General features: G+C 32.4%; 2 protein-coding genes across 2 annotated transcripts in view; both read left to right on the plus strand.

Annotated features, from left to right (window-relative positions):
* LOC129220211 (myosin regulatory light chain 2-like) overlaps positions 1–13355 on the plus strand; it is a 21661-nt gene extending 8306 nt beyond the window's left edge. The window contains exons 2-8 of the mRNA XM_054854577.1: positions 3901–4086; positions 5754–5829; positions 6740–6841; positions 8116–8191; positions 9283–9331; positions 10071–10196; positions 13126–13355. Of these exons, the coding sequence (XP_054710552.1) occupies positions 3901–4086; positions 5754–5829; positions 6740–6841; positions 8116–8191; positions 9283–9331; positions 10071–10178 (597 nt within the window). The 3' untranslated portion in view covers positions 10179–10196; positions 13126–13355. The remainder of the gene's footprint in view (positions 1–3900; positions 4087–5753; positions 5830–6739; positions 6842–8115; positions 8192–9282; positions 9332–10070; positions 10197–13125) is intronic.
* Positions 13356–39195: 25840 nt separating this feature from the next.
* Positions 39196–60390, plus strand: LOC129220212 (myosin regulatory light chain 12B-like). The gene is made up of 7 exons (XM_054854578.1): positions 39196–39333; positions 40459–40560; positions 42936–43011; positions 44791–44892; positions 54054–54132; positions 59199–59247; positions 60081–60390. The coding sequence occupies exons 1-7, from the start codon at positions 39331–39333 to the stop codon at positions 60180–60182; spliced, it is 513 nt and encodes a 170-aa protein (XP_054710553.1). The 5' UTR covers positions 39196–39330; the 3' UTR covers positions 60183–60390.
* The last annotated feature ends 558 nt before the right edge of the window (positions 60391–60948 follow it).

Consider the following 60948-nt stretch of genomic DNA (forward strand, 5'->3'; position numbering starts at 1 on the left):
ATGCTACTTGCTGTTATGAAAACTTGATGCGACTTTGTGCTAAATTGCTTCTGAATTGTACGTTTTTTTTTTTTTTTTTTTTTAAGCTTTGGCTCTGGTAAGAAAATTGAAGCATAATGTAAGCGAAAATGTAAGTAACAGGTTTAAGATTTCAGACTATAATAGAATTGTTTTTTGTTCAGAAAAAAATAATAAATCGTATATTGAAATATATCTTCTTCTAATGAGTTTTTGACTCTTTGTACAAATAAAAAAATACTACCTCAATTTGAAGGGTAAAATATATATTTTTTTCTACTTTTTGGGCTTAAAAAAATGGCTTATCACATTTTTACTACATTCGAAAAGCTACGCTTAAAATAGAGCATAGTTCAAATTATTTTGTATTTTAACCGTGCTGTTAAATGATGAACATGTGCTGCCATCTAAGTCATAACGGTTTAAGCAGCCTGCGGTAACGAATTGTAAAAATTTTCAAAAATAAAAACATTTCTCTTCAATATCTTATCTTATATATTGTTCTCTTCTCATTTTAAAACTTATCAGGCTGGCTAATGATGAAAAATAGACTTACGGTCGAAAAATCAAGTTTTCGAAAACGCCCCTTGCTGTTTGAAAACCTTGATGCAGCCTGTAGTTCTTATGCATTTTTTTTTTTTTTTTTTTTTTTTTTTGCAAAGTTCTAATGCAGTTTTCCAATTTTTTACTTCGCTTTCGGCAAAAAAAAAAAAAAAAACCTGTGTGTGTGTGTGTTCATATTTTAATAAAGCTTAAAAGCACTGGAATTAGTTGTTTGGTTAAATTGATAAGTTTTTTTCAGTAGAGCGTTCGGCTATAAACTATATGAACTTCGGGCAAGCTTGGGTTCTTCGACATAATATCAAATTTATATTAGATTACGCATTACATGTACTCATAACATACACACGTAAAAAAATAAATGAAGTGGGAATGCTACTTGGTGTTTCGACTCCGTTATGCAAGCTACAGTTATCATTAAGATATGTTGACTGTTAATCGAAGGGTGTTCTTCATTTTTTTAAAGCTCTGACTACATTCAGATCACTCAGCATAATATAAGCATAAAAAAGTATTAGATTTACCTAAAGGAAGTCCTTTTTGTACAGAAAAACATTTTCATTGTATGGTGAAATGTAGATGTTTCTAATAGCAGTGTTCAACCTTTTGTACAAATGAAAAAATACTACGCCAAATGAAAGCTACGAGTTTCACCCAGTAAACCTTTAATTTTTTATTCGCGCAAATACGATATAAAGCATTAAAATTATTATCAACTTCATTAGCAAGAAATCATTTTCTGCTCCTCTGCTTTCTGCTGAAAAAAAAATACATTTTGCCTACGTTCGAAAAATTACACTTAAAAAACGGACTCAGTTCAACTGGTTTTGGTTTTGAATTTTAAGAGTTCGATTTAAAAAGAAACATGTGCTGGCATTTAATCCGTAACGGTTAAAGCAACCTTCCGTGTGAAATAGTTCAATATTCAAAGATAATGTTCTTCATAATGTTCTTCCTTTGAAATTTTTAAAGAAAGAAATGCCTTATAAAGCGATTCGAAGCACAGTGCGGAGTTCCGCACGGGTCGACTAGTTTGTTCATATTCGAAAAAAAAATGGCAACAGATCTTTCGTTTCAATGATTTTCCTCACGCTATAAATTTTAATCAAAGCATTGCTGCGGAAAGTTGAGATGAAGCACTAAATAATAATTTGAATGGAAGAAAGCCTTCGAAAAATAAGGACTGAAGGTCGAAATCTAAGTATCATAATTAATAGTTTTTAACTGATATCTGCATTAATTATTAACGGAGAATTATGTTAATTAGCAAAACAGAAAGACGGGAAAGTTACAAATCCATCGATACCTGATTTGATGGTCAGTTTACTGGCGTTCGTGAGAAGTAACCCAGACATAGATACATAGGTACATGCATAGATACGCTCAGTTTTTAATCATCTAAGGTTTATTCAGAAAATAGCTCCAATATGTTAATTTTCTGTTACTTAGTTATTGAGCATAACGTCTATAAATGATTTTAACATATTAAACATCATGTCGTGACAGTACCCAATTTTTCGTGTTTTAAAATCCATGCTTGATTTCGCTTGCAGACTCTTCTTTTTTGCATAAATATACTTATCAAATATATTGCATGAATAACAATCAAAATTTTATATTAATAAAGATAAAAATGTACAAAATTGAAGCCCTCGTGTGATTTTTTCCTGCATGATTTTCAATTCTTAAAATGGAATTGACAGATTTTTTTATTTCTTTAAGAACTTTTTAAAACGAAGTTAACAAAAAAATTAAAAAAAAAGTTTTTTCCCCCATTTTCTTTGAAAAAAAAAAAAATTCAAAGGAAAGACGATTGAAGGGAAAAAGTTCGAAATTAGCAATTCCCATCAAAATAAATTTTTTATTCCGTTTAAGTTTTTGCTGAAGAAAAAGTTGATTGTTTAAACGGAACTACAGTAAACTGAATTGCTTAAATCTAAATTAGGAGAATAATTTATAGTATCGATTTCCATTTACAACAGCAGTTACTTCAAAAAAAAAAAGTACAAAACTGCAGTCGAGTTTCCGCTCCATCAAATGAAATACCTGTAAAAATAACTTCTAGAGAAGAGCAAGCTAAGGCATTTTGATGAATTATGTATGCATGCTTTGGCAGCGGCACGTCATGAGTTTTGACGTCGTTTTTCTTACGCGAGAATTCAACCAAAGACTTATTCTTGAAATAGAACAGGATGAAAAGAAAATGCTTGTTCAGTAGCTTGAAATATTTTTGTTAGAGCTAAAAAGAAAGTGTTTCACTCATTAAAAAGAATGACTCAAATGGAATTCACAGCTAAACGCCAAAGTGGTGTCTCCTTGAAATTAGAAAAGAAAAAGATACCGGTAGATCCATGGTACAATGCCAACGTTTTGTTAACATATTGATATGATTCACACTTTTTGATTGAGGTTTTAATTAAAAAATACTGCTTAACAAGAGAGTAAAATACACATTGTACATTGATTGAAATAATCCCTTTTGTCTTTGGCCTCATCTTTGTTATCTAATTTTTAGGTTTTTTATTATTCTCTGGACTTTTAGTTAAGGCTTCTAAATACTTTAAACTGCGTTTATCATTCCGATTTCACTAAAGGTAATAATTTATGTATCAATGATAACAATAGCTATTTATTTTCCTTTAAAGAAATGTGCAATAACAAATTACAACGTGGAATTCAATGTACACTGTAGAGTAAATAAGTAACGGAGGAAGGTAATTGACTACTTTGGTCTCAGCTTTTTTTCTAAGTCTTCGGTTTTTCTTATCTAACTTCGAGACGAATTAAAGTTTCCAAATAATTTAAACTACGTTCATCAAAATGCTCAATGAATTAAGTTCTGATTTCACTGCAGGCAGTAATTTATCTATCAATCACAACATCATGTGTTTTTCCATAGTAAATGTACAATGATACTTTGCAACGTACAGTAAGCAAAGGAGGAAGGTAACTAGTCTAATTGGAAGCAAACATAACTAGTTTTTAATAAATTTGATGTGCTAACGGACGATAGCCATTAAAAGAGAAAGACGACTTGAGTAATTGATGGTACACATGTCTAATTTTCAATGAATTTCCTTGTGCTAAGCACGAACATCACAACGTTGATCTAAAGCTCGGTGATGTTCGATGTGATTTACCGATTTTTTTCATAAACTATGCATAATGACAATGCATTACATTGCTAAGAAAGTATTTATGAAGAAGTTATTAGGTTTTAATTGATTATAATTTCCTAAATACTACTATAATATTAGTCGCTCCCCTAAATTACCTTTTTTTCTTTTCAATTGAGAGTTAGATTTATTTTTCTTTCCTCAGGGAGACGAGGACAAAAAAGAGAAGAAGAAGAAGTCCAAGAAGAAGGATGCAGGTGAAGAAGAAGCCGCCCCTGCTCCCGCTCCCGCTCCCGCTTCCAAGCCCGCTTCCCAAAAAAGGAAAGCTCAAAGATCAGGCAGCAATGTCTTCGCCATGTTTACCCAGCACCAGGTCCAAGAGTTTAAAGAGGTAAATATAGAAGAGATAAAGTATGAAACAGATGCTCCCCGAAACCTGAGTTATTAACCCCTTTTGAGCAGACTCCTGCTCGTGCAGTTTCTATGTACAGTAGTACTCCAATTATTCGAATCAATTGGGACCGGACCTCATTCGGATGATCAAAAACTCGATCAATTGGATTGTTTCTTTAAAAAAGGGGGGATCTATTTTAATCAATTAATGCATGTACGTTGAAAATAAGAGAAAAGTTATTGTTATTGAAAATTAAAAAAAATATTTATAATCAAATGTAAAGGTAACTAAGGTACAGTCAATGAAAGATGACTGAACACATTGATCAAAGTAAGCTGTTTAAATAAACTCCCGGGGGGGGGGGAGGGATAGAGCGTTGACCTAATCATTACATTGCGAAACGTAGTGCGTTTTCACCATATTTTTTTTCCGCTGAAATTCTGAAAGCGATTCGGATAATCAGCAATTCAGATGGTTGGAGTTCGGATGCTTGGAGTTATTCTGTACAACACTCAATAATTATGCTGCTATAACTTCAACACTGGATTTCTTATGACAATTCGCTCATTCTACGTCCAACACTCAATATCATTAACAATTTATCGTGAAAAGATTTATGAATCTGTTAGAAGTTTTAGTTAAGAAGTTTCTTTGCAAGTACATATTGCACCCCTGTATCCCTGTATCTACCACAGTTGAGGTATAACCAGATTAAATTAATGTTAAACATTCAATACTAATAACAATGTAGATCAGAAGGTGTCACATGTTAGTTTTTATGTGATTTCTTTTCAAAGATGATCTATTATTAACATATAATTTTTAAATAAATAGTTGTTATTTTTTAAAAAATAGCAAAAATACTATGAGATTTCTTCATAGTTTGTCCTGAGCACTTGTTTAAAAGCAGGTTGGAATTGTGAATATGTTTTATTGTACAAGATGTACAAAGAACAACTGTTGAAAACAGTTTACAATAACTAATTTAATTTAAAAAGAAACCACTGCAATCTGAGACAGCAGTCATCAAGTGAAACATTAAAAAAAATTTCAATGCGGTAAAAATTCCAAAAACAGTTTTACTGCTGTATAAATAGCAAACGTTTAAAAACTTAAAAGATCTAACTAATCATCTATTATTAAAAGACGTGGGAAAAGTGCAAGAAAAAGTACACGCCAGTTTTTTAAATTTCACCATTAAAAATATACATTTAAGGCATACAAAATTACTTTACTGAATTTTTTTTTGAAAACTTCTGCTAGCGTAATACTATATTCACCTTAATATCTTGTTTTTAAAGTCACCCTGCATACGTTTTAATGTATTATTTATTTTGTCCAGCATGTTTCAATTTTTTCAAACTACTAATTTCTCATGAAAGGATCATTTAATAGGCATGCGATTTTAAAAATAATTTATTTCTTTAAATAGGAACAAATAATGAATAAGTCAGTTTGCCAAGATTAAAAAAGCATAATTATTGAAGGGTTACAAAACAACTATTCTGAAAAATGATAATTTGCTGAAAAGTAACTTTTTGAGATGCACCTTTCTTGTTTATAATGGCATTATACATGTATATGCCTATCTTACAAATATTCATGGGTATAAAACATTTAAAAGTTGTGTTTGCTTTTCTCTAAGTTGTAATTTTTGTTTTTAGGCTTTCCAACTCATCGACCAAGACAAAGATAACTTCATTTCTAAGAATGATATCAGAGCAACATTCGATTCCCTCGGTAAGTACTTATGCATAAGCACACATGCACTAAAAATTACTTATTAAGAGAAATAATTTAATGAATAAATAATAATGTTAATAAAAATAACTGCAATAATAATAATATAATGATAAAAATAGTAATAATGGGTAAAAAATCTGAGGTTTTTTTTTTTTTCTTTTTCTTTCTTTTTCTCTTTTTTATAAATTGATTCTGAGTAAAAAGGGAAATAATGAAAAAGTACTTGTGTCCAATAAAGGAGGTTCGTGAAATGCAAAAAGTGCTGAATATTTTTAGGTTATTATGAAATAAAATTTTATGGAGTCATTGTTTTCAATTTTCTTTTTTTTTTTTTAATAAACAGATAAGTTAGATTCCGAAATTTAGCTTTGAAACAAGCTGACAGATCTTCTTCAAATGGCATTCTAATGCATGCAAAGAATACAACTAGAACACATCAATGTTTTTCTTCCTGCTCAAATATTCATTTGTCATTAAGGCAGTCACTAAATCTTGAGTTAATATACAAATAAAAAATACTTTCGTGTGGTTTTACCCCATTTTCTCTGTCAATATACAGTAAACTCCGGCTTATCGGCGGTCGGATTATCCGCGGTCTTTTAACAATTTTTTTTTCTTCAACGGCGGTGACTTATGATTATATTATTTTTTGTTTTTAGCTTTTTCATATATTTTTTACAATCAATGATATTGATTTCAATTAAAACTTTTCTGTATGTGTGAATTTTATTCCTATTTTTAGCTATTGTATACACCAGTACCGTTTTCTACCTATAATTCGGATTATCCGCGGTTTCGCTTATCCGCGGTTACCCCGCCACCCTAATCCACGGATTATCTGGAGTCTACTGTATATTAAAAAACAAAATTGATTAACTTATGCTCAGAAATCATGTTTTTCTTCCAGGCCGTCTGTGTACAGAACAGGAGTTAGACTCCATGATGGCAGAAGCACCCGGCCCCATTAACTTCACTATGTTCCTTACCATCTTCGGAGACAGAATAGCCGGTGAGTAGAAAAAGATAATTCTTTGTATCCATAACATTTCAGTGTAAGCAGTAGAATCGACACTAAAAAATTCCGAAGCGTTCCTGGAAAATAATGGGCAACTAATGTGCATAATTTCGGCCGTTGACTTACCTTTCAAAAAACAGGAACGATTCCGGCTGTAGATCACAAATCGTATTGAAATTAACTGGGAATATTTCTGAAAAATTAATAAACCGTCCCAACCAAAAACAGTCTTGTTTCTGTGAAAACACAGGAATCCTCAGTGAAAACATAAATATATACAACAACGACAACTTTTAAAGCTTTTCGCCCTTTTCTCCCCCCCCCCTTTAGAGAATGCGTTGTCCACCAATGAAAAGTAGCGGCAAAAATACCTTTAACAATTTCATCAACCCATATTTCGCTTTCCGGTATTCTTTGTAGCAAACGTATAAATGCACTAGTAATAGCAGAAATTCATTGCATTTATTAGCGTCAATTGTGATCATTATGACACGATTATAATACGATTATAAGCAGCAAAACTTTTTGTCTGTAGCACAGATCAAATACTGCATGAAATACAGTTACCGCCGGTTACATGAAGTATGTTTGTTCTAAGCAGTTTTGGTTCCACAAAGCGGCTTGTTCAATAAAGCTGGATTTTGTTCTGTTTTTTACGATCTGATTTATTAAAGCGGTTGATTCAATTAACCGGCGTCCACCATAATAGTTAATCCAAAATGTTTATTTTTTTAAGTTGTTTTCAATTTAAGTTTGGCGCTTCTGGACATGAGGGACAACTGAAAAAAATCTTAACATTTCAGCTTATTTTAAGCATCAGAAATAAAGAATACTACATTTTATACACAGAGTAAATGTGACTAAACATTATCAAGATAAATTGGATGACAGCAGTTTTGAACTAAGCATAAAAATAGATGATAACTGAATAGATTATTTCAGAAAGGGCGTAAGTCCTACGGGAATCCATTGGACTTACGCCCTTTCTGAAATAATCGATTCAACTCGCTCCAAAACTAAAGTATACATTACTTTTTTTAAAAAACAGGAAATTGAATAAATAATATTTCACAAGTGATAAATAAGCAAAATAAAGGAGCATTGTTTTGCTCTCATTAAACAAACTGGTATTTTCATAATAAAATGGCATGGTAAAATTTAAGAGCTTGTTCCTCATCAGTTCTAACTGAAACAAAATCAGCAGATAGGTTGTTTTAGCTTATTTTTTTTTGCCCGGGAAACTGAACTTTAATTTTTATACTTTTCAGGAACTGACGAAGAAGATGTCATTGTCAATGCTTTCAACATGTATGATGAAGGAGAAGGAAAATGCAAAGAAGAAACGTAAGTCTCAAAAATATTCAATAATTATGCTAACAAATCTAGTAATAGTCATATTAATAATCATTAGGTATAACAGGAATTTTAATTAACAAAAAAAAAGAGAGACTAATATTTTTACTAAAACAGAGCAAAGGACGTTGTTTTGATATTTGTTGAAATTATAAAAGTTCAAAAAAAAAAAGTTTCTTTTTCTGCTGAAAAAACGCCAAACTAACCACCATTCTTCATTTTCAAACACACACACACACATATCCCATGGAATCTTAACTGAAACTATTCAGGTGAATCTTTTTCACATCAATGTTTCTGAATAAGTTTAACTTCGTTTAGAATACTTGGTGGACTTCAAAAAATAGCAATAATTTTTGTTCTTTTTCATTTAGTTTTTTGTTATGTTTCTGACTTAATCTTTCAATGCTAGAAATTAAAAAAACTTTGGTAGTCTAGTCAGAATGTCTTAGAATAATACATGAAAGTAAATTAACTTTTTTAATTTCCATGGAATTGTTCTTTCCATTTTAGTGTGATAGTTTTGTGTTTAAAAATGGAAACTCACCGATAACTGAAGAGTGATTTAAAATGCCTTTCCACTTTTGAATTAAATGGTAGAAAAGCTCTTTACTAGGACACCTCACGATGGTGTAGTAACGAAAAAAATCTAAATAAGTAGCAATCAAAGCACAGAAAGCACAGAAGAAAAGAGTACAGAAAAAAAGTCTTTGGACGCATAAATAATTTGTTCTCATCTGCCTGTTATCCAAATACGAGCCCTGCCGAAATTTCAGGAAAAGTCGCCAAAATTAGCGAGTTTCGGTGACAAATGTAATCGTTCACACTTTGCATATATGGATGTCCTGCCATATGCAGAGGTTGAAGTAGCATGGTATCTTCCATTTCTTGCCGAATTTTTGAGATTGGCAAATTTTACGACTTTATACCTCGCTAACGGGGAGACGAGAGCATGTTTCACTATAGTCTTTTGATTGCTACCAATCGGTTTATTTTTTTCTTTACTACACAATTCAGGTGGTTCCCTGGTAAGACGCTGTTTTTAAGGAATTTAATTTCATGGAGTGTTACTTTTGTTACAGATTGAGACGAGCTCTTACCACCTGGGGTGAGAAATTCTCCGAAGCAGAGGTTAGTATTGCATATTTTACGTTTCAAATATTTAAGCAAAATTAATCAAGCAACCGTGGACAGTGTAAAATCGATTTTGCCAATTTTCCATCTCTATGCTCATTTCAGAACATGAGGCTATTTTAACTATCATGCATTTTGATGAATTACCTTATTTTATGGGCAACGGTAAACGAAAAAAAGTTACCAGCTTTCGGTGATACCTTTTTAGAAAAATATGTCAACTGAAAAAAAGGGTTTACTGAATAATCATTTTTGTTATTCTGAATCATTTACGCCCAATGACATTCCAAGAACTTTTTGAACCCCTCAAAGTTCCGACTATGCAGAGGGATTATAAAAATTATATTTACAAGTCTGGATGTTAAAAAACATGAGATTTATGTCATTTTTCAGCAAATAAAATGCAATTATTTTTCCTTAAAAGAATAATGTAATTGCAGTATCTTTCGTACGTTTAATTTTGTTAATGTTATTTTTCTCTACGAGATCGATGGATGAAATAAACGGATGCAAAATAATAAAACTTATCAAGTGAAATTAGACATTAAATTGAAAAAGAACTGCTTTTAGTTTTTTTTTCAAACTCCCTGTAAATATTCAATTTATATTCAATTCCCCGATAACTGGTTACTTTTCATTAAAGTCGCTTCCTTATTTCAAAACTCGTTTTGTGTCAAGTGTTTGAATAGATTTAGTTCAATCATCGGAATTGCTAATTTTCTTGCAAATCACGCAGGTTGAAGAGGCTTTGTCTGAAGCTCCCATTGACAACGATGGACTCATTGACATCAAAAAGTTCGCCAACATCCTGACCAAGGGAGCTGAAGAAGAGGAAGGAGGTTAAACAGCAGCTAATTTTCAGGTGAGAAAAACCATTCCTTTTTACTTGTATTCACTGGCACACTCGGAAATTCTTCTTGAGAGGGACGAAAAAATTTCATTCAAATATACGAGGGTTGTTTTTTTTTTCCAAGTTCCGTTTGGCTATTAAAAAAAAAAACAAAAAAAAAAAAAAAAAAACGGCTGAATATACAAAAAAGATTTTATTATCAAAAGTAAGGTACAATACATATTATTTCTGCACATAATAAGCTTCACAACTTAGGCATTTGTCGTACCTGTGCACAAGCTTTTCTATACCCTCCTCATAGAACGTTGTTGCCAATGATTGAAAGTGATTTTTGAAGGTGTTTTTGGGACCCAGCGAGCACAAAGTGCTCAATAGCGCAACCGTTCTATAACTATAGAATGTGGGGACGATCTTGAAACTTCTGGAAACTGCACCGACAATTCACTTATCGTAAATCTTCGATTTTACTTAACCGCTTTGTCGAATCGTTGAACAAGGTCGTCTGTAGCCACAGACTTGCGGCAATGATCCCCTTCATCATGAACATTAGTTCTGCCCTCTTTAAATTTTCGACACCACTTACGAACAACACCAACACTCATTAAGTTGTCTCCATATACACGACTTATTCTTCGATGAATTTCAGCAGCCCTGTTACCTTCTGCTTGCAAGAAACGAATAACATTTCTCAATTCACATTTGGCGGGAGACTCGATAGAGACGGCCATGTTTAGCGTGTCCGTAGCTCAACAGGAGATGTCAGATTGAACTCGAGAGTAACTGAGTGTTTGGACAGGGGTATGTGAAGTATCCTAGTACAAAATCAGCCACTTGCCGCCCACTTGGTTTTCTACTGTGAAAATGGAACTTGAAAAAAAAAAAAAAAACTACGTATTTTAATAAATATCAAGGAAGAATAAAACAGTACTCTTTCTTGTTCTCCGTGCCTACTCTCTCCATGTATCGAAGTGCAAAATCAGTGGACTTTTGTAAAGTATAAAAGACACACAGCAACGAATTATGCTCAAATTTGAAGCTTGAATAAGTAAAACTGCAAAAAACACCATTTAAAAAAAAGAAAAAGAGGAGCCTCAGTGGTGGATAAGTCTCTTGGGAAAGGATCTTTGAAATAGTTGTATTTCAAGAGAAATAATTTTCAACCATTTTGTAATATTTTCAAAACTTAGGGCCAAAAAACTCAATTTTAGGCCTTCTCTTTTGTCAAGTCAAGGTATTAATGATTGTTAGTAACGATAAAACCATGCAAAGAAGTAATCATGGGGTTTGATGAGAACTACCCAGAACCTTTTGGTTTGAAGCCATACTGCTATTCCTAGTATTTGTGCCTGTAAGAACTACTACGAATCGAATACCCACTCACCCCCAAGAGAAAGTCCTAGTTACGCCATTCTTAGCAAGGGTGGAACTTGAAAAAAAAAAAAAAAAAAAGAAAAATCGTTCAAACCATTTATCTGAATAATCATAAAATCCAAACATAATCGTGAAGGGTTGTAAAACGAAAATTTATAACTTAAATAGAAACCCCTGGATATATATTCTGAACAGTTTTGAGATTTGACACTGTGGTTCCTAGTGAGTGGCACAGTGCGTGTATAAAGTCATACACTGATAGAGAAAATTTATTTTAAAAAAATCTTCGGATTTAAAGAAAATTCTTCGTTTATTTTGATCTTTATTTGAAAAAGTTTTTGCACAAACATAATTACATTTCTAGATGGGAACCTTTCGTAATTCTGAGAAGACTGAGACGATTTTCCACTTCGTGCCAGTCACAGGCACAGCAAAAATTCATCTGCTGAAGGGTCATGGTTTTGTTATAGTAGTCTTTATACGATTTCGTACTTGGTTATTATAATTAGTAATAGGTGTTAAAACCAAAGGCTCTTGAGTGAGATTCCTAAAAACGCCTTCACAACATTCTTGGGAGTCTTTCTTTGCATTGAGCCCATTTTCAGTTTTCGATGTTAGAGCTACTTACATGTCTTTAGTTAATATTCCACTAATAGGGAAAAAATAATTGTGTGTCATATATACACACGATAGAACTGAAACTTTTACCTGTTTTTTTTTTTTTTTTTTTTTTTACATTTTGAACTGTCGTTTCAACCACACGTTTTCTCTTATGCCACGCTCTTGTTCTTTCTGCTCCTGACTTAGGTATATTGACAACAAAATTGTTCTTTTTTAATGAAGAAAACAGATTATAAGCAACGAGAAAACTAAACAGTTCTTGAAATCCGCTTTTTAAATGTTGCCAAAAACTGCCTACTAAATTGTAAAGTTAATTTTGTTAATTAAAGTTAACAAATCAAATTAATCTTCGAAAACCTGCATTATTTGAAAAGTTTAAAATGAACAAAATCCACAAATATATGCTTGCTTATATTAGGTTCAGCCATGAAATTAATTTCTTAAATTTACTAGCAAAACAACTTTATAATTACTATTATTTTTCATTGTTTTTTGGTAATTAAAAAACAACTACGTCACTTCGGTCGCACAAAAGATTGAGGATCAGAACTTCAAAGCCCTCACATAAAAAGTTTCATTTCAAAAAAAAAAAAGAAAGAATTTGATAAGGTAATGATAAAATGAAAAATTATGTGTAAATTTAAATTTTTTTAAATAAATTTTCTTAATCGATGCATAGGGGTGCCCACCTAAGAGGGTCATGGCGCAGACTGCGCCATTGACATTTTTAGTGCGGGTTGTTTTGAGGGTTATTTTTCTCATTGAGGGGTGGCTCTTGATTTCGGGGGAGGTCTGCGTGATATTGAGGGGGGTGCGTCCTTGCCCTTGGGGGGCACCCCTGTAATAAAATTCCTTTATATACATTACAGAATGCTCATAAACTTTCTCTTTTCAACACAAATCATTATTATTTTGATGTCTAAAAGACTTTTTTTCTTCCTTCGTATAGATGGGAAGATTTCAAGGCGATACTTACACAGCGCCAGCGTCCTTCTAGCAATGCGGAAGAGAACTCTTTTCATCTTTTCTTCAGTAGCTGCACGAGAAGATCTGTGCTTTCACTTACAAACATTTCTAAAGGCTTTTAGAAGAAGCTATCACCTTGAAATCTTGTACTCAACAGTTTTTGTTGACACATTTATCTACTGAAATAAAAACGAAAAGTTTTACTTTTTACAACTATCTACTTTTTATGTTCCTTCACTGCCAGAGTGATTCGTGACGTCATGCTCGATTTAAATATGCGGACTTTTTTTTTCTAAAATACAAAAAGGACTTTAAATTTTAATTTAAGAAAAAGGAGGACTATAATGTTTCAATTATCTACCAAAGTGTCATTTATCGGTAGATCGATTGTGAAGTGTCAAAATTTATAATGTAAGACCAAAATAAATAAAAATTTCAATTATTTTATGGTTAGATTTTACTGGGATGATTTTGAATTAGTTTTCATTGAGTTTTTATTGTTCATATATTTTTTGATTTGCTCACTTTTCTTACATTTTTTTTAACTTACGGATCATCCTTATATATTATTTCTGTAACCTGTTTTTGGTTTCTACGCCAGATTTTCCTCAATTCTTGATCGATTTCTTTGATTTATACCTTATTTTAAAGCTAATCGTGCAGGCTACTGACGAAAAATAGACCCATGGTCTAAACATTGTTTTTTCGGGCAAAAAAAAACTCTTTGAAAGACCCAGAATGAGGTTTTCGGTTAAATTTATAACTTCAACTTGCACAGTGACCGACAGAGCTGAATAGCTTGATCGGCAGAGCGTTCGACTGGTAACCAGGAGAATGCGAGCTCGGGCCCACGTCCGGACAATCTGCATCATAAAATTAGAAAAATAACGGACATTACATGAACACTTAATAACAATGAATAACAAATTTGAGGGAGCAGAATAAATGAGATGGAAATGCTGCTTGCTGTTATGAAATCTTGATTCAACATGAAGCTAGATTGATTCTTAATTGTAAGGATTTTTTTTTAAAACTTTGGCTCCGGTAAGAAAATTAAAGCATAATGTTACCGAAAATATAAGTATCAGGTTTAAGATTTCAGACTACAATGGAATTGTTTTTTGTTCATAAAAATTTATATAAATCATATATTGCAATATTGATTCTTCCAATGAGTTTTTGATTCTTTCCACAAATAAAAAAATTACTATCTCAATTTGAAGGGTAATATATATATTTTTCTTCTTTTTGCAAAAAAAAAACAAATACCCTATCTCATTTTTACTACATTCGAAAAATTACGCTTAAAAAAGCACTTAGTTCAAATTATTTTGTATTTTAACCGTGCTGTTAAATGATGAACACGTGCTGCCATCTAAGCCATAAGGTTCAAGCAGCCTGCGCTAACAAATTAAAAAAAAATTTCAAAAATAAAAAACACTTCTCTTCAATATCTTATCTTATATATTATTTCTGCGGATTATTTTTGTGTCAGTATGCGAGATCTTGCTTAGCACTTGAAGAAATCCCCCCACCCTATTTTAAAACATATCAGGCTGACTAATGACAAAAATAGACTTACGGTCTAAAAATTAAGTTTTCGGAAACGCCCCTTGCTGTTACAAAACCTTGATGCAACCTGTAGTTCTTATGTAATTTTTTTAAAGCAAATACAATTTTCCAAATTTTTGTGTCGCTTTCGGCAAGAAAAAAAGTTAAATTAACCTATGTGTGTGGTTTTTTTTTTTTTTTAAACAAAGCTTTAAAGCACTGGACTTAGTTGTTCGGTTAAATTAAAAAGTTTTTTACGGTAGAGCGTTCGGCTATAAACTATCTGAACTTCGGGCAAACTCGGGCTGTCCGACATAATAGCAAATGTACATTAATATTAAGCATTACATGTACTCATAACGTACAATAAATAACACACGTCAAAAAATAAATGCGATTTAAATGTTACTTGGTGTTTCGACTCCTTTATGCAGGCTACAGTTATCATTCAGATAAGTTGACATTTAATCGAAAAGTGTTCCTCCTTTTTTTTTTTAAAGCTTTGACTCCGTCCAGACCACTAAGCATAATGCAAGCATAAAAAAAGTATTAGATATACCTCAAGGGATTCCTTTTTGTGCAGAAAAACATTTTTATTGTATGCAGAAATGTAAATTTTTCTAATAGCAGTGTTCGAACTTTTGTACAAATGAAAAAATACTACGCCAAATTAAAACTACGAGAGTTTCACCCAGTAAATCTTTAATTACTTATTTGAATACGGTATAAAACATTAAAATTATCAAGTTCATTAGTAAGAAATCATTTTCTACTCCTCTGCTTTTTGCTGGAAAAAAAAAACATTTTGTCTACGTCCGAAAAATTACACTTAAAAAACGGACTCAGTTCAACTGGTTTTGGTTTTGAATTTTAAGTGTTCGATTAAAAACATGTGCAAGCATTTAAGCCGTAAAGCTTAAAGCAGCCTGCTATGAAAAATTGTTCTATATTCAAAAATAAAAACACTAATTTTGAATCGAATTTATTACTTCTCTAGAATGTTTGTTTGAATCACTACGTGAGAGAGATTCTTTAAAACATTCTTTAATGAAATTAAATGTTTTACGAATAATTTTAAATCGTATCATGCTGGCTAATGAAAAAAGATAGACGCATGATCTTATTACTTTTTTTCCGGCTAAAAGCTTTTTTGCTGTTTTTTATTACGCATTCTTTCAATGAATAGCATTCAAAAAGGAAGGCGCAATTGCTTGATTTGTTGAAGTGTCGTTCTGTTAATCAGAATGGCGACATTTCAAATCCGTGCCAATAAATATCTCTTTAATGTTTTTTTTTCCGTCTGATGCTCACATGGGCAGGACTGTATTTGCCACAACCTGTTTTTTCACATGCAAAATTACTAATTTTTCACGAGTCACTCAGCCACACTTTTAATGATATTTATATTTGCATTGAAAATACGTACAACCAAAAGGTGAGCGACGATCAAATTATCACAAGGTTGTATTTAACGAGGTTTTGTTACTGATGTCTTCAAATTACATGGCTTCTCTTGTGCGCTTACTTTTTCCGCTTACTTTTTTCGGTGTTTCTTCATAATATTCTTTCTTTGAAATTTTTAAAGAGCGAAATGCCTTATGAAACGATTCGAAGTACAGTGCGGAGTTCCGCACGGGTCGACTAGTATAAAACTAAAGCAAAATATTATTAGTAATAATGCTTTCTTAGCTAAACCTTTCGTCAAAACTTCAAAACAACCTGACTGAAACAGAAAAGCAAGAAAGATTAGAACTCATGAACACTGAGGTTTGAATGCATGTTTTAAATTATGAAACAATATATGAGCTGTTAAATAAAGGAAAACGTTTTTAAAAGTTCATTGAAATATTGACATTTTAACGTAAATATCAATGCATTTGATTTGGGAATAAAATTTTACAATCATTTTTCATAGTTTGAAAACTACAATGCTACTTGTATATAGAAATCGTGATACTCGAGAAATTTTCATTTCTTTATTTAAATACAGTAAAACTTCTCTAATGCGGACACTAAAGGGACAAACTTTTTTATCCACAATAGAGGGGTGTCCGCAGGACATGGGGTTAATAATGTTACTTGCCTTGGAATTGGGGCAATAAAAATTGTCCGCATAAGAGGGGTGTCCGTTAAGAGGGGTTTTACTGTGATTATTTTATTTATTTTCATGTATTAACGTATCATAAATTAGAGCAATATGTACCGTGATAAATTGAAACTGTATTTCGTGTTATAAGAAACTTTGAAATAATGTACATAAAGTAATGTCTGCCTCGTTATATCGATATTTACTTTCATAAAAAAACACCTTTATCAATTTCGTTTACAGAGAACAAAACGCATACTATAAAACAAGATAACAGAGAATTTCTGCAGCAATGAGCAGTTTGTCTGAGCAACTACAACGGAAGAATCAAGCAGATAGAATGGGGTCGTTTCCAAAATTTTGAAAGTATTTTTTTCTGAAAGAGCATGCTTGAAAACATAGGATCTGACCATTTTTTAAAATTATTTCTTTAGGTTTAATATTTAAAAAAAAATACTTAAATCGGCGTGCTTTTAATATTAACGCTTCTGTCCGATGACATCACAAATGATGCAATGCCATTCTGTGTTGCCATTCACAGAGCAAAATATTTAATTCGCATTTACTCACGTATTGACAACGATATGGTTGATAGCAATCGTAGAGCGCAATTTTAATTCGCTTCTTGATTATCATAACGTGGAATCGCGGTAGAAAGATGCGGCAAAGTGCATCATTTGTGACGTCATCAAGACCATGCCTTGTTTCAAAAATCGGGCATACTGAAAAATTAATTAAAAAATAACTGTTGGGAAAAGGAAAGTATTTTCTGTGTCCATGTTATTTTATTTATTTATTATCATTAAGTTTTTTTTCTTTTTTTTTTAAATCAATTTCAGTAACAAAAAGTACTATTTTTGACTGAAGGAAACAACCCCATTATCGTATTGTTAGGGTTGTTTTTATTTACCGTTTGCCAAATTCAGCTTAATGTTATTTTCTATGCTTTTTAACGGTGAATTGAAGCAAAAATGATATGCAATTTTTTAAAGCCGCGTTATATCCGTAAATCGTAAAGTACTTTGCACTAGTGTAAGTAGAACTAAGTAAGACGCCATAAGATAAACATAACAGATTCAAACTTAAAATAATTTTGAGAGAAGGGAAAAACAATTTTTATATTTTAATTCTTCCCTTTATTTTGGAAAAAATGAAAGAAAATTTCAGACTTTATTGAACTGCTAGAAATTTTGAGGTTTTTTTTTTTTTAATTTTTTTTTCTAATCTCAAAAAATAAAACAGATTATCAAAGACAGAGTGTATTATTTAGAAATGAAACAAGAAGTTCCGTCTGGAACTAAGCGAGCCTACTTTCCCGTACACATACTACTTTCTAGTACCTGATCAATATTCTCAAAAATAGCTAAAATCGCAAATTGTTCCAAACATATTTTTTTAATATCTTAAGCTGATTTCTAGGAATAAAATATTCCTCACTCATCTAAAAAAAAAAAAACAAGAACAAATAAAATAGCTGCACCTTTTAAACAAAGCAGCTAATACACTTTTTTCCATTAAAAAAATTCTTTAACAGCTTTCAAAACGAAAAAATAATAACTAAAATTAATAAGCTTATAAAAATAAATACATCATATCAAAAAAAAAAATCGTTTCTTTTTCCCCTGTTGCCAAAAATAATTTTTTAAATGAATTAATGCACTTACCAAAATAAATAAAAACAATAAAATGTCAACTTAAAGAATACTTTTCGTTGTTAAAAAAAAAAAAAAAAAATCGTCTGCGCATATCGTTATGTAGAAATATGAATGACTTCGAGTTTATTCGCCGAAATCTGAATATCTAAATTAAAACTTTAGCGTGAAAATAAAAACAAGTCATATCAACAATAAGTATTTCACAGTTTAAACCTTAGTGTCGGAGTCGGAGTCAATCTAATTTTGGGATAAAGAAGTCGGAGTCGAATATCCAAGAATCGGAGTCAGTCATTTGTCCTCCGTGTATAAATTTTTGCCAAAGCTACGAAGTCAGAGTTGAAGTCGGGGAGTCGGAGTCCGATTAATTGTCGGGCCAGGAGTCGGAGTCGGAGTCAGGTGCCTCTAAATTCTCGGATTCGGAGTCTGGAGTTTGGCGTCAAGAGCTATTTCCAACAAAATTTGTTTGAAATAAATCCGCCTTCAAGTACGGAATCTACATTGACTTTCAGTTTCCCCGTAGGCGCTAATGTTAAGTTTTTTTGAACTTTTCAAAATTGAACAAAAATAGTTCAAATCAAAAAGTGAAATATGGGAATGAGGTATTCTCGCCGAGATCTTTCGAACAAAAAAAAGTTTGTTCGAATCAGACTACTCATTCAAAAATTATTAGGGGGGGGGGGGACAGACAGACAGACAGACAGACAGACTGACCGACCGACAGACAGATCGACAGATATTTTTCCCCATCTCAATACCCTACTTTCCAATTTTTAATTTTTCGATATTTATTTAATTATTTTATTTATTTTTGATTTTTTTTTTGTTTTTCGCGACATTTTTAAGATGCATTAAGCCATCTTTCATGCTTTTTTCTTCTTTTTCTGACTTTTACTGGGAATGTAGGCTAAAAATGTAAATCTAACCTTAATGAAGAAATTCTAAAATTTAAATGCAATTTTAAAAGTGCAACAAAATAACAAGAAAATTCATGGCATTAGAAGAAAATGTCATTCACCCTTAATTACATCAATTTCATGCGTTTATTTCCCGTTGTTTTCTTCAGAAAATAAGCTGAAAAAGCAAACTAATTGAACGGATCAAATAACAGCTCCAAAACAGAAAAGGGAAGAAGAGAAAAATGAAAACATCCATCCATTTCATTATTAGATTTTTTTTAATGAAATTGTTAACTATTATGGTCTTTATTGTTCTCTCATATTACACTCATCCAAAAAAAAAAAAAAATTGATCCCATAAAAGTGTCAAGGAGTATTTTAAAACCTCGAAAAAAATCCATATCTACACGGAGAAAGTCTGAATAGTTAAATAAAAAATTAGTTTACTTAAAGTTACCTTCTGTTTTTCGCCATTCATAAGTTTTCTCTGCAAAGGAGATTTTTCCTTGTGCCATTTTCAAAGAAGAGTAACTCCTGTTTGGCATGCCTTGATGAAGGGAAGTCTTTGTAGAAGATCTCGCGCTTGATATTCAGTGACTCACAAACCACTGGAATAGAATTGCGAAATGTTCTAAGTAATTGAAACTAAAACCTCATCAGCCTTCAGGCTTAAAAACAAGAAACATAATCCTATCTCAATGTTTTCGGTAAACCTTGTGCAGTTTTTATCGCATTATCAGAAGACGTTCGGAATGGCAATGATTAGAAACCGGCAAGTTTTTTCGGTTTCGAAATGGCTGGGTTTTTCGCCATTTTGTGACCAAGATCTTTGCGCTCTCAGGTTTTTGCATCTTATTTCCCAGCGCGTTTACTTGTTAAAGACTTCATATAAAGTAGTTAGTATTACGGTGATGGCGTTGTCCTTAGTAGTAGTACTAAAATTCAATCAAAAAATTAAAAACAATCAATCAAATATCAAAGTTATGTACAATCAAATAATCAAATAATATCAAAATTACCGAAAGTACTTATCTGTTTCCATCATTGCGAGTCCGAATTGTACTCAGCGAAATAAACAAATTTAAAAATTACAAAAACAAAGGTAATTTTTATTTTGAACGCAAACAATTTCGTTTAAACTAGCAGCAAAAGAGCAAATAATGTGAGTAAATGGACATTAATAAACACAATTAGACTGCATAAAAGTATTATTGAAAACTAATAAATAAAACCTGAAGGTAACGTTAATTGCTCAGCAGTAATAATGCACTCTAAATTGAAAACTATTAAGAACATTAAATTAAATGAACATGAGAAGCGCAAATCTAAATCCGTCAAAAAAGAAGGCTCACTTAAAACAATAAAACAATAATTAGGTAAAATTGGTAATGCTTTACCCGCAGTTTCGTCGACAGTTAAAATTTCTTCCTCCCTTAGATATATCAAATGGTAAGATTTGAAACTAAAAAAGCGGAGGGGGGGGGGAGAATTTCGTGTTCGCGAAACTGAGGGAACACCTTGATAATTATTTGTTTTGTAACAATAAAGACTCGAGGTAATTTTACAAAACAGTACACTTAAAATAATATAAAATATAATTAAATATAAACGAGACTAAGTTAAGATGAGTCAGAAAAATTACATGTAAAAAAGCAAAATATGTTTTACTTCATAGCGAAATAATTACACGAAACAGCAGAAACTAAACAAGTATTAAAATAAAAAAAAGGTTTGATAAAAGCTTCAACTTGAAGAAACATCAAACAATAAACATTAAAAATTGGTCTTTTTAGAAAAACATATCAATAAAAATTTGCCCAGTTATTCTTACAAAAGAGGAAAAACATGTCTTTACCGTGTATCACTTATAAAATGAAAATAAAAATAGTCAAAAGCATGTTTTCCACTTTACTGTTTTTCAGATCAATCTACAACTACATTACAAAATGGAAAAATTCTAAATGATTACATTAAAAAAACCAAAAAAATAACAGTAATTTTTTTATCTATGAAAACTACTGTCATTACTTTCTCATACCCTAAATAATTTATAAACCAGATCACTAGAAAAATTATCATTATCCTGGCAAATATCATTACACTCGAAATTTCTTATATAAATGTCAACAAGAACTTTACTGAAGCTATCTTCTGAAAGAACATTCAGTTATTTAGTTAGACATATTGATGTTAACTACTAGTTAGGGAATTTTCATCTTTATCAAAAAATGAAGTTTATAAAGAGTCAGTGTCCTCATGTATATAATAGCGAATGATCGAGTAAAGCTCCTGACGTCATCAAAAAAAAAAAACTCGCTCCACGGCATGATAATTTCATATCATGCCGTTTGGTTTTGGTGATATTTGACATGCAGAGAAATGCTTTATTTTGACGAAGCTGAGCTGCATCCGGTATCTTAACTGTTTTGCTGGTAAGACTGTCATTTTAGGAGAAGGAAGAAACGGAATAAGGGTCAACAATGAATGCTATCTACTGGAGTTAAGAGTTTATCCATTGGAGTTAGGATTGAAATTTCAAATATCAAAATATCATGAAACAGGCAATTGCTTCGTTCAAATGTTGAAGTAATTTTCCCGCGTCATACTTTGACGGGCGATTTTCTAGCATGTTTATTAAATGTCATTTTCCTGGCAACTCTTGAAGAACTTAGTTAAGTACAAATATTTATTTTACTTGAATATATAGGATACTTTATACATTGTAAAAAATGCCCGTAATTTCAACAGGTTTTCCCCGTAGATTTGACGGTTTAAATTGGTTTCGTTGACAAAACGGTTTTTCCCCCGTTCTACGCTTCAGCTATGAACGGTTTAAAACCGTAAATTTGTCTTTGTATGGTTAAAGACCGTTATGTTGACGGGTATTCTCCGCAACTTTTACGGTTTTGCATAACCAACCCAACTGCCGGTAAAAAACCGTAAATTTTACGAATTTTTTTTACAAGGAATATTTTATTAATGTATAAAATGTAATCCAAAGAAATTTGAGGAATATTTACCAGCCTTTAAAAACATCAATCCCGTCAGTATCCTAGTAATATTGAGCCTCCTGAACCATGTGATATTAGAGCATCACAATTTAGGTTCAAACGGTTTCTTTGGTCGTAGTTAACATAAAATGAATGCAAAAAATTTTTATTGCCTTTTTCTATTGTTCTTTAGTTATATCAAGTTGAAAATAATTCTACTATAAAATACTGCATCTGTGAAATGTATATTCAAATAAACAAGTTCATCTCGGTCATTGTCCGGTTCAAATAAATAAGATCCTCTCAGTCATTGTCCGGGTATGAGCATCATTGTCTTCAAACGAGCATTTGAGAAAAAAAACCGCACATTAAGCACATATTTTAGACTGCTGTTGTTTTTCTTTTCTCATATACACTCTAATCAATTGAAGAAAATATAGTTGAGACAGCTATCACCTTTCAAAAGAAAAAAAAAAAGTCTAACATTGAACTTTTTTTCTGTTTTGCGAGAATGATACAAGAAGGCATTCCAAATTAGAAACATCAAATAACAGCAATTATTTCCTTAAATTTGAAAATAGAAACAAAGAAGAAAGTACACAAAATAGCATAGTCTAGAGAAATTTTTGCTAGTTGAATTTTCAAAAAAATTCGTCAGGTAACGTCACTATCAAACGCGCAATCATTGTGTTATTTATTTGTGTTTAATAACAAAATAAGTCCTTCAAAAAAAAAAATCTACCCAAAATGCAGGGGTGTGCACAGGGGGGGGGTGAGAGAAGGGTAACCTGTTGGCCCGGGCCCGTGCCTGATGGGGCCGGAGATTTTTTAAATGAGGAGTGAAATATATGTAAGGACGTAGAGGTAAACAATATGGGGGGGTGAGTAGAAGTCATTTGTGACGTTCCCCAAAATTTCTTTGCACGCCACTGCCAACATGTCACTATTGAAACTAGCAATTCACATTTTCACCGCTTATACAATTAGTTAGTGTACTGAGGAAGATTTTTTTTTTATTTAAACGATTCACAAAAAACTTCTCATGCTCCTCACAATATATCATGAGGCTTACAGATGCAAGTGATAAACAGCAATCGCAACATTGTAAAAACATAAGTTAAGAAGATGGATAAAGTAAAAATAAACAGTTTACAAATTAACGTAATAACAAACCAGCGAAAACAATATATTTACGGCTTTAAAATGACTTCAACAATGATAAACCAGGAGGTACCATCACACATAAACTGAGGAAGAATGTCAAAAGTAATTTCAGAATTTAAGACCACCCAACAAGCAAGGAGAAAAACGTAGGCGAAACGAGAATTAGCGGTTTAAGTTTTATTTGAATTCACAGAAAACGTTTTTGTAACGTAATTAAAGGAAGAAGATAATGATTATGTCACCTTAAAAGCTTCAAGACAGATGACGCTAGTACAGTGATGGTCAAAATTATAAGGACAAAAGAAAAAACCATCAAATCTTCGCTGCATTTGGTCGGAAAGTTGTGCAAATTTTATGACTAGTAACTACTAGTAAATGAAACCTTTTTATATAATTTTTATTGGAAAAACAAAGGAATTTCTTATTCGCAGAAGGAAGTTTAAATAAAGACAGACGTGTGATATGGACAAAAATATAAATGCTTAGCAAGCGATTAGGGAAGTCACATTCTATTTTGACAGTCCATGCCGCTAGGTATTAAACTTAAAGAATTTGAGAAAAGAAAATTTTTTGGTTCCTTAAAAGATTTTTCGCCGCACTGTGTCAAATCGCACCAAATTTGAATAGATAGAGATAGGTCATTTAAAGCTTTCTCAAAAATTCCGGCAAATAAGGTAAACAAAGATGAAAAGTAAGGAAATCTTCTGTCTCTGGGAGGTGAAACTGAAGATAACAAGACAAGCTTGCTCCAAAAAACAAACATCAAGAGATATTAGATGGAAATTCAAGTTACGGCATTGTGCTCGAAATGTTCAACATGTTTTACAAAAGAGAAAAAGATTCATTAGGTAAAACTAATGTCATGACAGACTCTTAAAAAAGTTCATATGAGAACAAGGGTTGAGCGAGCCAAAAATGCATTATCTTTACTAATAATAAAGCAGAAAGTCTCTCTGTCCGGAGGATGTCTGTAAGATGTCTGTAGGATATCTGTAGGATGTCTGTGACGCGCATAGCGCCTAAACCGTTCGGCCGATTTTCATGAAATTTGGCACAAAGTTAGTATGTAGCATGGGGATGTGCACCTCGAAGCGATTTTTCGAAAATTCGATGTGGTTTTTTTTTATTCAAATTTTAAGAAAAATAAAACTATCATAAATTACGAAATTATCATAACGTGGAATCGTACCATGGGCGCAAGCCAATGGGTGAGATACGAAATTATCATAACGTGGAACTGTAACGTCGGTACAAGCCAATCGTCGAGAAAATTCACCATACATTATTTGTAAATATATACAAGCGAACCAAAAGACCTTTAATTTTTCTATTACGGGCGAAGCCGTGCGGGTGCCACTAGTTATAGATAAAATATGGAATATCTTTTCTGCAGAGAAATTTTTTTTATTAGAATTTACTGGATTGTTTTTACTACTTCTGGTATGATCTCTGTGAAGGAGGGAAAAAAAAGTTCAATTTGGAGGGGGCTCAGTCATGGTCTAAGGAAGTTTCGCAAAGGACGGAAACTACTCCAATATATTTTGTGAAGTGCAGAATAAATTCTGAGAGTACGGTGAACGTACTGAGCAATATTTTTTTTACCGAAAGCACCGCTAAATTACACGTGGAGACAACATGTTTCACCAGGATGATGCTGAAGTACATTTTTCTCAAGCTTCAAAAGCTTGTGTTGATGCTAATTTCGCGAAATTACTTCACTGGCTGAACAAAAGACTCGATCTGAGTTTAATAGAAGCTTTGTGAGGCTTTCTAACACCCGAAGTATGAAAAAAAGAGTAGGGGAAGCTGCTGTACCCTAGGACAAAATTTACTTTTCAATCTTTGCTGGTCTCTGGGAATGGATAATCGATCGAAAAAATTTTCTGGCAGAATCTACAACTTATCATATAATTTGGCAATTTTTGTCAGGTGAAAATCTCAAAGCTTTCAACTTCAAAAAAAAATTCTTAAAAACCATCTTTTTTGTCCGTGGGTATAATACCCCGTTCACCCCGCTGACAGGTGCCTTCGTACCCTTTGGACATATAAAAAAAATAATGTATAAATAGTCAGTAAATTACCGCCCATTAGCCAGGGCTAAAGCAGAAATACATGAAATACACCGCCAGCTCAGTCATTTCCAGCCGAGGACTGCAGTTTCGTGCTTATTAGCACTCATCAGCCCGGCATAGGAAAGTGACTGAGCTGGAGATGGAAAACCTCTTAAAGAAGCCAAGAATGCGAAAAAAACTGGTAGCTAATGCAGAATTAGCACAGAGCTGGCGGTGTATTTCATGTATTTCTGCTTTAGACCTGGCTAATGGGCGGTAATTTACTGAATATACCATGCCTTGCCATCAATTTTCGAGTTGAACCGAACCACTGCTTCGGTCACTCGGCTGGTCTGTGCTAATTCTACATTAGCTACCAGTTTGTTTGGCCCTCTTGGCTTCCATAAGAGGTTTTCCATCTCCAGCTCAGTCACTTTCCTATGCCGGGCTGATGAGTGCTAATAAGCACAAAACTGCAGTCCTCGGCTGGAAATGACTGAGCTGGCGGTGTATTTCATGCAATATATAAATAGGTCTGAGGAACTCAATTATACTTAATACATTTTCAAAAGCCATTTCTTATTGAAATATTTCAAACATCCATTGAAAATAACATTAAATAAAATAAAAAAACAGAAATTAAACTTTAAAAATTAATACGAAGGTTTTTTCCCTTTTTTTATATTTTCCTTAGTTTTTAACATCAGTGAACTCTTTAGAAAAGTTATTGTTCGTAATAGAGTTAATGATGCTATGAATAATTAATATGTTTTTGAACAAAAAAAAATAACTAGATTCATGATAGTATGGCTCTCTATGTACCTACATAATAACTTCAATTTATATGCAAATTGAAACCTTTAACCAAAATTAACCCATTACAAAAAAAACTCAGTTTAGATTAAACCAACACAAATCTAGAAAAATCGACTTCAAATGAAAACAGGTGGGATTGACGGTCTGTAGATCCTACAACAGGTGGAGTTGTTTCAACACTATATCTTCAAGCCCTGCTTCAAATTCATCATCATTGTTGAAAGCAAATTTCGGACGTTGATAACAATGCACCATTTTGAGATACTTCACAATGTAAGAAGACTCAGGTGTGACCCAAGGAGACTAAAAATTGCCGTCCGTGGGTACTCATGGTTATGTGTCATTGGTACAAAGGTACGCCATTTTGGTTTTGCAAGCCAGTCACATCGACAGGACCACTGTTTTACAACATTAAAAATCTGAAACAAAACCTTCAAAATATAGGGAATCATGATGCCTACAACAAAAATGAATAATACATTCCACGACGGACGAAAAATAAAGAAATTGCTTATGTTTTGTTTTACTTAGATCCTACTAAAACCGAAAAAAATGTGATAGAATCTTAAATGTTCGTTTGATGGCGTTGAAACTTCCTGGGGTACTGGACAGGGCTGTGACACACACGTTGAACCCCAATTAGGATCTCTCTTGACGATACCCGGAATTTCCCGATCAACGTCCATAGGTACAACCATTCGGAGGTACAGCAGCTTCCCCTATTCAATATTGAAACAAACAAGAACTCATTTTCTTCATCGAAAAAATTGGAATAAAAATTTTCAAACACGTTCTTCAACTTCTAGGACATCAAGACTGATAAAAAGGATTGAAAAAAGGGGGATATTATTAATTACAAGGGCTTTTCAGGGCAAAACGCTCGTTGTTCTTATAGTTTTGTCCAGTTTCAAAAGTAACATTTTTTTATTCACGAAAAAACATTTATATTTCGTATTTTCAAATGTTCTGCATTCCACAATGATTCCTAACATAAAAAAGCATTTTGTGTATAAATTTCACTGAATACTTTCAGAATTTTTTTTTCTGAGCAAATTTCTGCGGTGTTTGTAATTCTGACCAACACGTTTGAATCTCGCGTGAACGAATTGTAACTTTAAAGTGAATGGAAAATCAAAAAAAATCACAAAAAAAACGACTTTTATATTTATTTTATAAAGTTCGAAAATCCTTAAAAACCGCCAAGATTCTCACAAATCCGTGTTACGAATTCAATTGTGTGTTCTACATGATGGTTAATTGATTTTTGTTCTATGCTGTTTCGTGCGCTCGTTTAACGCTTTGTCCTGTTTTCTAAAGTCCTGTCGAAATGTCCTGTTTTTTTTTTCTTTCTTTTTTTTTTTAAAGAGATAGAACGGGTGACTGAATGCTTTAAGCAAAAGTCACTGAATTCGGATGTTTAAACATTTTAATACCAATGTTGATTTTAAAAACCAATTGGTAGAATCTATGTCAATTCAACAAGGGCTGTAACATGATGGCCTCGGATTTTTTTGAATTTAACATATGTTAAAATTCATTAGAAATTAAGAAATACGTTTATTTTTATTTTTATTTTACTTTATTTATTTATTTGTTTTTGCCCAAAAAAATTTCTGGACTGAGATACAGGGCGCCAAAGATGGCGGTCCTGTCATGATTTCTCACTTGGGATTGTTGTCAAAATCTTTAAAGTACATTATCTCAGGAACTATACAATATATTTCGTTGCGGTTTGTTTTATTTAAAAGGAAATTTTTTTCTTGTTTAAAAACACATGCAACATTTTGAAATATATGCTTTAGTTTTTTTTTCCAGTCTTTTGAAAAAAAAGTTTAAAATAATGTTTTTGATTTTTCTCAAATATGTCAATTTCAAAATTTTTCATTTTTTTTTTAGTTTACTAGTACCACTGAGCACTACTTTAACTGAAAAGAACAGCTTCCACTTTTTCGTTTAACACATTTTAGAGGCATTTGAAAAATTAGGGTTTTTAAGGAACTCTTTACGAAATTGCAGACCTGAAAATTCAAAAAAGAATTTCGCAACAAGTGGCCAGAAAACACTTTTAATTCAGTCGTATAGCGAAACTTTCATTTTGAGTCGCCATTTTATTCAGGATATGAAATTTAGTGAGAACAAGATGGTATTGCGCTTAACGATTCTTTCGGCGCTATACTGAAAGTAGGGTTTCCAATCCCGCGTCAATCTCAGTCCCGCGGGATTTCGGGATCGTAAGGAGCCAATCCCGCGGGATTGGCTTTATTCTTCTAAAAGTAAAATTTTTATGTCAAATAGAAAGAGTTGTGCTTTTTAAGAAGGACTGTCCTTGTTTGGTAAATTAGTAGTTATTTCGAATTCCGTACACCAATTTGTAGAGTACAGTCGAGCCCGCTTAATGGAATATCGGATAATAGAATATCCCGCTTAATGTAATAAAATTCCTTTGTACTACACTTTTGTTGTGTGTTATTTTTATCCCGGATAATGGAATATCCCGCTTATTAGAATAATTTTTCCTAGCAAATTGCCTATTCCATTAAGCGGGCTCGACTGTATTACAAAATCACATCTGATCTCAATTAGCGATTATCATTTGGTACGTAAAAGTGTGCTTTAAAAAGCCCAATGTGTCAAAACAAAGCAATGCTCGTATGGGGTGGGAAAAGATTTTTGCACCAAAAATAATGGACTTTATGAAAACGCGTGATGTAGCTCCACTGCAATTGGTTTTACTGAGATTGAATAATTCTGGACATTTAGCAAAAGATCCCCATAAACTTTACCACTTTCTAAAATAAATTTTTCTTTTCTTATGGGGGTTATATTAGAGATTTAGCTCAATAAATCTAACTTTTGGACAAAAACGATGTCTGTTTGAATTGTGTATTACTCTATCCAATTTAACTTGCCTTGTTGCTTCAGTTGGTTATTGCATCGGTGAATTTGATTCATTACATCACGGGGTGAACGCTGATTGGGTCGCAGTCTCAGTAAAAGTTTTTGAACAACTTTGATAATTTTACCTCTCACTTCATAGAGATAATGAAAAACTTGAGTAGCTTATTTAACTACACTACCATACGAGTGAGTAATAAAATGATAAAAGATCATTGAAACAAAGTTAACACAGCCATACAGAGATATGATAGTGTTTCATCCAAGTTTGTGTCAACTCTTTTCGAGTCGTGCTGAATATTAAAGATTGCTCAGCTAATTCATCCAAAATAATTTTCAAGGTACCAGCCACATTTATAATGTATTAGCTTCAGTAGCAAAGACATTGGAAGTCTTTTTCTACAGGTTAGAGAGCATAAACAAAAAAACGTCAGGTTTTACATTGCTTTCTTCTTCGGAAAAAAATATTGTGCACTTTTAGTAAGTTAAAGGTTTTGAACGTATTCCTTAAGTTTACAGAAGCATTCAAATATTGCATTCAGGCTGCTCCATCGGATTTCGCACTTTGTAACAGTTTCTCAATTTCTTCCAAAGCCCAATTTTCAGGGTTTATATACTTAAGAGATGGTTTTCGAAATGGAATTTATTTTTTCCTCAATTTTTCCGCAATTGCTGAACGTTTGAACACTGAAAAATCAAATGAGAATATCATTTCATTCTCAGAAAAATATAATATATTTTACTGTTTTATTGAATGGTAAATCCACCGTTCATAAGAAAAAGTTTTTCTTGCTCTTCTTGCAGATTTACAGGAAGGTGATTAAAACTTCAAATGATACTTGTAAAAGTATTCGTTTTATGGACGGCAAGCGTTGGAAAACGTTTGCATAGAAAATCTTTGCGGGATTGGAAAGCCTGCGGGATTTTTCCCTCAATACCGCGGGATTAATCCGCAAAATATCATGCGGGATCCTGCGGGATTCGGGATTGCAAACCCTAACTGAAAGGTTGCGTGGGGAAATACAGCGAATCGGCTGGAGATTGCGTTCTAGATTTCATAAAAAATAAAACTCCTGGATAAAGTAGAGGTTCAAAATGAAAATTTCACCAAAGAACTTAATTAAAAGTGTTTTCTGGCCACTTGTTGCGAATTTTTTTTTTTTTTTTTTTGAATTTTCAGGTATGCAATTACGTAAAGAGTTCTTTAAAAACGCCAATTTTTTCAAATGCCTCCAAAATCTGTTAAACAAAAAAGTGGAAGCTCTCCTTTTCAGGGAACGTAGTGCTCAATGATACTAATAAACTGTAAAAAAATGAAAATTTCTGAAGTTGACATGAGGAAAATCAAAAACATTATTTTCAACTTTTTTTTTTTTTTTAAAGACTGGGAAAAAAACTAAAGCACATATTTCAAAATGTCGCATATGTTTTTAAACAGAAAAAAATATCCTTTTAAGTAAAACAAACCGCAACAAAATATGTTCTACCGTTTCTGAGATAATGTACTTTAATGATTTTGACGAGAATCCCAAGTGAAAAATCATGACAGGACCGCCACCTTTCGCGGCCAGTATCTCGGTCCAAAAATTTTTTTTGGGGCAAAACAAAAAAAAAAAAAAAAAAAAAAAAAAAAAAAAAAAAAAAAAACCGTATTTTATAATTTTTTATGAATTTTAACAAATAAATTAACATGGATTCTACCAATTGGTTCTTAAAATCAACATTGCTTCATAACTACAATTTGCAACTGTGCTTTTTCACTAACTCGCAAATGAGAACAATTGCAACCAAAAAAACTATGAGAACAAAATGCAAACAGATTCTTTTGAACCAGGCCCGGGCAAAAAAAAAAAATAATTTGAATTTTTGGCATCTTGAATTCAAATTATGTTTTTCGCAATCACGAGCGTGTGTGTTTGTGTAGGCGCATGTGTATGGGTGCGTGGGTGCGTAAGTGTATGTATGCATGTGTGTGAGTGAGTGTTGTGTACGTGCGTGTGCGTGTAGGTGTTCGTGTGTGTGTGTGTAGGCGTTCGTATGTGTGTCTGTGTAGGCGTTCGTGTGTGTGTGTGTAGGCGTTCGTGTGTGTGTGTAGGCGTTCGTGTGTGTGTGTAGGCGTTCGTGTGTGTGTGTGTGTGTGTGTGTGTAGGCGTTCGTGCGTGTGTGTGTGTGTAGGCGTTCGTGTGTGTGTGTGTGTAGGCGTTCGTGTGTGTGTGTGTGTGTGTGTGTGTGTAGGCGTTCGTGTGTGTGTGTGTGTAGGCGTTCGTGTGTGTGGGACATGGACGCCACCGCCCAGCAAAAGTGGATTCCGGGGGACAGTGCTCAGGACCAGCCGCGCCGCCGCCGGTGGACGGTGGTGCTGCAGGCCTGGTCCAAACTGAAAAAGGAACCGGAACATCAAGGACTGTCAAGTGAGAACAATAAGCAATCGTGATTGCTCAAAAAAATGCATTAAATTCTTCTCCAAATTTCATTCTTATTTTAAATCAGCACCGAATGTACTCAATAATCATGTACTTCCTGAGTATTAGAGGGTGACGCGCCACCAACCTTGCGGGGCTGATGGGCACCCATGCTTTAAATGGAACTTGACTAGTATGCGCTAATTTTGTTTCGTGGAAAATCGTTAATTTATGTTACATTAATTTTAAAACGCATTATTTATTTTTCTTTTAACTTTACTGCAAGTCGATTTCACTGTAACGTGTGTGACACTTTTACACTATTTCTTATTTTCAAAATTCTTTTCCATCAGCTCAACATCAAAAAAAAAATTAAACATCGGTAAATACTATCCTATTTTACATACTTTTACGAAAGAATGACATGCACAATATAATTTTTTTCTCTCTCTTTTATAATAAATTATTACTTTTATAAAAGTTGGTATGATGTTTCTATCTGCCAAGTGGGACAAGCAACACTTTTATAAAAGTATGTAAAATGATATAATATTAACCAATGCTTGATTTTTTAATGGATTGTGCTAAAGAAAAAGAACTTTGTAAAGAGAAAAGAGTGTAAAAATGTCAAAAACGTTGCGGTAGATACGCCCTACACTTCGTGTATTTTCTTGCCCCTCCCCCCCCCACACACACCGTATCTTGAGAAATCCGCTTTCCACGCTTGAGGTTTGAGAACTACTGTAATAACTTGAAGATGACATTAATGCTTCTTTCTTTATTTAGAAACGAATGAGAAACATTTACGCTCCACTCTTAAGTGCATCTGATGTTTACTCTGCACATCCTCACGCAGATTTATGATTGCAGCATGTTAGTCGAACAGTTTTCTAAAGACTCTAGCTAAGTGCTAAAACAAACCAGCTTTAATACACGTGTTAATAAAATTACGTTAAGAAAGAGTGTGAGAGACAATAGTTTCTATATGCGTAAATATCTGTTTTCTTTTTCTTATGCATAATATATTTTTTAACCTCAATATTAGTTAAATACAAAATTTAATTACATTTATTACTTTGAAGGCACAAATAAAACAAAAATGACATTTTTTTATTTGAAGACGAAAGGGTTATGATTGTTTAATTTGAAACTCTAAAAACATTTGAAGTTACAAATTAAACAATTATAAAAAAATTTCTACAAATGAATGCTACATAAATAGAGTAATCGCGTACTTTTTCGATAGTATTTCCTTTCGAATTAAAAAAAGAAATTGAATTTTGAAGTCTTGAATTCAAATTATGTCTTTCGCAATTACGAATTGCGATAGGACACTATTCGTTGAGTTTCTTGTTTCTACTAATTGGAATGGAATGGAAAATGCCAGAATCATGACTAGTGATTTTCTAGAATACGCAATACATCGCATATCCATAAAATAGAAATGGAGATTAAGATGTGGTAATAAAGATAAAGATTTTATGGCAGATATGCACCAATACACTTATCAGAAAGATTATTTACAGTGTAAAACGTTATGAAGTTTTATTTCTTATCAATCTCAAGTGATGGAAATCAGTAATCTAGAAATTTTGTATTCAGCTGAAGTTCGCTGTTTTAACAGCACACCTATAAGATGAATATCTTATACTGTCTGACTATCTATTAGGCTAATATAGGTCCGGTTTATTGACAAAAATGGACGTATCTATTAGCTTATAAGACTGTTAGTTGGTTTGTTTCAGATGTGCACTTTTGCTTCTCTATTATTTAGCCTTAGTTTTGTAAAAATAAAAATTTGCTCACAGCAGCATATTTCAAATTTAAAGTATATTCGATCCATATTCTTACGGCAAAAATTAATTCATTTATTCATTGACAACGAAATTTGGAGCTTACCATTTTGCTTTTACGTTCCTGAACGAAATGAAAATATTTTATTTTCTTTTTGCTGTTTTTCCATGGTAACCTTTTGGTAGATACCAAAGGTAGGTATAATAAAACAAAAATAGGTATTTTTGTTGGGAAACAAAAATAGGTATTTTTGTTTCCCCTATTTTAGTTTTGAGAATGCAATAAATGAATAAGGCACTAGTGACATTAAAAAACGCGTGCATCAAAATCCCATCGTTATTTTCCCTTCTCCCCTGCTAGATTTATTCAGATGGAATCATGTTTACTTGGCAGATTGCCGAATTACATAAAATCCGTGGTCAAACAGTAGATGCCTACGTAGATGAAGTTTAAAAACTTCATCTATATAGGTGTTGTTTCCATTAAAAAGAATAATTAAATAAAAAAAATAAATAAATAAAAATCCTTTTTCTAATGTAAAGTCTGCTTGAGCTAAGCCCTGAAAAAATATCAATAAAATCAGCAGCAGACGATTGGCATGGTAATCTGAAAAATCAGAGGACCATCAACTTTGGTCATGTGATGATAATAAGCATTTCGTGATTGCTCAATAAAAAAAAATCGACTTGGCTTTATTGTAAATTCTTGCTATTATGTTGCAAACAGACACTACCCTCTGATAGTTTTAATACATTTTACGCATTAAAGAATTCTAAATAAAGGTAGGTCGCCCGCCATGTCAAGTGGTCAGAGGAGTCTGACTGTGTTGGGGAGGTTTCGGTTTCGAATCCCGGCTCAGGCATGGATGTACTTTCTCTTTCCTGTCCTTGTCCTTCTTTTGTGTGAATTTGTTGTTGTGTCATGAACGAAATGTTTTTATAGCATTTGTTGATTAGGTGTTAATAATATTAGATTTTTTTTACTGCTAAATGGGTGAAATTTTAAATTACTCGTAATGGTATAAAATGTTTATGTAACTAGTTCGCATTTTCTATAAAGAAATGTCTTTTCACCACCTTGATGTAAACATACTTCCTGCCAAAATCCACAATAATGATCCATGCAGTAAAAGCGTTTCTTTGCTTACGTTAAAGTTGTGGCTTTGAAAATTCGATATGTAGTTTTACTGGGTCGTGCTTACGTATTTTAGATCCTGGATTCAGCAAATGCGACAACTGACTTGATTAATGTATATACAAAGAAGGGGGTCTGTCAGTTTGCACAGATGTTTTCGATGAAAATAATGTAACGAGCATTTTGAAGTACGGTTTCTTATCTTCAATGGGGTCGTTGCCGAAATTTTAGAAGTATTTTTTTCTGAAAGAGCATGCTTAAAAACGTAGGATATGACCCTTTTTTAAATAATTTGACAAAGTTTAATGTTTTTTAAAAAATGTTTTAATCGGTGCGCAGTATCAGTTTTCTTTTTTACGCTTCTGCACATGACATCCCAAGCGATGAACAACCATTCACTGATGCCATTAGCGCAGAGCGCAATATTTAATTCGCTTCTTTACTCACATGTACTGGCAACGATGTGGTTTTTAGCAAGGGTAGAGCGCAATATTTAATTCGCTTCTGAATTATCATAACCTGGAAACGCGGTAGACAACAAGCGTAAACATTCATTGCACCAGTGAACTGCGCACCAAAGTTCATCACTTGTGACGTCATAAAGATCACGCCTTATTTGAAAAATCGGACATTTAAAAAAAATAACTAAAAATTAAACGTTTCGAAAATAAAAGATTTTCCTCGCTCCATGTTATTTTTGTTTTTGGTCAATCTATCAACTTCAGTGACTAAAAATAATACATTTGACTTTTCAAGCGATGGATTAGAACCTTCCTGATCTACCAAGAAAGCACTTATGGAAAAAAAAACCATTGATAAATTTTAAAGGTTTTTTTTTTTTTTAATAAAAATATTGTATGAGAGACAAAATGAAATAACTGAATTAAAACTGTAAATGAATATAAGAAAAAAGAGACATGAAATTCCCAAACAGACGTTAAGTTAAGACGACAAAGTGAGCTTCATCATTGTAAAAAAAAAAAAAAGAGGTTTACGACAACACAGAAAACGGGCTTGATTATGCTTTTTGCCCTACTATCCCGTAAAAGTCAGAGAAGGAAAAAAAAAGCATGAAAAAAAGGCATAATGCATTTCAAAACATCATTCAAGACTTTAAAAAAAGTCGCAAATTCTTAAAATAACTTATAAATGTGATGAGGGAAATGTGTATCTGTCGGTTGGTTACCCCCCCCCCCCTTCCCAATAACTACTACGTAAGTAGTCCGATTCGAACAAACTTTTTTTTGTTCGAAAGATTCTGGCAAGGGTACCTCACTCCCATATTTTATTCTTTAAACTGAACAATTTTTCGTTTAATTTTGAACAGTTTAAAAAACTTAATATTAGCGCCTAGGCAAAATTTATGGAAAATATAGATATCAGTGTTATAGACGGATTTTCTTCAAACAAACAATGTTGGGAAAAGTTCTTGATGTTTTTTTTTCTTAATTTAGCTTTTTTAAGGAAATAGTTTAATCAACTCAAAGTTTTTGAACATTAACGATACCCCGAAAAAAAAATTTTTTTGACGCCAAAAAATAACAAAACTTAGTATACACTGAACATGTTCTAAATTTTTGGTTTCAGGAAATGGAAAAGAAAGCTATTAACCCTTTCAGACGGAATCTTGAAATACTCAACCAAAAACGTTTTTATTTGGTAGACGAATAATGGTACTATGATAAAGAGGTTTGGTATAATGGTAAAAAGTATCTTATAGACAAAATTTCAAGTTTATAGGTGAAAAACTAAAAGAGTTATGACACGTCCAATATTTCGGACATTTGTTATTGAAACACATATTTCAGATTAAAAAAACGATGAAATAACAAACAAACTTCTCTGTAAAATATTCTCTAAACAATAACAAATTATAATATAAGCATTTAAAATGATGAATAAAAGATAATATAATTTTTAAAAATCAGAAGAAAAAAAAAACTCGCTTTTGCGACGTGGATTCGGTGTTGGGAAAATGAGCCAATCCTATTCTCCCAATCCCTATTTCCTAATGTTGTCAATCCCAAAATGAAAACTTGTTGCACAGACAATAATAAGCAGACTGTAAAGAGTTAACTACGAAAAAAATTGCGTAATTTATTCAATTAATGAATAATTAGCAGCTGTTTAAAGTTCATGTCCGGTATACCGGACGCCACGTCTTAAAAATTGAAATACCCTATCCCGTAGACTTAACACTGACGCAGGTCAGAGACAAATATGATTAAATCAAAATGAAATGAATTCAAAGCGCAAATGTTTCTACCGGGACTGCGAAATAGAAAATGATTACTCACCAATTACGAGTTTTAGAGCCTTCGACTGCGACTATGTCTTAAGATCAGTCCGAGTATCAGTTACGTATCAGTCCGATCTTCTACGATTCCGACTCTTGGGGAAATTACGGACTCCGACTCTTGGCATTTTAAAGCCGTCGACTCCCAACTCTGTGTGAGACTCCTTTTTCCAAAAATCAACCCTACTTCGACTCCGACGCCCTGGTTTTTGCGTGAAATAATGATTGTTGAGATAATTTGTTTTTATTTTCATTTTAAAATTTTATTTTATTTGTTACATTTTTAGCAACGGGAAATAAATGGAAATTCGGAGTCTTTTTTTTTTAAACAGAAATAAAGCATAATTTTTGTCTGCATTATGCTTTAAGGCTGCATAATTTTTGTGCAGCCTTTTTTTTTTTTTTTTTGATGATGAACACAATTTGTTTAAGAGAACATTTTATTTTATTTTCATTTTGAACGTATATTTATTTTATTATTTTTTTAGTTTTCAGTAAACGGGAAAAAATAAATTCCGATTATTTTTATTTTCACCCAGAAGAGTTGCTACAAACGATTTTTTGCGATAAAATGTATTTCTTTTAATGAGTTTTTTTTTATTGTTTATTTATTTAATTATTTTGAGAAAATTTTATGAAAAAATATATTTGCTGCATTATTTAAAAGGTGCTACAGTTTAATTTCATCGTTCATTTATTTTTTACGTATAATTTTCATCACATGAAAGAAACTTTTTTAGCTTTTATGAATCAGCTAAAATATCTAAAAAGGTATGTTTGACATAATTTGTATAGTTTTTGCTAATTAAGCGAATATTAATCAGATGCAAGAAATTCGATGTTGATGGACGGGAAAGTAGGTTCGTTTAGTTCTGGGCGGAATTTCTGGTTCAGTTTGTGTCTAATATCTTAGTACTTAGTTTCTGGTGGGTTTTACACAAAAAAAAAAGGTAGTTTAGTTCAGTTTCAAAATACTTTTAATGACTTTTTCCAAGTGTAAAAATTAAAATTTGTACTTTACTTGGACGAAGTCGTCGGAAATCTTTTCTTTTTTTGTTGGATAAAAACCTTCATATTAAAGTTAAATAAGTACCTTTGTGCTTGAAAGGTAAAATCTTTACTAATAATAAAGCTAAAAGGCTGGATCTCTGTCCCTCTGGATATCGATCTGGATGTCTGTTACGCGCATAGAGCCTAGACCGTTCGGCCAATTTTCATGAAATTTGTCACACAATTAGTTCGTAGTATGGAGGTGTGCACCTCGAAGCGATTTTTTGAAAGTTCGTTTTTGTTCTTTTTCTATTCCAATTTTAAGAACATTTTACCGAGAAAATTATCATAACATGGATGAGCAAATTACCATAATGTGGAAGAGCAAATTACCATAACATTTACCATATCAAATTAACGCAGAATATGGCCGAGAAATTCATCATCCATTATTTGTAAATATACAGGCGAACCAAATGACCTTATAGTTTTCTACTACGGGCAAAGCCGTGCAGGTACCGCTGGAAAGAAATAACTATGTACAACAGCACAAACTGCAGGTTACTGCACACACGTGTTTCGAGATTACAAGGAACCCCTTTTTCAATGGAAAATGAGTGAGCTGATGGATGAAAAGATATCCCACAAATGTCCATGTCTTTTCATTTATAAGCTCCTTAAGAGGTTCGTGTGCCCTTTAGAGGTTTATTATTGGTACATTTAGCTTATATCTTACATATCCATTTTAATGCTTTAATCAACTATTATTTTACATACTTCTAAATATGTATTGATTTAGAAGCCTACCCTGTTACTCTTAAGATCGTACCAAAATCAAAAATAATTCAACTATAATTTTAAAATTTCCTAACACCTCAACTTTTCAAAGTTTAGGACTGTTTGCCAGTTGCTTACTTTAATTGAAATTTTAATTTCTCCCGGTGAAATTTAAAAATAGTTTCAGAACGAGTTTAGTTTAATGGAATGGAAATGAAATTAATTATGTCACATTTTTTTAAACCTTAGTTTTCAAAGATATCTTCCAAACTCACCCGTCCAGACGCAGTTGATCTTGCTCTGCAGGTGCAAATCCCTTCCTGTTCCTACTTCGTCTGAAAAATTTTTAGACAGAAATTAGCAAGAACAAAATGCCCGCTTTTCCTAACATTTTGGCAGACGTGTTTCCGCAGAACTGAAATGACTAAGAAAATGTGTGATAAACACCAACAAAGCTCGAGTTTTCGGCGAGGCGTCCATATTTGGCTGCGGTGATGCATTCCGAATCGGACGGCTGTTTTCTTAACTTCTTATTTTTGAATTTTAGAAGGCGGGAATACGGGAAGAGATATAGGCTAGGAAAATGGAGAAGAGATGAATGCTGAAAGAAAATTTTAAGACGGCTCAAGTCACTTGGAGACTAGGAAGCGCTTGTGGAAGAAGGTTTTCTGCACAAGAAACGGAATAGAACATGGTGAGTTTGGAACGTTTTCGTTTTGAGTCTAAATTTCTACATCTAATAAAGAAGGGATTATTTGTAGAAATGGTCGCTACATCGTTGAGGTTATTATTTTCAAATAACTGAATTATTCTAAGAAGTATTTATTTATTATTTAAGGTAACATTGAAAATTTTTAGAAAATGAACTCGCAAGCAATGTTATGAAAAAAAATGAACATATTACGAAATAATTTTTTGAAAACGATTTTGATGAAAATTGGAAATATGTTGGTACAAAAAGTCTATATTTTGTAATTTTGTATAAAAATAAAGGCTTGTCCTGGAAATGAATAATTTCCTAGTCCTTCTAAAAACTTAAAGGAAAAATAGTTTTGAAGAAATTAAAAAATTTAAAGCATGTTTTCTTGCTTGGAAGTTTTTAAACCTGACTTTAAAATAGTAAAATAAAAGCTCAATTCGAAAAGTACTAGTGCAAGAAGTAAACTTATAAAAGAAATAACAAATTAAAACGAAGACAAAAATCATGTTTTTTAACAACTAGTATTTGTATTAAAAGGCTCGTAATAACGTTAGAAAAGTTAAGAAATTGATAAAAATTTTGAACACACCCATAAAGTTATCTCAAAATATACTCAAAATTTATTTAAAATAAATTGACACACTTTAAATTTACTTGGTGGAGCGAACTTACGAAATGCGAACTCAAACTAACTAAATTTACTCGTAAACTAAATTTACTCGAAAAGCGAAAACTTACTCGGAGTAATCTTTTCGCTTTTTATGAAATTTTCAAAAAAATATTATTTAAGAAATATCTTTACTAATTCTACAGCACGGTTCAAGCTATTTTTTCAAAACCTACCAATAAAAGGTGTGTCACACATCAATCTACATATATGCACAAAAAAACTTAGAAAAAGTGTATTTGATTGAGGTACCTAAAGCAGAGATGCCACAAGAGCGATGGAGCACCTCTCAAACATCCCCCCCCCCTTCTTAAAAATATCAACGGCGAAAATTGTATCATAGTTTGGTGGTATCTCTCCAAATTTGGTGACATATCACCAAATAATAATAATTGTTATTGCAAAAATTATTATCTATGTTGTTGTCAATGATGTTTATTGTTACTTTTTAGTCGAAGAAGGCATCAAAAAGCGATTCTGCGAAGAAAGCTAAGAGATCTGGTTCAAATGTCTTCGCAATGTTTGAACAGAACCAGATTGCTGAGTTTAAGGAAGTAAGTTAATCATCAGAAATTTTACTTTCATAGACTAGTTCGCAATACTATTTTTTCGCTGGGTACTAATTTCACCATGTCATATCGCAGACATTAGCAGGGTATTTTGCGGAGTTGCTTCGCAGAAATGGCGAAACTCCGCGGCTCTACAAAGAAGATCTTTTGCTCCGTATTTTCTGGCAAAAAATTTCCAAGCTTAAATTTTACTATTTTATCATACAAAAACATGTAAATATGAGAAATTAACGATGCTTATATTCAAATATTGAAATAGTGTTTAAAACTGTTTTATTAATTTAAAAATGACAATTTTTGTATATTCGTGCTTAAAATGATTTTTAAAAGCTATAAAACAATTTTAGATACGTGGTTTTAGTTATTTTTATACAAAATACCGAAGTGCTCAGCAAAATTTTAAATTGCTCCGTAAAATCACCACAAATGCTCCTCAAATTGTTTTTCCAAGATTGGCAACCCTGCATTAGTAACGATCCCAGACATTCAAAAAAAAATTTCTCGCCTAGAAAAAGAAGGGTTGATAATTTTCTTAGAAAATTCTTATATTTAAAATGGAGAGTGCTTTATTATTACTTATGAAAGAAGCAACAATGAGAAAACTTTACAAATGAGCAAGCTTAGGTAAAACTAAGCCACTTTTTTTTTTCAAGCCTAGTACAAAATTGCAAATAAAATCTGTAATTTTTGTTTAAATGAAGCTGAAAATAATAAAAGATGGAAAGCATAAAACGTTGAAAACTCACGGAAAACGTTTGCTGCAAAATTGAGTTTTTGGTATCGAAAGTTTCCTGGAAACTGGCGTTTGCAACTGTGATGCTCAGCACAAAACGCAGTCTTAAAGTAAATTGCTAGAACGTGGAATGTGATGGAGCTACACATTAAAACGTCGTTGTCACGTCGCCGTTGGTTGTAACTGCGATATACAATCCTCAACAGCATAGTAATGTTTTAGGATGTAGAAAGTGTTAGAATTAACTACTTACAGTTTTAGTTTGTTCACACTGAGATACTGATATGTTAGACACATCGTTTAATTAATTGTTGCTATATAATTTTGAATCAGTAACTATTTTCATTTCATAATTAAAAAATATCAAATTCAAAAGAATTAAATATTTTCCTGAAATCTTCTGAAAATATGTTACATAATATAGCATCAATGTGGTAATAAGCAAAATAAGAAATAACAACGTGAAGCAGTACAAATTGCAGATTACTGCAGACACATATGTTTTTTTCCTCCATAAGCGCATTTCTTTTGCATTGATAAAAGGCGTTCCTTGTGACGCCGAAACACGTGTGTGCAGTAGGGCAAGGTCGGGTAGTATCGGACACCTAAGCCATTTCAGTCATAACACTTTTTGTTTTATTTGTAAAGAATTAGTTTTTACACTAAATTATGCTGTACTAAGTTACCTAACATAAATTGTAAACTTTGGTTAAAAAACCATGGAGTCGTATTTTTTAAACAAATTTTTGTCAAACTCTATTTTTGGCCAATTTTAAATTTTTGAGGGTTGTATCGGACAAAACATTAAAATATTGAAATAAAAACAAATAGTTCAGAAATAACATTTTAATATGCAAAAAAATGAAACAAACAAAGTAGTTGGTTACTTAGAACAGTATACAAGTCTAAAAATGAAAAGCTTTGATCCTATCACCCAAAATACTTTTTGGGACTAAATATCTTTCACTAACTTCTCTAATTGTCATTTTATTAAGTCCAACTTTTTCAATAGCTTTTTTCATATTTGTTTCATCCCATTTATGTCGTAATTTTTCTATTTCAACCTGTTGGACAAAGAAAAACACCGTCAGTATTTTATTTTGGTGCCAGTAACTTTGTCCGATACAACCCGAAATTGGTTTGTCCGATACAACCCGACTGTAAAGCTACAGTCGTTTAACCACCACTAGGTCATTACTTAAGCTAGACACTTTTATAGCTCTTAATACTTATATTAACATACTATCAGTCTAAAGGTATAACAATGAAACAATATAAATTACTCTATGTGTAAATATATGCCCCAGAAGTTAAGTTCGTGCACTGCAATTCTCTCAACAAACAAACAAATAGTTTTGCACACCAGAACGAACGGTTCATATGAACCAATATAGCGTTTGTGGCTTTCTTCCCCAATACGGCACACTATGTTGACCCAGTACGTGCTGCCCCTGGCGGCGGAATTAAGAAGCAGCCCTTGTCCGATACTACCCGCTGTCCGATACTAAACGACCTTCCCCTAATCTGCAATTTGTGCTCCTTCACGTTGTTATTTCTTATTTCATTCTTTATGCACAAAGGTATTTATTTAACAAATGGTAATAAGCATTTATTTATTTTTTTCTAGGCATTCCAACTTATCGATTCAAACAAAGATGGTCTTATAGATAAAAATGATCTAAGAGCAACTTTTGATTCTTTAGGTAAGTGTCACTGTCTTAAATAATACAGTAAAAACCTTCAAAGTTGATCACTCTTGAAAGAAAACCACCTATCTAAGTTGACCGCTTTTGCCAGGTACAGATTTATTCCTACAACATATATATCCACCTCTATAAGTTGAGCATTTAAGTCAACCACTAAAGTATTGCTCCGCAAGTGGTCAACTTACACAGGTTTCATTGTACATTAACAATTCCTGTGATCGATCGTAATCCATTATAAGTAATTACGAACTTAATAGAAAGATATCAAACTTGAGAACTTAGTTTGCTCATCTACCCCACCGCACTATACATTATTTGATACATTCTCTCAGAGCAAGACTCCTTCAATGTCATATAAAATTTCGAGGACAACCAAAGTTAGCTAGGAGCCATGTATGGCGAGTAGGGAAATTGGTGAACAACTAAACTTCAATTGTTTCCGTGAACTTAGAATTAACAAACTGTTGCTTGACGAAACAAATCAGTTACCCATATCGGCAAGTAGGGGCTCAAGCCTTCTCTTAGAAATTAGAACTTACTTGCTTTTAGTACTTATTTTTTTTTTTTTTTTTTTTTTGCAAAAATATGAAAACATTTCTTCTCCAGCCATTAATGAATAAGTTATTAAAAATGTTAAGTTTTCATAACTCTAATCTGTACTGAAACCGGTTTCTATGGAGAAAATATCCTGCTAAAATATGGGGAAAATATCTGGGCCTCCCCCCCCCCCGTTAAAATTTTACATATGGGCTCCCATGGCTGCTAATCCTATCTTTGCATCACTTATCATGATAATTTGGTTTTTAGTTTATAATATCAAATGTGTGACTACACTAAGGACTCCAACTCGCGAAGCAGTTAGTTGAATCCACTTTTCGAAAAAATTGCCTATCAACTAGTTGACAGGCGATTTTCATTGTCTTCACACGAGACAACTTAGTTGAATCTACTTTTTTTCTAATAAGTCAAATTTATTCAAGCTCCACAACCCTGCTAAAACTGAACCTAATCTACTCTTGCGTGGATCAAATGCTTGGCAACGATCCGATGAGTTGAATAAACTGAAAAGGTGATTAATCTCATTGGGATGAGAATGGCAGCGACACATTTGCCTGGTGTGCCTGATGAGTTGACTGCCGTAGGAAGGATGCCAGGCGATTTCTTCACTTTTCTGCCTGGATACACATCCTGATAACCACCTATTCGAAAGCTGGTTCAACTAAGTTGCTCGTGTGAAGGAGACCTAAAGCAAAATAAAAAAAATATTTAGCACAGTAAATAAGCATTTCATAGCTTTCCTTTGCAAAATATTTAAAGTAAAACGGGTATTCTCTTTCAATTAAAAATCTAACGTTTAATTAATTTCATCAAAAGCATTATTGTTACTTTCGAAGCGGTACAAGTATATTACGATAAATGCCTCGTCCAGGTTGTGTATTTTATGTAGGCCCTGTTGTGTATTCTATACAATTTCTCAGCAAAAAAGAAAAGGAAACAGTTTATCTGAGAAAAAAAGAAATATTTTAATAGTAAATTATTATTAACACCATGTCGAGAGAAAAAAGTGAACGCTGAATATTAATCGAACGAACGCTGAAATTATCCTATTAGTGAATTAAATTTAAGCATGTTCAAGAAGTTTAAACATAAATAACTGAACATGTTAAATTATTTATATTCTTAATAAAAACGTTTTGATGATTAAAAAAAAAATTTCTAAGTTTAACAATTAATTACATATATTTTATTTTTGTTTGTATCGTTTTATAATTTTAGGAAGAATTGTTAGCGATTCAGATCTACAAAGTATGATGTCAGAAGCACCAGGCCCAATTAATTTTACAATGTTCCTGACTATTTTTGGAGAGCGGATAGCAGGTATTATAAGATTTTTGAGAATTTATAAAAATCGTGTTTTTTTACGTGTGCCACATAAATTTGAAATTGATCATAAAACCGCCGACTTTTAAAACATCGATGAATATATTGACTAAAACCGTCAATGCATTGAAAAATTATTTTCCCCTCTTTTTTCTCTAGCTCTGATTTACTTATCGATAAAGCCCGGATCATATGCACTAAAATATGCATGCAAATATGCAGTAAAATGCCTAAAATATGCGCAAAACTTTTAAAATATGCAGTATTAATCGTTTTACTTGCGTAAAGAAAAGTTTTCACTTATGAATAAAAAACTATTGGGCTTTCTTTCTTACTTTTTTTTCCGTATTTTGTTATTAAGGTGATAAATATTCAATGAAATAAATGTTCACACAAAAAATGATATGCACTTTTTGTTCTCCATTTTAAAATCAAACTACATTTCAATCTGTAGTCAAATTTCTTCCATGATTTCAAAACTCTTCAGAAGTACACTTTTACTGCTTCAAATATGTTGACACGGGAAAATTTTAGTGAATATTATTGAAAATGACTTGCACCTAAAAGCGTAAACCTCTCAGACTCATCAAACGTATCCTAACTAAATACTATAACTCAAAATCGTTTATTGAACACCTCCCGCTCCCTAGAAATGCTCTTTCATTTCTAATTGGCTACCAGAAGAGGCAGTATTTATTTCTACAAAATGGTTTTTCATGGCATATTCAATTTTTCGTTTCATGTGAGAAATGAATACATTTTCAACTTTCCTAAAATTTAAAAAAAAATCCAAAAATAAGGTTAAAATGCAGTTAATACGCATTTATTTTTTAAAAACAATTGCTGTTTTTATGCATTAAAATGCACAAGTGACAAAAGCAGCAAAAATACGCAAATGCATATGCTCATATGCGCTTGCATGCAATCTGTGCTCTACTTATGTATTTTTGAATATACATTAGATATGCATAAATGTCTAACAAATATCCTAAAGTTAGGGGACAATCAATTTGAAAACGGTTGCTATAATTCATTAAAAAATAAATTGATTTAGGTGTCAAAATATATACTAAAAAAGCAAGAGGAATAACTTGCAATCTATTGTTTTCAAATTAAATGATCTAATTCAAATAAAGTAAAAGAGTTAGGAAAAGTAAGTATCCAAAATGCAAAATAAAATGCAAAAAAAAGTTGCGTAAAGAATTTGAATGCTGTTTTAAGGGCTTTATTTGTTGTTTCAAGAAGAGTTTTCTAGAAAACTATTTTGATAGAATGTTTGTTTTTTATGCATCTTTTAAAATGTTCTTTATTTGTTCGTGTATAGAATTTTAATAATGTCCTTAAGATAAGTTTTTGTCTTTTAAGAACAGTTTAACAGAGTCTATACAGTCTATACAGAGTTGATTTTTAACAAAGATTTTTTTTCCTACGCATACTTGAAATGTATGTCCATTTCTACGCGTATAGAATTTCAGTATTGCTCCAAAGACATTGTTATATGTTCCAAGAAATTTTAGTTCATTTTTAACAGAAAAATTTACTCCTCCAAATATTTAAAATTATGTTTTTTTAATTATTATTATTATTATGTTTTATTGCGTACAATCGAATTTTAATTCTACTCCAAAGACATTGTTTTACATTTTAAGAACAGTTTCCATTAAACAGTTCATTTTTAGCAGATTTTTTTTTTTTTAATTTCTGCAAAGATTTTTGAAAACATTTTATTTGTACATCTATAACAGAGTTTTAATACATTATTTTATGTTTCAACAACAGTTTTCGATAAGTTGGTCGGTTTCTGGAGGAAATTTTTATTTCTACGCTTTCTTAGAAATTATGTTCATTTGTAAGTGTGCTCAAATATAATGCTACTCAATAATTGCGTTAAATTATTATTTTATTTATTTTTCAAGATTTTTTTTTCCTGTAAACAGTTTCTTTCTTCCAGCTGGAAAAATGATTTCTACGTATGTTGTGCTCAATTGTACATGTATAAAACTTCAATACTCGTCAAAAACCAGTATTTTATAGTTCAAGGCTTCAGCACAGAAAAAAAATATCTGATTATTGCTTATTTTCGTGCAAAAGTGGGAAAAGACATTAAAAGATCTTAAGCGCTGTCCATAAATTATTTCACATTTTATTTTTCCACACATTTGGTCCCACCTCTCTTGTCACAAGGTGTCATACTTCATTTCACCCCAGTGGTGTTCCCATATACGCCGTATACTCTCAAACAATTTTTAGACATATAGAGGATACCCTCAAGCTTCATAAATTTTCATGTTATGACATACTATGTATATGATCACATACACAAATTGTGCGTAGTGGATTACTGAGTGTATACGTGTATACCTTCAAAAATAATTGATGGGAACATCACTATTTCACTCTCAGCATTGTCACACGTCGCAGTATCCCAAATAAACATATTGTTATAAAAAAAGTTTTTTAAACCAAAATATGGGATGTCACAGTTCTTGTTAACCCCCTCCCCCCTTGTCGGAAACTCACACGAATCCTCCTCCCTCCCAAAGCGTGGCATTATTTGTGGACGACCCCTTACCGCGAATTCTAATTCGTGTCGTTTTCTCAAAAATGATATTCCTTCAATCATTTCTTTTCAAGATAAAACAAAACAATGGAAGCGTCGCAAAAACAACTCGCAGTTTTAAGAACAAAAGACTGCGTGCGATAATGGAATTCTATTTTCAAGTGTTTGAAATGAAGCAATCGCATTGTCATATTAGTTTTTGAGAATCAAAACTCGCAATGCAATTTGTTTGGATCACAGTTCCATGAATTTGAATAAAACTACGTGACTTACAGACCAAAGTAAAAAGGAGCCTTGAAATATTGTCAACTGTAATCGTAAAATTACACACACACACACACACACACAAAAAGTACTGCATACTTTCCAAGATTGAGAGTTGAAAATTAGAGAGAAAATGAATGAGAGAGAGAGAGAGAGAGAGAGAGAGAGAAAGAGAGAGAGAATAACTTAACGACATAAATTTGAGATTTAAAAGACTTTTTAAATATCAGTAGGTTTTTTTTTTTTTTAATTAAACCTGTATAAAACCCTTAGCGTTCAGAAATCCGGCAGAACCCGAAATTCAGAAATTCAGAAAACAATTATTGCTGCTTTTTTTGAAATTAACAGAAATGTTTTTTAAAATGGTCATATTTTCTCCCCTGATGGGCCGTCATGGGAGGTCACAGTGATCTCCTAATAACTTCCTAATTCTTCAAACTTTGCTCCTGATTCGGCAAACTTGAAGAACAATAATACGACATGAAGATCTTTTTTCATTTTTTAAATTTTTTCAATTGTTTTTTTACTTCAAATATTCCTTTTTATTAGATGTTATGTATGTATGATATGTATACATACTTGTATTTCATCACACGGTAAAACTGAAATTTCATTCTTCAAATTGAGATTTTCTTCCCTTCCCAAGAATTTTATTTCGGAGCACGCCTGTTTGTAAGTAATAATAAACAAACTGTAGATTTTAAAAAAATGTCAGATTAGAGAAAAATTTGAATTTTTCGCGGGAAATTTCTTTTAAACGATAGAAAATGAAATAAGCATGCTTCAAAACTGATCAGATGACAGGGGTGCTCATTTCCCCCCCCCCCCCCCATGCTCAACGGCGTAAATTCCGCCACGAAATTTTTCTCAACCCTCTTTCCCTATTTTATTTATATATTTATTTATTTATTTATTTTGCTCTCTTGTTTTATTTGTTTTTTAAAAATATTTTTTATTTATTTATTTTTAATTATTATTATTATTTTACTAGAAAAGTTCTGACATTTAATGACATACATACACACTCACACAAACTAAATAAACAAATGAAATTAAATACAAACCGAGTAAAATAAAATAAATAATTTAAATTAAAAACAAATTTAAAAATAATTTAAATAAATATATTGAAAAATTACCCCCCCCCCATTTTGATGGCGCAACTTGTCCAATGATCCACCCCCCCCCCCCCCTGTGTTCACCCCTGATCAGACAGCTTTCATACTCGTGTATCAAGAGGTTTCGTTTTTGCGATCAAAGTCGTTTTGCTGTAGAGATTTTCCCCAAAAGTGTAATCACTGAAAAATTCCGTCTAGTTAATAATCTATATTCTTAGTATATCTTCCATCATTTTCGTTAACGTTCGCGATAAAATTATTCACTAGTTCAGGAGAAGGATTCAAATTTCGTGAAGCTTCCCACCGAATCGTGAGAGTTGATAGCTATGATACTGCAAAAATTTCATAAAAGAGGGAAAAAAATAAGAAAAATGATGAACTGATAAATGAAAACACCTTTTCTTACACATATACAAAACAACAAAAACTTTGAAAAACATTCAAAACAGCATCATGAAACTTTTATGATGATTATATACAATACATTAAAGTAAGTTTTATTTTTTCTACAGCTATGCGTCAAGTCTCAAAAGACTTGAGAATACTTGGTGTAGCTTTCTACAAAATTTCAAGACGCGAGTTTTTAATTGTTTCTAATCCAGTTTTTAATACAGAATACATGTGCATTAAAATAAAATGCAAAAAATCAGCGCATAGCGTGATTTCTTTGGGATAAATCTAGTTGATGCGTCATCGATGGATTATTTTTTACTAAAATTATTTTTTAAACTATTTGTTTATTACATTTTTTAGTAAAGTTATTAGTTTTGTTATCATTACTGTAACGTCAATAATAACACCCACGCAACGTGAAATCATTGCAACTTACTTTTGAGGACAATACCTGCATAATTTTTGGCTGTTGGAAGAACAATAGAAGTAAGAGTCTGACGTAAAAATACAGCAGGGGGAAAAGAAGAAGGTGAAAACAGAGCGCAATTAATTTGCATTAATACACAAATATAGATGCAACTACATTCATGAAAAATCTTCAGCCATCACTCCAAACTACTGCTTTCTTTAAGACATGGATTTATTTATGTGTACCAAATAAAAGAAATTTAGATGCTCAGATATACTCCATTGATCTAGATTTGGTGTCATGTGCAAGTAATTTTAAGACTATTTTGCGCTTTTTCGGAATTTCCGGTTTTACCCGTAACTTTTAAACGTTTCATTAACGTTTTAAAATGGTTGTCACAACGTCAAAAACCATTTTGAAAAGTTTAGGAAGCGAAGTGTGCTACTTGGGTTGGGGGGAATAAGGGGCTGTCATAATTTCGTTTATCTATTGGTCATGCAATCAACAGTTCTTCATTTTAAAAGTAAATATCTTCGCGTTTGCATGAAAATACTAAGAATAACTTAGTACTTTCTTCCCGATACCATTTTCAAGAAACGGTTTATTCTATCAATGGTTATCTTAACCTATTGTTTACACAGCACTATGCAAGTTTTTTTTTTTTTTTTTTTTTTTTTTTTAATATTATTTTTTCAATTAAAGCATAATCTCCTGCAGAAGATTTTTTTTTTTTTTTTTTGGAAAACTGTCCAGGTTAAATCAATTGAATAAATTATTCAGTTTACCATCCTTTTTTTTCCAGTCATTGTGATGTGATTACAATTTATTACTATTGATCCAAATAGTTCACTTAAACAATTTGAAACCAGGAGGGTTCTACTTTCTCCACCTGGTCACTCTCTCATTTTCCATTGAGAATGCAGAAGAATTTTAAAGTCAGTTCTCCTTATATCCGCACGAAACAAATATATCAACACGCTTAAAGAGTTCATTAGTTAACTTATTTCCAAAACCTCTTTAAGTTAATGAGAATGAAAGAAAAAACATTTACGGAACCAGAGTGTTCCCAAACTTTTTGAAGTTGTGCCAAACTTTATAAAGAATTGGAATTATCTCGTGGTACTTCAACATCTATCTGTTACATATTCAGATATATAGCGATGTGGAAACAAGATCATCAGGGTTGCAAATTTGTACGATTTTTCCCGGTAAGAGCAGAAAGTATGTAGTTACACAATAAGAGTCTTCCCGCGCAATTTTTTTTTTTTTAAAGTTCTTTTTAAAGCTCTTAGTCTAGAAAAACGGCGCCACTTTCTTGCTATTTTTTTATATATAAAAGTAAAATATTTGAAAATGGGGGAGATTTTGATGAATAGCTATTAAATTTTAATTCTGAAGCAGATTTTGATGATTTGTTAACATATGAACACTTCGAAGCATTCTTAGCCTCTACCTGTGGTACCCTAGGGGCTGTGGCTCCCACTTTGGGAACCCCTGTGCTAAACAAGTTCCGGAAAGTTATAATTACAAACAACTCGGTTTTTGCCCAAACCCAGCTGTAGATCCAAACAATACAGAAGGAGGACAATGTTATTCAGCAGTTATGTACGCGCCAAAGGTTGACCCGAAATTTACTATAGATTCTACAGAAAGAGCAAGCGCTTAAACTATAAATCTGTCTAAATGATCTTTAAGTAATATCATGTGCCGAAAAATGAAACCGTTTATCAATAAATTAATAGTTAACCAAAACAATATCAGTAAATATCGCGTGGAAAAAAAACCAAATGAATGTTAGAAAGGGATACAAAAAAATTAATGTTGCGAAACATTTGCAACAAAATGAGCAAAGAAGAATCAAATTAGAGCAAACTAAAATTCGACTAACACCGTGTGTTCCCGAAAATCAATTTTCATTACAAAAGATACATTAGGGATTTCGGGCAGCGCTTTTTTTTTTCTGATGCGCAATAATTTGTATTTGTTCGTGCTCAAAAAACACATTTATTCGAGTCTAACCACTACATTTATTCAAATTTGGGGGAATATTTCAATAAGAATTCAACAAAAAGCTGTAAAGTTTTTATTTTTACATTGTTCCACAGTTCCTTTCCTCCACTTTTTCTTTCATGCGTTCATTTTTTCAGAGCACAAAAAAGTTTTTTTTTTTCATCTTATTATGAAATCAAATATTGTGAAATCAAATCTGGATAACGTAACATAAGTCATTCTTTTCTTCATTTTCCTCTTTTTAATCCAAAGTTTTCGATTAACCAAACTTTTTATATTCCGTTCTCGACCACTTCTGAAAATCTAAGTTCTAGTGTACTTATTATTGCACGTTTTTCAGAGTTTACTGAGAGTGTTTTTACCCTCAAATGTTCGTAACAATATATTTTTGAGACTTATTCAAAAACTTCTCTCAATTGAATAATAATAATATGTTGTCATAATGTAGCATATTTGCAGCTTATGGCTGCAAAGGTAGGTGCTGCAGAACTCCAATTTTCCGATCTCCAACTATCCTAACCGCTGATTATCTGAATTACTTTCAGCATTTCGGGAACAAAATTTAAGACCTTACTAGCTGCGTCGCCCGGCTTTGCACGGTTCACCTCGAAAATAAAAGTTATATCAAGTGACGCAAGTTCAACACTTAGGTTTGAACCAAAAAAAAAAATCAGTAAAATTTTGCGGAGAAATAACCAAAGTAAACATTTTAAATCTCCCGATTACAGGAAAAGCCTTTAAAATAAACACAAGAATTTTTTTGTTCACATTCTAGAAAAGAATGGCATCTAGAAATAGATATCTAGAATAGATCTTTCATTTCAATATGATTTTCTTCACTCTATAAATTTTAATAAAAGCATTGTTGCGGAAAGTTGAGATGAAGCACTGAATAATAATTTGAATGGCGGAAAGCCTTCGAAAAACATGTAATTTATGTCGAAGTCTAAGTGTCATAATTAATAGTTTTTAATTGATATATCCGCTAATTATTATCGGAGGATTATGTTAAAAAGCCAAACATGAAGACGGGAAGATGACGAATCTATCGATACCTGGTTCGATGATCTGTTCACTGTCGTTCGGGAGAAGAAACTTGGACATAGATACATAGATGACTACATAGATACATAGGTATATACTTAGATACATACGCTCAGTTTTTAATGATATAAGATCGTTCTGAGATTCACAAAATGATTTCTCTGTTCGCGCATTATTGTACTTCCCTACGCGAAGCTAGTGTAGGCTCAGCACGTACATTATTAGGATGATGAGCCACTGTCTCGTACTCTCATAGGGCTGTTCTATTAATGGATTCTAATGTGCAGCACTTGTAAATACGCTTAACATGTTGAAGTGTTGCTTCTTATTTAACTAAAAAAAAGCTATTTTTCAATAAAAATAAAGTATTTTTCTCCCATTTTAAACATACATACAGCAGTTAATTGAAATATACTTTTTTTTTCCAAAGAAAACCCAACTTTTGACTATTTGAATAGGGTCTGGTCCCAATTGATTCTGATAATTGAAGTTCTCCTGTATTTCCAAGAAAACAAAATTTAGGAAAATTCCCTTACCTGTCTCTGCAAAAAAAAATTAAGAGTTTATAAACACTTCGCCTGCTTTGTTCAAACCATTTAAGAGACCATTTCGAAACTCTCTTATTGTCTCAGGTTGTTGGCCTACCCAAATATTGCAATGGAAAAAAAAACAGAAGAAAAAAATTCATTTGCAGAAAAATTAGCATCAAAGATAATCTACTTTTGCAGCTACAAGCTTCACTTGTGTTTCCCACAAGGACACACAGGGAGACTACTAGACTGCCTTTTGGGTTTTTTTATTATTTTTATTTATTTTTTTTATTTTAATAGAATATAATCAGAAGAAATTTTGAAAAATAAATATAGTGCAAACAAAACGTTGAAAAAAAAAACTACTTCCTGTATTAAAATTTTCTCTCAATCAAAAAGAAAAACATATTAATACGACAAGAACAATCCGAATGCCCCGTCCGCTCTTCTCGATTTCATCCCGACTTATATTATTTACATTTGTGTCAGACTGCATTAAAACAACAGCAATTCTTCCAATAGATATTTTCTGACTATGAAATCAACAAATGTACTTAGATCGTAGTTATGCGATAAAACTCATTTTTAGATATTATGAACTTACATTGCACATGCATTTACATGATTACATCTCTTTAAAATGATTTTAAAAGTGATAAAACCTATTTTGAAACGTTGTGCGAGATCATATTTCAGTTTTAGTTGCCATTATTGCACTGAGCTAATCCCTACTCCTAGTGAGATAAAATCTCAAGACTTCTTATAAACTGCAACAAAACGTATTCATTGACGTTCTGGAGATTAATCTGTAGCAATTTTGTTCTTCCTAGGTGGGGATCAAGAAGAAATAATTCAAAAAGCTTTCACGATGTTCGATCCAGATAAAACTGGGAAAATCCAGGACACAAAGTAAGTATTATCCAGAAATCTTTAATATAAATATTGCTCTTCTGCGGCTCTCAAAAACTGCGCACTGTTAACACATTTCCCAAAATTTTACGGAAAAATACTGGAATCATTGTTTTGCCAGTACTTTATGCCGTAAAATCCTGTTTTACTGTAAAGTTTTACCGTGAAAAAAGAAAGGACACTACGACCAATTGAGCCGAATAAAAAGGAGGACGTGCAAGCAACGGGATTCGAACCTACATCTCTTTGTTCGGAGGCAGCTATTTTTACCACTACTGTGAATAGGCCAGCAGGGGGGGTTATGGATCTAAGTGCTTGACTACGTAAATCACGTAGTGTACCAATTGGTGCCACAATCGTTTGCTTTTTCCGGTACAATGTTCTGTAAAACTTTTTCTATACTGTGTGTATTGCTTGGGGGGGGGTGCTCCCGGGGGGGGTGCTCCCCATAGGAAGACAAAGATTTCCCTATGTAAACTGCTGAGCATCAAAGAACTCCTGGGCCAAATTTGGCACAAATCCGACTCAAACTGGATTCACATAAGGAACACACACACTAATAAAATTATATTTTTATTAAAATATAAGCGCAACTTACTGTTATTCCTGAGGGAGCTTAGATATCTTACTGTTGCTCTGAGGTGACGATGTTAGGATGACATAATGCTACTGTTTTGTAAGTGATAAAATCAACGAGCAAATATTCAAAAGGGATAGATGATCAGGCAGAAACAAGAGAAGTCCCATGTCTCAATTTAAAAATTCTGAGGATAAATTTGTTTTTGTCATTATTATTGTCATTATAATTAATAATGCCGCAGTCGGTAAGAAAAATTTTAAAAATTGAGAAAAGATGAATAAAATTGTATCCACAACATTTTTCCGCTTTCACACTCTCGGAGAAAAATGTATTTAGTAAAAGTGCAACTGCTTGACTTCATTTAAAGTTCCACGAACTTTAGCGCAATAAGCCATAGGTTTGGAAGAAATGAAAAATAAATTTATAACTTTTAAGTTTAATTGGACAAAATAATGAACTTTTACCAACTTCTAGTAAATTCGGATCCAGAAAATTGGCGTCTAAGTGAAATGAATTTAGTAAAAAAGGAAAAAAAAAAGCGTTTCCTTTCTCCCGCTCTTTTTGTTCATCTCTCCGGCACAAACAACACAGAGAAAAAAAAAATCCGCAACGAAAAATTAAAAAAAAAAGGTAATTAATATAACCGAGCCATGATGAGTCATGAGAATGTTTGCCTCCTTTTTATGATAAAGCTTTTTTTATTCCTCTGTCACCCTGCGTATCTCTTTCATTAAATTAATAAAAGTTTGGCATCATTTCAAGGTTTTTTCTAACTGTGTAACCAACGCCAGTACTGAGAAAAGTATGAATGACTGCTTTTCACAACGTTGTAAAAGATATTGTTGGTGACCTTTAAACAACTGATTAAACTGTTACTGATATGACATAACTGGTTGTGCATCGAAAACCAGTGATATGACATTTTACGATCGAATATATGTATATGACGATATAAACGATATCGTCTGTATGTTCATGCGACCGCGTTGCAAATGACATTTGCTTGTGCTACAAAACAGAGTAAAGCATACATCATAATTCTGTAGCACTATTTCGAATGTTTTGCATCTGCGATCCAATTCCAAAATCTTAAAAGTTGACTTTTTTATTTATTTTTTATTTTTTTAATACTTTTAGAATGAGGATAACGCGTAAAAGATTTTTCTCCAGATGGTGACTTAAAAAAAAGTATACACATTATAAACTATCTTTTGTAGTTGCCCCCCCCCCCCTCTCCTTCTGATCAGGAGGAAGTTTAGCTGTTCCAAAATTGATAAAGTACGAACTCAAAATGTAGAGAAGTAGACAATGGTTTTATTTATTCCTTTATCTATGTTTCAAAATGCTTTCATTTATTTGTTATTTCTTTCTATAAATGTTTTCATTTTACCTAATTTTCAAGGAAATTCACTTTAAGCAAAAAAAAAAAAAATATTTCAAACAATTTTTAGAGAAGATAGTGAAAAAAATACGTAAAATTGCTTAAACTTAATATAACCTTTAAAATAACAATCACAATTTGGCTATATGAGTTAAATGTAACCTTTAAAATAACAATTAGTTTTGTAATCAAACGCCTTTGAAAAAAAAATAATGATGCTTATAACTACCATTAAAAGCCTATTAATATTACAAAGAGAAGCATAAGTTGTGTAAATCGAGTTACCAGTTGTAGGCACAGGTGGTTGATCTCATGACTGTTGATGACGTTTAGTGGTAAGTGTCCGTAGAACATTTCCATACATTATCAGTTAACCGGTGATTAAATTAGAATGCCTCTGGTAAGTGCCAGGCGAAACCAGACTAACCAGTCGCTTTATTCGAACACGGACATAAACCAGGCAAAAAAATTAAGCTGTTAGTAAATAATCGAAAAATAAACCCGACTGTGAAAAGATTATTTGTTGAGAAGTTTCTTCGTAACGAAAGAAGAAAATATTTTTGAAGCAATGTGGAAGTATTTTTTCTTTTTGATTTAGTATTCTCGAGTGAGTTACCCTTGGCCATAAGATACAGGATAGTTATGATGAAAAAGGAAAAACAGTACATTCCCCGCAAAAAAACCGCTACCATGGAGTAGTTTCCATTCATTTAGACATGAATCAGATTTCTTCTACCAAGTACCGAACACCTTAAAAAGGGAAACATAATAAATGCACAAATTTACAGCAAACTTAAGACACGTGTTTCGGGTTTTCAAGGAACCCTTTTTTCAATGCAGAAGATGGTGAACAACTAATGGATGTATAATCATCCACAAAAGTAATGAGATGGAACGATAGACAATTTGATGAATAAGAATAGCAAATCAACAGAACAACCAAGACAAAATGAAACCTTGAACCTAAATTCTATGCATAATTATCCGCAAGAAGCATCCGCCAATCAATAAATTTCTTAAAAAATCCAATAAGATAGATTTTGAACGTTCTAAAACTAAATGAAACCACTAACTAATAAATTCCCAATAAATATCCAGCCGGGAAAAACTAATATCAAATCAATTGTTGCATTTGGAGAAATGCAGAAAACATAGAAAGAATGAAAAAAGAGTTGAAAATTGTTGGGAAAGATTTAACGAAGGGGGACCAAAGGATTAAAAAGAAAGTGGATTCGGATTTCAATGTAAGTACGGTGTAGGGCTCGCTTTCAACCATAAATGTAAATAGCTTGAAAAAAAAATGTATCGAAAAATAAAAGATTGAAAAGTGAGGTTTTGAGATGAGGAAAATGTGTCTGTTGGTCCCTTTGTTGGTCTGTCTGTCCCACTTAATGACTTTTGAGGGGATAGCCCTACTCGAACAAACTTTTTTTTAGTTCGAAAGATCTCGGCGAGACACCTCATTCCTATGTTTTTTTTTCTGATTTGATTACTTTTTCGCTCAATGGGGTTGTTTCCTTCAGTCAAAAAGTACTACTTTTAGTCACAGAAATTGATAGAATAAGCAAAAAAAAATAACAGGGACACAGAAAATATTTTCATTTTCCCAACAGTTACTTTTTAATTAATTTTTTAAAAGGTCCAATTTTTCAAACAAGGCGTGGTCTTTATGACGTCACAAATTATGTCCTCTGGCGCAGCTTTCACCGCGTTTCCACGTTATGATAATCAAGAAGCGAATTAAAAATTGCCTCTACGCTTGCTATCAACCATATCGTTGGCAGTACACGTGAGTAAAGATGCGAATTAAATATTATGCTCCTCTGAATGGCAACAGTGAATGGCATTTCATCATTTGTGATGTCATCGACAGAAGCATAAACAAAGAAAGCGCACGGATTAAAGTGATTTTTTAAAATATTAAACTTAGTCAAATTATTTTAAAAATGGTCAGATCCTATGCTTTTAAGTATGCTCTTTCAGAAAACAATACTTTTCAAATTTTGGAAACGACCCCATTTTGAATAGTTCAAAAAAAAACTTAACGTTAGCGCCTGCGGGGAAAGTTAAAGCAAATGTAGATTTTTGGCTATTTTAAGGATAATTTTGAATTATTTAAAACATTTTAATATTAACGTCTAGTATAAAATTTCAAACATTTCTATTTGAGAAGACAACGACTTTAAAAATTATTCTATATAAGATATTGCGGGGATGCCATCCCCCAAAATATTTTTTTCCTATAAAAGTAATGCAAATGTCATTTAAATTGGTTTCAAGCCGCTTTTCATTTAAATGAGTCCTTCCAAATCCCAAGGTGATGTCCCTCGAATATTTTGTTCCACCTCCAGCACTGTTCTCAGCTAAACAAAATATTATTTTTTCAACAGTTATTTAAGTGTAATGTGTCGGTTTTTTTTTTTTTTTTTTTTCAAATGTCATACATAACATTAAATTAAAATCACCGCGAACAGCATAAGTGCTCCATTCCTTTCCCTCCTTTTCGGCAACTGACAATAATAATTTTGTTTCCTAATTGCACATTATTTGCAGTCGTTTCATAAGTTTCTATCGTTTTATGACCATTTTAAAAATCAAAATATTTCCGCTCATATAAAAAAAACTATATTCTATTTATTATTCGTATTTTAGCATAAAAAGTGCGGCAAGAAAAGTGCGCAAATAAACACGGTAGTATATTAGCAAATGACTTACCTTGAACCGGAACGTGTCAAGAAGTCTTAAAGACAATTTAGTTCGTTCAAAATCGTGCTTCTAAGATAGAGGTCATTTCTATGCTGTTTTTGTGCTGAACATTTTTTTTTTTCCAGAGTCCCTTTTTCCTCATTCTATCAATGTTTCAATGGACAAGGCGTACTTTTAAACGTCAGGTGACACTTGTATTTAATGCATATTGAAAATTCTGAGGAGGATATTAATGGGTTAAAAAAGAATGCTATTTTCGTTCCTGTCGGTTGACAATAACTGTTTTAAAAGTCGCTCTGCTCGTTCTATTCATTAGTAATGGAGTTATGAAACTCGGGAATTTAAGAATATAAAACGTATCTAACTCTTAAAATTAATGGCATTTTTTTCTATTCATAGGCTCCGGAAAGCATTGATGACTTGGGGTGAAAAACTAACTGATCAAGAGGTAAGTGATGAATAAGAAATATTGAGTTCCATTTCAAGTTTACATTGGGAATCGGGTTGAAATGTCGGACCCGCTTAGAAACACCCGAATGCAACCAAAAGGGGAGGTGCACACTTAGACCCCACTAGGAGTCTACATACCAAGTTTCAACTTTCTAGGACATACCGTTACTTGTGTTATGCGACATACATACATACATACACTCATACATACGTACATGCAGACGTCACGAGAAAACTCGTTGTAACTAACTCGGGAATCGTCAAAATGGATATTTCGCGTGTCTATACGTTCTTAGGCACTTTTCCACGTGTGGTCGAGTCGAAAAAAAACTTAACATTCATTCGGGGGTGAGCAAAATGGAAATTAAGGTTGATTTTTGAGTGAAAATTATTTCACGAATACAATACTTGCTTTTTTTTTAAAAGGAAGTAAAAATGATGATTAAACAGTTTTAAAAAAAATAAACAAATAAAAAGTCTTTGAGTAAAAAATTCTGCTTATTCTATGTTTTGTTTTCGAAGAATAAAATTTAACGAAAAAAAAAACATTCTCTCATAATCAATGTGACATAAATGATAATAATTTCTGAGTTGTGCGAAGACATTTTTCAGGCCTCTAAAATTAAAAGTTGTCATTAGCTTCCTCGAAATTGCTCCAATTTCGAATAAATTACTGTCACTCGAATTCTTGTTTGCTTGTTGCTTCTTTTACCTGTTGCGCTCAGACTAAACTAAATGTTTTCACTTTTGTGATGAGAAAGTAGGTTAAGCGGCGAACCGAGGAGACCTTGAAAAGTGATTGTTTAACTGCATATTTAACTGTGTTTCCAGGTCGATGAGGCATTTAAAGAGGCTCCCATTGACTCTCACGGAATGATCGACCTCAACTCATTCGTCAAAATCATCTGTGGTACGGCAACGGAAGAAGACTGAATGGATCAGATGACGTCATTCGGTTTTTCCCTCCTCCTTTTGTATATGTTATCACATGATTGTAATAGATGCCTTCAATTCAATAAAAAAAGTGGTGTCTACAATAGCCCGGAATGCAGGAGAGGAAATTGATATGTTGTTAAAATATTTTTCGCTGTGTATTTTTTATTATTGACGATAAAATAAAATGTAAAAAAGCACAGAAAAAAATTAGTCCTTTATTAATTTTTAAAACTTCAAAATAATGGCTTAAACATGATGATGATTGTGTCAGGATGGATGAAACTGAATTAGCAATATCACTAATAATGATTCTAAAGTATACTTTTAGGTTGAGCACAGGTGTGCCTCCGCCCTCCCTCCTCCCAAGTAATTGCGCAATTTTTTCCAAATACCACGAAGACTCCCCAAGAACTGGAGCCCCCACTAAAAAGATAGGAAAATTCCCCTTAAAACCGGAGTTGCAGATACAGAATCGGACTGATTGGAAAAAGGAGTCGGAGTGGGTCATTTTCCTTCAAAGCTCGGAACTCTGCTATTGCTTGCGATTCGAAGTCGAACTGATTTTAGAGTAAAAGAGTTGAAATCGGAGTCGAATCCTCTAAAATATCCGGACTCTGTCTTTTTACCTCCGACTCCGTTTTTGAAAAAACTCCTTAATGGTTTGACTGTCGTTCACCAGCCAGGGCCAATAACAAGTCCGCAAAAATGGTAAAGTAGACATTTCTTTGAATCGCCAAGTTTTTTTTTTTTTTTTTTTAATTTT

This window comes from Uloborus diversus, chromosome 4 (assembly GCF_026930045.1).
Source record: "Uloborus diversus isolate 005 chromosome 4, Udiv.v.3.1, whole genome shotgun sequence".
Taxonomy (NCBI): Eukaryota; Metazoa; Arthropoda; class Arachnida; order Araneae; family Uloboridae; genus Uloborus; species Uloborus diversus.

Bases quoted from the DNA above. Each gene is read 5' to 3' on its own strand.
- LOC129220212 (XM_054854578.1), top strand. The intron at 54,133-59,198 runs GTAAGTATTATC...TTCTATTCATAG, and splicing joins GGGAAAATCCAGGACACAAA to GCTCCGGAAAGCATTGATGA. The intron at 59,248-60,080 runs GTAAGTGATGAA...CTGTGTTTCCAG, and splicing joins AAAAACTAACTGATCAAGAG to GTCGATGAGGCATTTAAAGA.